Source organism: Salmo salar, chromosome ssa06 (assembly GCF_905237065.1).
Source record: "Salmo salar chromosome ssa06, Ssal_v3.1, whole genome shotgun sequence".
Classification (NCBI taxonomy): Eukaryota; Metazoa; Chordata; class Actinopteri; order Salmoniformes; family Salmonidae; genus Salmo; species Salmo salar.
Window position 1 is genome coordinate 37295041 of NC_059447.1, and position 70451 is coordinate 37365491.

Genomic DNA, 70451 nt, shown 5'->3' on the forward strand with positions numbered 1-70451 from the left:
AGCCTTCCTGGATCTGTCAAACTGTTTTAATAAATAGCCTATACCTTCAGTTTATTGTTGTTTTAACCTTGTGTAATTGTGCAATTATTAATGGCCATGTTTAGTTAATGAAATTGGAAGTTATCAATTGTGATCATGGTCACAGTTCTATCGCAATTGCCGATCAGCTGTTATTAGAATGCATTAGATTGAAGGTTACAGTCAGTCAGATTAGGCTACAAGTAAAACAAAATAAAACACTGAATGACAAGCATAGGCCTATTCAGTTCATATCCATATTATTAATATTTGATTCAGTGATTAAAATGACGACCCCATTCTTACTAGCCTATTCCAACAGGGCAACAGAAACACTTCTTACCTCAAAATCGCCTCGCTACTCATGTTGAATAAATGAGTCTGGCAATTTGAACTAAGCAAGCTGCTAAATCATTCATTTTACATCTTGCCTACATCTTGCCTAGGTTACTTTAGGCTATTTCAATTTAGATGTAGTCCAATCAGGGGCTATAGGCTACCTGCATCTAGCTAACCAAACCATGGCAGAGTTTCATTACAATCATGAACCCAGATTTTAGTCAGAAAGCCTAGCCTATGCCTATTGAAATGACAAGTCAATCTCGCAAATAGGCCATTTATAACTGTTTATAGTCTTAACATCTGGCACATAATAAACAAATAGGCCATTTATAACTGTTTATAGTCTTAGCATCTGGCACATAATAAACAAATAGGCCATTTATAACTGTTTATGGTCTTAACATCTGGCACATAATAAACAAATAGGCCATTTATAACTGTTTATTGTCTTAACATCTGGCACATGATAAACAAATAGGCCATTTATAACTGTTTATAGTCTTAACATCTGGCACATAATAAACAAATAGGCCATTTATAACTGTTTGTAGTCTTAACATCTGGCACATAATAAACAAATAGGCCATTTATAACTGTTTGTAGTGTTAACATCCGGCACATAATAAAGTCACAAATGCCAGAAAATTGCCTAACATTAATTTTTTAAGTGGGTGGTTTGAGCCCTTAATGCTGATTGACTGAAAGCTGTGGTATATCAGGCCATATACCACAGTTATGACAAAAAATGACTTTTTACTGTTCTAATTATGTTGGTAACCAATTTATAATATCAGTAAGGCACCTCTGCGGGTTTGTGGTATCCAGGCACTCTGAGTTGTAGCCTTTAAGCGTGGTATATTGGCCATATATGGTACCACACCTCCCCAGGCCTTATTGCTATATCATAGCAGTCAAACAAGTTAAATCATCATCCAATGATACAAAATTATCTGGCGAGTTTAATGAGGGCTAATTATAATTTCTCTTGCAACATATTTAAATTCATTTTAGTCAAGTTAGCTCGCAATAATTATTGTTTTGATGGAAACCCGAATTTAGCTCCATACAAGTTACGTTGATATGCATTCTTAATTCGCTCGATGACGTTATGGAAAAGGATTTTATTGACTAAATGTGGCAACTCCTTTCAGTCATTGTGGGTGGGTTTTGATGTTTGATTGGTCTATGAATTTATCCTGACATGGCAACCCATGGATGGACGGATGGATGTGTTCTCGTTTGGGAAAGCGTTTGTGTGTGCTGCTGCTTTTAGTTTCGATTACCGTAGATATAGGTTTTCAAGGTGACGGTCAACATTGGGATATATTTGCTGGATATAATAAATATGGTGAAAGGACTTTTCGAATTTCTGACACTCGGTGTGTTGGTGTTTACAGGTAGGGTCTACAAATCGATGTTACTACTTTTTTGTTAAACTACAGATGTTTGCTGTTCCCGTTACCGTATGAATTTCCCATTAAGTTTAAACAACTCAATTACTATTTAATTGTATTTTCCAGGTATGATGATTAACTTTCTGGAAGTCATGTTTTTGACTATTTGAAGTCCAAGTCCAATCTCTCCCACTGAATCAATATGTCTGATCAAGAAAGAGCTCTATTAAGGGAGTGGTAGATTCATTTGGAAGAAAAGCAAGTTTTTTTTTTCTCTCTCTAGAATTTGGTCCCTTAGAACAGTGTTTCCCAAACTGTGGGGTGTTCCCCCTAGGGTGCAATGCAAGGTGCAATTTCGAAATTGGGTAGTGTATCATCAGTTCCTCTTGTCATGTCAGTCATTGTATACCTTAGAGAGCTATTTTTAACTTGTCAGAAATGTCCAGATCAACTAGCCCAGGTGTACTCAACTACTATTTGAGAAGGTCCGGTCACACAAATTTCCTAGGCGGTAAAAATCTGGGTTGGTATAGTCTTTATCTACGTAGTAACAAACCTCCACCTCGCAAGTCGCGACCCATATGACTTCAAATTGTTCACAATCCTCTTGTTGACAGAAAGAACATTTAGCATGTTTTAAGCTAATTTCCCCAAAATGCTCCATATTTTGTCATGGGCGGAGAGAATTTATTTGCAGTTTTAAAGCAAATTTCCTGCAATTATACAAATGTAGCCATGTCTTAAATGTGTTCATATGATACCTGAGTTAGTCAACAAAATCAATGGGGGCCTCCTGGGGGTCGAGGCACACATTATGGCCATGATAACTACAAGATTTAGATAGCTGGTTAGCCTAACATACCTACCTAGCTAACATGGGCTAGTTGATCAACTGTACATTACTGACATGTTAGAAAAATCTCTCAAATGTCTGTCAGTGAATGACATAACAAGAGGAAAACTTCCCATGCACTACCACATTTCCAAATTGCACCTTGTGCGTTCTACTGTTACAACTCTCAACCACATTAATAAATTGAAAGCCTGAGTTTGAAAAATTATTTTTAAAGTCAGGACACATGTCAGCAAACATTTTTAAAAAACAATGTGCCCAATAGATTTTGTTGTAATGTTTGAGTCACTTAAATACACATTAGACATGGCAAAATGTATAGAATAAAAATGCAAAATTTTCTCTGTACCTCATGAAAAAAATTGTAGAATTGCAGAAAATAAGCTTTAAACCTGCATGATTTTCTCTTCGCCAACAAGAGGGGTGTGAACAGTTTTTGTCATGAAAAGTGCTTTTGCCCATAGAAATAGACGCGTAGGGGGGCGCGGGATGTTCCCCAATGCTGGAAGGGAGGTCTGAATGCAAAAGTTTGGGAATCCCTGCTTTAGAGCACTATTAATATTAAAAGTTTCATTCATTTACTCCCTTGTTCCTGACTTGACTGAGTGATATTTAACAACTAGCAGAAGCAATAGGCAACTTTCTCTCACCCTCTGATAGCGAAATGTATGGCCACAGTCAAACCAGTTGTCTTGGCCAGCAGAGAGTTTGTAATACAAACCAGCAAAAATACTAGCAAAGATATATTTATTGACAGACATTGTATTGTTATGTCAGTGTTATTTTATGGTTGCATGTAATCATTGCCATGTTGTTCACATGTCATGTGCTCTGACCGGTAGGTGGTCCTACACATGCCTCCTTTCCTCTTGAGCTCAACCCTCCCAGAGTGGTGGTGAGATATGGAGACTCAGTCTCAGTTAACTGCAGCACATCATCCACAGACCATGAGGGGATGGGCTGGGAGGCCACATTCGGAGGTACAGATTCTAAACAAAATGTCAGCATTGTCACCTGGACTGTGGATAACCTTACTGATTGGACAATAGAACCTATATGCTACATGACTCTCATTGACGGCAAACAACCCTCAAAAGTACTTCCAGTCATTCTCTACAGTGAGTATTTTGCTCCTTGTGAATGTGAAAGGTATGTTTCTATTTAACTGTATATCAGGTAGAGTATTTTTTTAACCTTGTTGACCTCCTCCACAGAGCCTCCAGACAGCGTCTCCATCTCTGTTCTGAGACACTCTGGTCCCATGTTGGAGGGGACAGAGTACCAGCTGCAGTGTGACATCCAGAACATGGCTCCTCTACAGAACCTGGTTGTGAAGTGGTACAAAGGGAATGAACCCTTAGATAAATTAACTTACAGTAACGTCAGTAAGAGACCAGTGGATGTGTCAGCTACTCTGTTGATCAGCCCCAGTAGACATGATGATGGAGCTCAGTATAGATGTAGAGCAGAACTGGACCTGGGACCAGAGGGACCACAACCCCATCCTACAGTAACATCAGAACCTCTTGATTTCACCGTATTCTGTGAGTTCCCTCTAGTCTTATTTTCAATCATTCCATTCATGTTTACAGCTGATCATTTAGTTTGATCTGATACTGTGGTGGCTAATTTCTGCATTACCAAATGAGGAGAGTTACAAACTTCACACACCAGTCAGAGTTATACTTAATACTACATCTTTAATAATTAAGATGCTTTTGCAAAAGCATTTGACTGTCAATGATGCGCTATCTCTAATGAACCATTGAAAAGTGACTACACAACAGTACAAAGAGCTTTTATAGCCAAGATGCACCCCTTCAACGTACATGACGAACCACAGATACATAGAATGGGTCACAAGGTTACGTTTTATATGAAAGATATCTATAAAACATAGCAGACAGCAACAACTGCTGTATCAACAGTGTTCATTGTGTAGACCTGGTCAGTGTTCATTGTGTCTGGTCCTCCTACTCCAAACTGGAACCGTCTCTCCCTGGTACGGTATAGAACAGAACCATTAGCTCATCCAATGGCATAAATCAATTGACAACTCTAGATCTAAACTCTCAGTTAGAAACACTTTTGTAATTATTAGCTTGGATGGTACTCAAATCAAACAGGTCTCTGCATATAAATACTTAGTGGTATGGTTAGATGATAGGCTTTCTTTTAAAAAACATGTTACTGAATTGGGAAAAAAGCTCAAATTCAAGATAGGGTTCCTTTACAGAAACAGGGCTTGTCTGTCCTCCGTAAATAGAAAACAAATTGTGCAGACTACTTTTATGTCCGTTTTAGATTATGGTGATATTATCTATATGCATGCATCGGCAAACACATTAAAACCACTGGATGCTATTTACCATTGTGCACTCAGGTTTATCACGGGTGATAGTTACAAAACTCATCACTGTATCCTTTGTCAACATATGGGTTGGGCCTCTCTATCTGTGAGGCGAGAGCAACATGCTCTCTTGTTTATTAATAAAGCACTTCTTTTAAAACTACCTCCATATATATCATCATTAATTTCCACTAGATATACTAATTTTAAAACCAGATCACAGATGTGGATTACATTAGAGACTCCTGCTGTCTCCACAGAGTTGGGTAGGACTGCCTTTAGTTCCTTTGCACCTTATTTATGGAACAAACTGCAGATCCAACTTAAGTTAGACACTCTGGTGTCCCTTGCCCATTTCAAAAATGTTATGGAGGATCAATATGATGTTGTCTGTGATTGTTTCTGTTGAATTGTGTCTTTGTTTTGTATGTTTGAAATGTTCTTGTCTGTATGCCTAAAACTGTACATGTCAACATGTTTACACACGGCACAGCCATAAAAGAGATCCAGGTCTCAGTCTGTTTTCCCTGTTAAAATAAAGATTTTAAAAAAATAATAATAATAATAAAAAATACTCCCATCTCAAGTAAACCCCCTCTTGACTCCACTCCTGGACAAGCTCACTGAGGGGAGTGAGCCTCTATGTCATACACTATCCCAAGATAAGTGCAACATCAAAGAGGACATACAATGGTCCAGACACGGCCATACACCTTCCCCCAATGCCAAAGGAGGGAGCGACTTGCGCACAGACATTGTGGAGACAAGTAATTGGTTCCCCATTAATCACGCCATCCCTTCACATGGTTTAAGAATAAGTAAAGACACGTTCACATATGAAGACAATGTTCCATTCTGACCTCTCCCCTCTCTGGGCCCCAAGTGACTGAGCCCCAGCTGAGGGAAGAAGTACAACTGCCAACACCAGAGTCCGAAGGGATACATTCTAATGACAAGTATCTCACATATGCATATTATGCAAATAAAACATCTTAATTATCTATGTTACCCAACTAATTCTGATTCATCCGCCACAATATCCTACTATGATATTTAACAGAGTCTTCCAATAATCTGTTATCATCTCATGATTTCACCCTCCCCGAACACCGAATCTTGTGGGAACAGTCCATGTTGATTGGTTATTTCTCCCCATTCTTCAGACCCCCCAACCTTTTCCAGACCTGAAGCTGAGACCCTGGACATCGGAGTGGGGGAGGAAATCACCTTAAACTGCACGGCTACTGGAAGGCCCACTCCTCTGTACAGCTGGCAGTCTTCACATGTCAAAGAAGCTATTTTCTCCCCCCCGTCCGAGGTCCCAGGAACCTACACCTGCACTGCCTCCAATCAGATAGGCAAGATCAGCAAGACATTCACTGTGAATCCCAAACCTGAAGGTAGGATCATGTTTCTAATTAGTACCTAGTCTTATCTTTTTCACAAATGCTTCTATTCTCACCTACTACCCCTCCCTCTTCCCCTCTCGTTCCCCCTTTACTCACTTACTAGGTGCATTCATGTTACCCTTTACCTGAATGAGACTGTGTCCATTGGTAAGGGTACATCATCAGGTGACCACAAGTACTTTGTTACTTTGCAATTATTACATTGTAACTACACTCTACATATGAAACTAGCTACCATGGAAATATGTTTTTCAGGACACTTCATGTAAAGTGGGACCCAATTTTTCCCGTACCATGAATATGTGTTACTTTCTTAATATTTCCCAAATAGACTGCTCTGAGAAATATCTCATTGCTCCTGTTTCTCCAGGCAGTCGTGGAACCACTGCAGGGATAGTAGTGGTCGTGCTGGCTTTCTTTGCTCTAGTGTCTGTCTGTGTGGTTCTTCACAAACAAATAAATAAACCCTCATTAACCACACCCTCTTCCCACAGGGGGCAGCACAACATTCTGGGTCATCATAGGATTGGGCCTGTGCCTGGCCGTTGTGATCGTGATTGTCTATGTCGTTGTCAAACACAGAGCAGGTCCCAACTCCATCATCTGACCAGGCCAGAGGAAGAGAATTTCTATCGCCAGTGTGACCAGCAGGACTTCCTCAACAGACATTGTATGAATAAGAATGATTGTTTATTGAATTAATATGATGGATGGCTTCAATCCTGCATGGCTTATAAATCCAAAGAGTGCTTTCTATTAGCCTACTCCAAACAATAGCTTTGTGCCATTTGTATGTGGTGTTGTTTTGAATGTGTCTTGGGCTGTGTCTGTGTGAGCATGTTGCGCGACACTACAAAGCATTAATTCACATGCATGTGTGTCCTGTTTTATTATTCGTTTTATAATCAAGCATGTCTGAATGTAGTCTCTCTTCTCTCAGCCAGTGTGTCTCTGTCATGCAGGTAAAGCGGCTGGGAAAACAGGCTAGCCTGATCACTGTAGTCTGTACAATAGTGCTCAATAGTGCTCTAAGGCAGGGATTCCCAGTACAAAAAAAAAAATGCATGAAATGAAATGAAATGAAATGAAATGTATGAATTCACTACTGTAAGTCGCTCTGGATAAGAGCGTCTGCTAAATGACTAAAATGTAAAAAATGTAAAAAATGTCTGATGACAGCACCAAGTGATCTTATGTGACTGTACAATGAGAAATGAGCCATGCAATGCATCACTTCCTGTCTAATGCTTTTTTTTCTTGTTGCTCTAAAATGGTGATACCAGAACCTTTTAACCAATTTAAGTTTGCTATTCCAAGAGCCACAGGTTGCTTCTCTTCACTATTGCTTATTTTGTTCTCTGCCCACACTCTTCCACTTTATCTCTCTATTTTACCGTCACAGCATTGTCGTCAGTATTGTCAGTATGTTTGATGATAGGTTTAATCGTTTGTCTTTCACTTTCTCAACCTGTGGACCATAGGGAAGCGAACATGCATACCGACATGAATCCCATGGACACAGTCTCAGGGCTGTGAGGAGAGAAAGGCCACTAATGTGTTTTACCTATCTCAGGGATTTTAATAGGCTACACAGTCATATCTCACCATAGGTGGCTCACATGGTCCTTTAAGATGTTGCTATACTGTGTGTTAGTAGAAACAATTCTCTGTTTTGACGAGTGGAGTGGCACAGTCCTTCAATCGTTGTCTTTTTTTGTTGAATCACAATCAGAATTTTGTGTTTATTTTTTATTACAATTTTAAAACAAATTCATGGTAGATATTTCAAGGTATGGTTACAGTGGTAAGTGCAAAGTATGTTCAGTTCACGTTGCACAGGGCTGGAATAGCATTGGTACAGTTGAAATGGTGCTTGTACGGTGCACAGAACACTATTTGAGTTGCACTATGTAAACTAGCTTTTTGCATGCGATGTTCGTATATTGTGTCGCTAACTAATTATGTGTATATTGTCCATTTTATTTCAGCACTGAATGTTGTTATATGCTCTCTTTCACAGTCACTAACACTCATTCTCTGATTTATTTAGACATTTCTGTCAGCTTGTTTATATGACCTGTGATGTGTGTTTCCATCTGACTGCTCTTCCGTTCAGACATTTAGTTCTCTCTTCGGAATGTGAATACTGTCAGGCTCAGCATTGTGTCAGAGATTCAGTCTCAGGCGGTGTTCTACTGCAACCTATTTAGGTGTCTTTCATTTCCATTTCAATAGTGCTGCAACGTTGGTTGAAAGTTTTGCATCGACAATGCAGGTGATGTTTACCGTGCATACACAGCATTCACTGTCCAACATCAACCAGCTATGCTCATTGAGTTAACGTTTTGAAACGATCAGTCTTTCACTGTGACATGTTCCTCTACTGTCTTTTGTATGGCATTTCTCTCATACATTACTGTAACACTGACACATCCATACTAATCACTACAAACTAAGGTCCATGTAAAGCGAAGCATGAACGTCCATCTGTTATCCTGCCTACGGTGGCTCAAATAAATACTTCCTTTTAAAAATTGAGTGTGTCCTTTTTGTGTCTCTCGGGTTCTGCTTCATCCTGGTGAAGGGGACTTCTGCCTTGCCAAGAAACACTTTGTGTGTGCAGCCTGACTGTTGCTATAACAACCTGGCTGCAGCGTAGACTTATAATGGCAATTTGCCAGCACATTTAGTCCTTGAGCAAAAACATGTTATATTATACACACATGATCATTTTCAGAAACAAGTGTACAGTAGTGTACTTCCACAACAAACAAAGGCACAGCGTAGAAACACAAAACAGAGTAGACATACTGTAGACACTGAGGATTGGCAGCTGAGCCTTCTATAAATAAACCCAATAAGCATCCAATTACTGAGCAATGTTTCTGGCAGCCTGGTCACGGCCGGTGCTGTTGTGCAGTGGTGGTACATTCTGATCACAGAGTGAGGCCTACACACTACATGCCGGACAACTCAAGTCCAACAATCCAACCTGCTGAGTCTTGACAAAGCATGGGGTGTCCAAGCAGTGTGCGCATGGGAATCAAACATGCCTGCAGAAAAGAGAGTAGAACTGCAATGTGAGTTCTCTCAAACCACCTATGTGTATGAATCCACAGTCACACGGGAACTGTTTAGTTTGAGGCAAGTTAACACAGGTCATTGGGGTTTCATTTCAGATGAAACAACTGAAAATTGTAACCGTAGCACCCTTCTGAAGTCATAGAACTCGATATGGGTATTTTCTAAAAACAGAAAAGAGATGTCATCTGAATAGCTTGGGGTTGTGCTGCTGTAACAATACATGACAGCGAACAGAACTACAACAGATCTAGGCTGAGATTCTAGGAGTAGGAATACATTTTGGGCTGAAATATATCATGGGTCTGATATATTAACTCCCATTGAACATGAAAATACAGATTCTAACTAAACCACAAATAAATGATTAAAGGAAGAATTTCCCCTGTGGGATGTAGGCCTAATGAGTTACCATTGAGGAGGTATGGCCTTGATGCCTGTCAAACTTCCTTAGCCCCCTCTTCTCCCCCTTGGGGCCCTGCAGTCAGACACAGACTACGGTATGAGAGCCCTCGTTTGGTGAGGGAGGGCTTTTGTTAGTAATCACAGTTCACTTTGGAGTTGCCAAGCAGGACCAAGTCGGAATTCCACTCGCCTTTCAACTCCGACCATAGTGGACCTCATCAAAGTCTGCAAAAAGATGGAAAACTACTTTCTAAAATGGATCCTAACCTTTTGCATGTTCTGCACCGGTAAGATGTTGCAAGAGACAACATTTTATTATTCCTAAGATTTGCTTATTCTCTGTGGAGTCGAGGGTTATGGGACATCTGCAGTAGAGGCCCCCTTTGTATCGACGAGTTTGTAGTTTGAAGACGTTTTTGGCAATAGAATTGGTCATAAATGGTTTTAAAGCTCTTTGGTGAAATACTCTTATATAATATTGCATATATGAGTGTGTGAATTATTTACCTGTGCTTTGTCCACTGAAATTAAACTTGCAACCCAGAGATGATGGCAAAGTGGAACCTGCATCCCACCCAGTCTTATATCCACAGTGATACAAACAGATCATAAACACCTGCTAAAGTCACACAATCAAATCACTGCAAGCAACATTTTCCTTGTATCTGTAAATGTTTATTTAACAAATATGAATGTTTCGGATATGCCAACAATAATAGAACATTCTAATTAGATTATGTGATGATCATGATGATAATGAAAAAAATTGGGGAAATGATGATGCTGATGAAGACAATGTAACGATGATGATGGTGATGATGATATTGTCCGTGTCTCAGTGTCAGGTGAAGGATGCTCTCTGGAGCTGAAACCCTCCAGGGTGGTGGTGGGGTTTGGGGAGGCTGTGTCTGTCAGCTGTGAAGCCTCTCGCCCGGTGCGTGTCCTAGGCTGGGAGTCAGCCATCGGGCCAGCACACACCCAACAGGACCGGGCTGTCCAATGGAAGGTGGACAGTCTGATTGACTGGATCGAGGAGCCTATCTGCTATGGAGTCTTCTTCACTGCACCCAGACAGTGTGAGGAGAAACTCAACCTCATCCTTTACAGTGAGTCAACCTGGCCTACATAAAGCTGACTTTTTATCTTAGCTCAATTAAAGGCAGAGCATGGCTGCAGTACATGCATCAGACCATACTTCATAATGATGAATTCTATTTGTGGCGACTACTACTGCATGTACGTGTTGTGCTTGACACACTAACCAGCTGATCTTTCACAGAGACTCCAGACAGTGTCACTATCAGCTCAACAAACCACACTGGTCCCATGTTGGAGGGGAAAGAGTACCAGCTGCTCTGTGATGTCCAGAACATTGCCCCCGTTCAATACCTCACCCTGAGGTGGTACAGAGGGCAGACTGAAGTTTACAACCACTCTTTCTCTGATCTGACCCCTGCCTCCCCTGTCCAAGTATCTTCCATCCTCCTGATCACCCCAACCAAAGCTGATAACGGAGCCCAGTACAAGTGTGTGGCTCAGCTGGACTTGGGACCAGAGGGACCACAACCGCCTCCTTCAGTAACATCAGAGCCTCTCAACGTCTCTGTGCACTGTGAGTCTATCCACTCAGCCCAACCATTAATAGTTTCATGAGAAACAATGAAATCCAATTGCGTTTGTGTATTCGTTTATATGCAATATCCATCCCTTTCCCTTATACTTATTTTCTCAGACCCCCCATCCTTCCTCAGTCCTGAGGCTGAGACCCTGGACATCAGTGTGGGTGATGAAATCACATTAAATTGCACGGCTACAGGAAGCCCCAGTCCTGTGTACAGCTGGCAGTCTTCAGATCCCAAAGAGAAGATGGAGGACCAACCTGTTTTTACCTCTTCCTCCTTGCTTCCAGGGACATACACCTGCATTTCCTGTAATAAGATTGGCAAGAAGAGTAAGCAGTTCATCATCAAGACTAAGTCTTAAGGTAGGAGGACACAGTGAAGGGGGCATTGTTAAATGCAAACATTTAGAGGATAGAACTAGCACTCTCTACCATCATACTTGTTATAGAAGCCATTGATCTTATTTGGTATGCAATGTGAGGAGTCTCTTGAAGGTAAAAAGGGCCACGTTGGAGGTATGTGACTTTTCCCACAGTGGAGTGTTGGCTTTACAAAACAAAAGTCCAAGTTTGGGGGATTAGCAGAGGGAAGATATTGTCTGTCTCTAATATCAATTGCACGGTTTTGTTACAGGTGTGAGAGCGTCATCATTGTCAGCCAGACCATCGCACAGAAAAAGGAATCGCCTTACATTTTTAAAGACTTTTGTCATGTAATAGTTTATTGTAGCATATTATTGTGTTATGATTGATTCTTGTTGTTATTGCAACATAACGTATACTTTTATGTGTTTAAATATATATGTAGGGTATACAGTTTACTTTCAGTGTGGAGAACCCTAGAACGCGAGGTAGTGTGAATTATTCTATCCATTAATAAGCTATCCATTAACTTTATTTTGGAAATCTACGTTGTTTATGTTCTTTCTCTCTTTTTTATGTGTCATAAAAACACTAATAAAATGACAAATGTATATTTATATGGCCAGTTGGTTTTATTATTATCAATGATGGTAGGCTATTATTATTACATCTACTAAATAATATATATATATTTTTTTATTATAAAAATCTTATGCCCCACCCACATGCCTTTGCCTTGACGTTCTTCAATGACGAGTTTACGTAGAGACGTGGAAAACGTCTAAACGGAAACTTCCAGGGTTTCTTCCTTAGCTAGCTGAAGCTACATTGTGCACTATTGTTGTTAAGCAATAGTAAATATATTAGCTACCGATATAATTTCTAACAAGGTTTTAAGTTAGCTAGTTACGTTGTATCATTAGACTTAAATCTATTATTTTCACTTTTAACGTGCTCTTGCTACAAGCAAATTTTAGCCTGCTAGCTAGGTAGCTAGAATGACAAGTAGGATAGACTACAGCGTGTGGGACCACATTGAGGTTTCAGATGATGAAGATGACACTCATCCAAACATCGATACACCCAGCCTTTTCAAATGGAGACATGAGGTAACGTTATGTCGATTAGAGTGATGCATTTGATAGCTACTTGGTTTCTGTAAGTTAGCTAATTATCACATTATTAGCTAGCTTTCTAGATTTGCAGATGCTGTAGGTAGCAAATAGCTAGCTACGTTATGTAAAAATCCTGCTTTCGCAGATAAGCTCAATGGAAAGATAAACATAACATTTGGCGTTATGCGTTGTATATCTAGTTATCCTCGATGAGATCCCTTTGTCCTGACCCCTCTCCCCACCATCACCTAGGCGCGTGTGGAACGAATGGACCAGTCCATAAAGGCTGGTGAGGACCTTGAGAAGGGGCTAGCTGAATGTAAGCGCAAGTTGACTGAAGCACAGAAGAAGACAAAGAATCTGTCCAGTTCAGTCACGGATGATGCCAAAGCCGAGCTGAGCAAGGCACAGGCCGAGGAGAAGAGGCTGAAGAAGGAGGAGCGAGACTGGGAGAAGAAACTGGAGGACCATCGGCGGGAAGAGAAGAAGATGCCATGGAGCGTAGACACACTCTGCAAGGAGGGCTTCAGCAAGGTGGGTTTAGTGTGTGGAACCACAGGTGCGCCCTGGCTGCAGGTGATGGTTATTTGCTGATGCCACTTGTCTTGCCCCACTCCGATCTCTCTCTCTCTCTCTCTCTCTCTCTCTCTCTCTCTCCTTCTGTCTCTCCTAGAGTGTTATGAACATTAAGCCAGATGTGAAGGAGGAGACCGAGGAGCAGAAAGAGCAGAAACACAAGACCTTTGTGGAGAAGTATGAGAAAGAGATCAAACACTTTGGTGAGAGTCATTATCCCATTCTTTGTTGTCCCCATTCTTTGTAGGTAGTTGTCATGGCCATGGTATCTGTCTCTGTTGTCAGGTATGATGAAACGCTGGGACGACAGCCAGAAGTACCTATCAGACAACCCTCACCTGGTGTGTGAGGAGACGGCCAACTACCTAGTCATCATGTGCATTGATCTGGAGGTGGAGGAGGTGAGAGCAGAACCGTAATACGACAAACCTCACTTCTAATAACCCATCAGGGATTTCATTCACTATACATTACCCCAGAGGACACTCATCAGGGTCATGTTCAGTAGGGCACAGGGTAGCGAAACGTTTTGAAACAGAAAACGATAGTGTTTCTTGTTGAACAATTCCAGGTAGTCCCTCCCTGTTGCAGTCCATTTTCTTACGTTTGGTGCATAATGAACACAATCCTGGTGTAGAGAAGGTTATGAAGTAGGTTAGTAAATGATCGTCTGATCCTCTTTATTTTCCAAAACATGCCTCAGTACGAAGTACACATGCAGTTTCCTTTTCTTGATACAGATGAGCATAGACAAGGGTTAATGTCAGTGTCCTGTTGATGTTTTCCTCCTGTAGAAGAAAGCGCTGATGGAGCAGGTGGCTCACCAGACCATAGTGATGCAGTTCGTCCTGGAGCTGGCTAAGAGCCTAAAGGTGGATCCCCGCGGTTGCTTCCGTCAGTTCTTCGCCAAGATAAAGGTTTGTTTGTGTGTAAAGGTAATACATTTCCCACTTGCACTCAATAGCAAAGCATTTAGACAGTTACATTTCCCTCTTTCAGACTGCAGATCAGCAGTATCAGGATGCCTTCAATGATGAGCTGGAGTCCTTTAAGGAGAGGGTGCGTGGCAGGGCCAAGATTCGGATCGAGAGGGCCATGAAGGAGTACGAAGAGGAGGAGAGACAGAAACGCCTGGGGCCCGGAGGACTGGATCCTGCTGAGGTGTATGAGTCCCTACCTGAGGTACGGAACATCTACTGCTGCACGTCCTCCTTCATTTAGCACTGTCTTTCCATCATAATCATCATCCCTATCTCTGTTTTTGGTTTTGCAAGTTAACGAAGCCAAAGATTGGAAAGCTGCCGCGGTCATCCCCCTCTTCAGAGGGAGACACTCTAGACTAGAGGTCGACCGATTATGATTTTTCAACGCCGATACCGATTATTGGAGGGCCCCCCAAAAAAAGCAGATACCGATTAATCGGCCGCTTTTTAAAAATGTATATATTTGTAATAATGACAATTACAACAATACTGAATGAACACTTATTTTAACTTAATATAATACATCAATAAAATCAATTTAGTCTCAAATAAATAATGAAAAATGTTCAATTTGGTTTAAATAATGCAAAAACAAATTGTTGGAGAAGAAAGTAAAGGTGCAATATGTGCCATGTAAAAAAAGCTAACGTTTAAGTTTCTTGCTCAGAACATGAGAACATATGAAAGCTGGTGGTTCCTTTTAACATGAGTCTTCAATATTCCCAGGTAAGAAGTTTTAGGTTGTAGTTATTATAGGAATTATAGGACTATTTCTCTCTATACGATTTGTATTTCATATGCCTTTGACTATTGGATGTTCTTATAGGCACTTTAGTATTGCCAGTGTAACAGTATAGCTTCCGTCCCTCTCCTTGCTCGAACCAGGAACACATGGACAACAGCCACCCTCGAAGCAGGGTTACCCATGTAGAGCAAGGGGTAAAACTACTCCAAGTCTCAAAGCGAGTGACCTTTGAAACGCTATTAGTGCGCACCTGGCTAACTAGCTAGCCATTTCACATTGGTTACACCAGCCTAATCTTGGGAGTTGACAGGCTTGAAGTCATAAACAGCGCAATGCATTGCGAAGGGCTGCTGGCAAACGCACGAAAGTGCTGTTTGAATGAATGCTTACGAGCCTGCTACTGCCTACCACCGACTGCTCTATCAAATCATACACTTAATTATATTATAATAACACACAGAAATACGAGCCTTAGGTCATTAATATGGTCGAATCCGGAAACTATCATCTCGAAAACAAAACGTTTTTCCTGTCAGTGAAATACAGAACCGTTCCGTATTTTATCTAACGGGTGGCATCCCTAAGTCTAAATATTCCTGTTACATTGCACAACCTTCAATGTTATGTCATAATTATGTAAAATTCTGGCAAATTAGTTCGCAACGAGCCAGGCGGCCCAAACTGTTTGCATATACCCCGACTTTGCGTGCAATCAACGCAAAATGACACAATTTCACCTGGTTAATATTGCCTGCTAACCTGGATTTCTTTTAGCTAAATATGCAGGTTTAAAAATATATACTTCTGTGTATTGATTTTAAGAAAGTGTTATGGGAATTAAGTTATCAATGTTCTTAAACCGAACTTCAATTAAACTACTCAGTCTGCCCCACCAGAGTGTGTAAGAGTCTGGTTGAATGAAGCAGACGGAGACCCAGCCAACAATGGTCAAAACGTTTATGAGAGCTCTAAAATTCATACAATGCACACAGCCTTTTATATTACCACACACACACACACACACACACACACACACACACACCTCCAGCCTCTACTAGACCTTTATGGGACTTACATTCAGTACTTTAACTATTCATTCTACATTAATTACTAATTAGATATGTTTCAGAGTGGATTCTTTACTCATTTATTTCACTTATCAGAAAGGCCTTGATGTTTATGGTTAGGGTCAGTCGTGCAACGATTGTGCTTTTTTCGCAAATGCGCTTTTGTTAAATCATCCCCCGTTTGGCGAAGTCGGCTGTCTTTGTTAGGAAGAAATAGTCTTCGCAGTTCGCAACGAGCCAGGCAGCCCAAACTGCTACATATACCCTGACTCTGTTTGCAAGAGAAGTGACACATTTTCCCTAGTTAAAAGAAATTCATGTTAGCAGGCAATATTAACTAAATATGCAGGTTTACAAATATATACTTGTGTATTGATTTTAAGAAAGGCATTGATGTTTATGGTTGGCGCAACATGTACCTAAGCGATTATATGCAACACATGACAGGTTAGATAAACTAGTAATATCATCAACCATGTGTCGTTAACTAGTGATTATGATTGATTGATTGTCTTTTATAAGATAAGTTAAATGCTAGCTAGCAACTTACCTTGGCTTCTTACTGCATTCGCGTAACAGGCAGGCTCCTCGTGGAGTGCAATGTAAAGCAGGTGGTTAGAGCGTTGGACTAGTTAACCGTAAGGTTGCAAGATTGAATCCCCGAGCTGACAAGGTAAAAATCTGTCGTTCTGCCCCTGAACAAGGCAGTTAACCCACCGTTCCTAGGCCGTCATTGAAAATAAGAATGTGTTCGTAAAACTTCATACGACACCGAGTTTGACAATAGCCAGTGAAAAATCAGAGCGCCAAATTCAAAACCACAAATCTAATTTCAATTTCTCAAACATACGACTATTTTAAACCATTTTAAAGATACACTTCTCCTGAATCGAACCGCATTGTCCAATTTCAAAAAGACTTTACAGCGAAAGCAAAACGTTAGATTATGTTAGGATAGTACATAGACAAAAATAACCACACAGCCATTTTCCAAGCAACTAGATGCATCACAAAAACCCAAAACACAGCTAAATGAAGCACTAACCTTTGACGATCTTCATCAGATGACACTCCTAGGACATCATGTTACACAATACATGCATTTTTTTTCGATAAAGTTCATATTTATATCCAAAAACAGCATTTTACATTGGCGCGTGACGTTCAGAAAATATTTTCCCTCCAATACTGCCGGTGAATCAGCACAACAATTTACAAAAATACTCATCATAAACGTTGATAAAATATTAAACTGTTATTCAAAGAATTATAGATGAACATCTCCTTTATGCAACCGCTGTGACAGATTTTTAAAAAAGCTTCACGGGGAAAGCACACTTTGCAATAATCTGAGTACTGCGCTCAGAAAAATACACTAGACAATACAGATACCTGCCATTTTGGAGTCATCTAAAATCATAAATAGCATTAGAAATATTCACTTACCTTTGATGATCTTCATCAGAAGGCACTTCCAGGAATCCCAGGTCCACAATAAATGTTGTATTGTATGATAAAGTCCATAATTTATGTCCAAATAGCTCCTTGTTGTTTGCGTGTTCAGTTAGCTACTCCAAATGTAGGAAGCGCACGGAAAATGTCACGACGAAAAGTTCAAAAAAGTTATATTTACGTTCGTTCAAACATGTCAAATGTTGTAAAGCATCAATCTTTAGGGCCTTTTTAACGTCAAACTTAAATAATATTCCAACCGGACGATTCCAATGTCAAGAAAAATGTTATGGAACACAGCTACCTCCTCACGTGAATGCGCGCCAATGAACTGATGTCCTTCCCTGAGTCAACAACTTCCCAGCCTTCTTGTTCGCTCTCTGTTCACTGCAAAAGGCTGAAACAAGGTTCTAAAGACTGTTGACATCTAGTGGAAGCCTTAGGAAGTGCTAAAGGAATCCTTAGTCACTGTGTGTTAGATAGGCAATGACTTGGAAAGATTCCACACATCAGATTTCCACTTCCTGATAGGATTATTCTCAGGTTTTTGCCTGCCATATGAGTTCTGTTATACTCACAGACATCATTCAAACAGTTTTAGAAACGTCAGAGTGTTTTCTATCCAAATCTACTAATAATATGCATATCCTAGCTTCTGAGTTTGAGTAGGAGGCAGTTTAATATGGGCACGTATTTCATCCGAAAGTGACAATACTGCGCCCTATGCGATTGGTGTCGTAAGAGGTTAACTGACTTGCCTAGTTAAATAAAGGTCTGAAGAAAAAAAAACGGCCAAATCGGTGTCCAAAAATACCGATTTCCGATTGTTATGAAAACTTGAAATCGACCCTAATTAATTGGCCATTCTGATTAATCAGTCGACCTCTACTCTAGACCCAAACTGCTACAGACCTATATCTATCCTACCCTGCCTTTCTAAGGTCTTCGAAAGCCAAGTTAACAAACAGATCACCGACCATTTCGAATCCCACCTTACCTTCTCCGCTATGCAATCTGGTTTCCCGAGCTGGTCATGGGTGCACCTCAGCCACGCTCAGGTCCTAAACGATATCATAACCGCCATCGATAAGAGACAATACTGTGCAGCTGTACTCATCGACCTGGCCAAGGCTTTCAACTCTGTCAATCACCACATTCTTATCGGCAGACTCAACAGCCTTGGTTTCTCAAATGACTGCCTCGCCTGGTTCACAAACTACTTCTCAGACAGAGTTAAGTGTGTCAAATCGGAGGGCCTGTTGTCCGGACCTCTGGCAGTCTCTATGGGGGTGCCACAGGGTTCAATCCTCAGACCGACTCTTTTCTCTGTATACATCAATGATGTCGCTCTTGCTGCTGCTGATTCTCTGATCCACCTCTACGCATACGACACCATTCTGTATACTTTTTGCCCTTCTTTGGACACTGTGTTAACTAACCTCCAGACGAGCTTCAATGCCATACAACTCTCCTTCCGTGGCCTCCAACTGCTCTTAAATGCAAGTAAAACTAAATGCATGGTCTTCAACCGATCGCTGCCCACACCTGCCTGCCCGTCCAGCATCACTACTCTGGACGGTTCTGACTTAGAATATGTGGACAACTACAAGTACCTAGGTGTCTGGTTAGACTGTAAACTCTCCTTCCAGACTCACATTAAGCATCTCCAATTCAAAATTAAATCTAGAATCGGCTTCCTATTTCGCAACAAAGCATCCTTCACTCATGCTGCCAGACACCCTCGTAAAACAAAACTGACTATTCTTCCGATCCTTGACTTCAGCGATGTCATTTACAAAATAGCCTCCAACACTCACAGCAAACTGGATGCAGTCTATCACACTGACATCCGTTTTGTCACCAAAGCCTCATATACTACCCACCACTGCGACCTCTATGCTCTCGTTGGCTGGCCCTTCATATTCGTCGCCAAACCCACTGGCTCCAGGTCATCTATAAGTCTTTGCTAGGTAAAGCCCGCCTTATCTCAGCTCGCTTGTCACCATAGCAGCACCCACCCGTAACACACGCTCCAGCAGGTATATTTCACTGGTCACCCCCAAAGCCAATTCCTCCTTTGGCCGCCTTTCCTTTCAGTTCTCTGCTGCCAATGACTGGAACGAACTGCAAAAATATCAGAAGCTGGAGACTCATATCTCCTCACTAACTTTAAGCACCAGCTGTCAGAGCAGATCACAGATCACTGCACCTGTACATAGCCCATCTGTAAATATCCCATCCAACTACCTCATCCCCATACTGTTATTTATTTTATTTATTTTGCTCCTTTGCACCCCAGTATCTCTACTTGCACACTCATCTTCTGCACATCTATCATTCCAATGTTTAATTGCTGTATTGTAATTATTTCGCCACTATGGCCTATTTATTGCCTTACCTCCCTTATCCTACCTCATTTGCACACACTGTATATAGACTTTTTCTATTATATTATTGACTGTATGTTTGTTTATTCCATGTGTAACTCTGTGTTGTTTGTGTTGCACTGCTTTGCTTTATCTTGGCCAGGTCGCAGTTGTAAATGAGAACTTGTTCTCAACTAGCCTACCTGGTTAAATAAAGGTGAAATAAATACAAATATTTTGTCCTTTTTGTAGGAGATGCAGAAATGTTTTGACGAGAAGGACATTGCAATGTTGCAGACTGTTATCACTAAGCTGGACCCAACGGTAGGTTACAAAACCAAATCCATTCCTGTGTTTCTTTTGTTATATTGTCTTCCACATGCTCAGGGCAAATTTAAAGGAACACTGAATAGTGACATAAAACCTCCTGAAGTTGTTATAAACTGGTGCTCTGAATGTCATTGTTCCTACCCATCAGGAGGCTAAGGTCCACATGAAGAGATGCATTGACTCTGGCCTCTGGGTCCCTAACTCACGGGCAGACGAGGGAGACGACAAGGAGGAAGACGCTACTTATGAAGAGCTGAATAAGGAGATGGGTGAACAGAAGATTGAATGATTGACATGAATTGACTTTACGATGATGATATTTTCCTCTATGTAGTCATCACTTCTATTGCTACTCCCAATGTTTGTTCATGAATTTCTCCTTAACGCTTTGGAACAATGTAACCTCGCTGTGGTGAAGTCCACTCTTTGTGGACAACAGTATCACACCAATATCACTTGCTGAATGCTTTTCTTTTTTTTAACATAATTCTTGCTTGGGCCTTATTCGTAAAGCTGTGTTCTTAAACATGTGTGTGCCTGTACATAGTCTCTTTGGGTGTGTGTGTCAGCCAACCAGCCAATCTGTTGTTTACCTTGTATTTGTGTGCTTTCAGTTGCTGGGGAACATTGTTTCTCTTTTTCATTCAATAGTCTCACTACTGGTTCTACATGTATAGGGATAGGCATGGCAGGATTTTAGTTCTTGATGTGATAGAATTATACATAGTGATGTAACGTGGGATAGCCTAGTAACTGAGGTTGAAATTGAATCATATCAACATGTGACATTTTGAATCCAGTGTACTGGCCCCTTATGACCTTTTTGCTCATTGTTTTCTCTCCTTAATTTGACCAGCAGTTGTCCCCTCCTATCAACTTTTAAGTTGATGGGAGAATCACTTTTATGAGTATTATTTGCTATTAAAAATAACACTGATGTGGTTTACATGAGTCAGGATAGGGTGTTATTGAATTGAGATTTATTAGAAACATTGTAATATCATTTCACCTGTCTTCCATTGCATTATAATGCTTAGTGCAACAAACTAATATGGTCCAAACACACCAAGACAGTCGTGAAGAGGGCACGACAACACTTTTTTCCCCTCAGGAGACTGAAACAGTTTGGCATGGGTCCCCAGATCCTCAAAAGGTTACTATTTACATTGACCCCAGCTTTTGTTTTGACACTGATGCTACTCGCTGTTTATCATCTTTGCAAAGTCACTTTCCCCTACCTACATGTACAAATTACCTCGACTAACCTGTACCCCATGCACATTTACTCGGTACCCTTGCCTCCTGTATATAGCCTCGTTATTGTTATGTAATTCTACTGTTACTTCTTTATTTTTACTATTTTATTTAGTAAATATTTTCTTAACTATTTCTTGAATTGCACTGTTGGTTAAGGGCTTGTAAGTAAGCATTTCACGATAAGGTCTACACCTACCCTACCGTTCAAAGGTTTGGGGTCACTTAGAAATGGCCTTGTTTTTGAAAGAAAATCGTGTTGTTTTTTTGTCCATTTAAAATGACATCAGATTGATCAGAAATACAGTGTAGACATTGTTAATGTTGTAAATTACTATTGTAGCTGGAAACGGCAGATTTTTTATGGAATATCTAAACTCAGAAAAAAAAGAAACGTCCTCTCACTGTCAACTGCGCTTATTTTCAGCAAACGTAAGATGTGCAAATATTTGTATGAACGTAAGATTCAACAACTGAGATATAAACTGAACAAGTTCCACAGACTTGTGACTAACAGAAATGGAATAATGTGTCCCTGAACAAAGGGGGGGGGGTTAAAATCAAAAGTAACAGTCAGTATCTGGTGTGGCCACCAGCTGCATTAAGTACTGCAGTGCATCTCCTCCTCATGGACTGCACCAGATTTGCCAGTTCTTGCTGTGAGATGTTACCCCACTCTTCCACCAAGGCACCAGCAAGTTCCCGGACATTTCTGGGGGGAATGGCCCTAGCCCTCACCCTCCGATCCAACAGGTCCCAGACGTGCTCAATGGGATTGAGATCCAGGCTCTTCGCTGGCCATGGCAGAACACTGACATTCCTGTCTTGCTGGAAATCACGCACATAACGAGCAGTATGGCTGGTGGCATTATCATGCTAGATGGTCATGTCAGGGTGAGCCTGCAGGAAGGGTACCACATGAGGGAGGAGGATGTCTTCCCTGTAACGCACAGCGTTGAGATTGCCTGCAATGAGAACAAGCTCTGTCCGATGATGCTGTGACACACTGCTCCAGACCATGACGGACCCTCCACCTCTAAATCGATCCTGCTCCAGAGTACAGGCCTCGGTGTAACGCTCATTCCTTAGACGATAAACGCTAATCCGACCATCACCTCTGGTGAGACAAAAACGCAACCCGTCAGTGAAGAACACTTTTTGCCAGTCCTGTCTGGTCCAGCGACGGTGGGTTTGTGCCTATAGGCGACATTGTTGCCGGTGATGTCTGGTGAGGACCTGCCTTACAACAGGCCTACAAGCCCTCAGTACAGCCTCTCTCAGCCTATATCGGACAGTCTGAGCACTGATGGAGGGATTGCGCGTTCCTGGTGTAACTCGGGCAGTTGTTGTTGCCATCCTGTACCTGTCCCGTGATGTTTGGATATACCAATCCTGTGCAGGTGTTGTTACACGTGGTCTGCCACTGCGAGGACGATCAGCTATCCGTCCTGTCTCCCTGTAGTGCTGTCTTAGGCGTCTCAAGGTATGGACATTGCAATATATTGCCCTGGCCACATCTGTAGTCCTCATCCCTCCTTGCAGCATGCCGAAGGCATGTTCATGCAGATGAGCAGGAATTTTGGGCATCTTTCTTTTGGTGTTTTTCAGAGTCAGTAGAAAGGCCTCTTTTAGTGTCCTAATTTTTCATAACTGTGACCTTAACTGCCTACCGTCTGTAAGCTGTTAGTGTCTTAACCACTGTTCCACAGGTGCATGTTCATTAATTGTTTATGGTTCATTGAACAAGCATGGGAAACCGTGTTCAAACCCTTTACAATGAAGATCTGTGTAGTTATTTGGATTTTTACTAATTATCTTTGAAAGACAGGGTGCTGAAAAAGGGACGTTTCTATTTTGCTGAGTTTACATACAGTGGGGGAAAAAAGTATTTGATCCCCTGCTGATTTTGTAAGTTTGCCCACTTACAAAGAAATGATCAGTCTATAATTTTAATGGTAGGTTTATATGAACAGTGAGAGACAGAATAACAACAAAAAAATCCAGAAAAACACATGTCAAAAATGTTATAAAATGATTTCCATTTTAATGAGGGAAATAAGTATTTGACCCCTCTGCAAAACATGACTTAGTACGTGGTGGCAAAACCCTTGTTGGCAATCACAGAGGTCAGACGTTTCTTGTAGTTGGCCACCAGGTTTGCACACATCTCAGGAGGGATTTTGTCCCACTCCTCTTTGCAGATCTTCTCCAAGTCATTAAGGTTTCAAGGCTGACGTTTGGCAACTCGAACCTTCAGCTCCCTCCACAGATTTTCTATGGGATTAAGGTCTGGAGACTGGCCAGGCCACTCCAGGACCTTAATGTGCTTCTTCTTGAGCTACTCCTTTGTTGCCTTGGCCGTGTGTTTTGGGTCATTGTCATGCTGGAATACCCATCCACGACCCATTTCCAATGCCCTGGCTGAGGGAAGGAGGTTCTCACCCAAGATTTGACAGTACATGGCCCCGTCAAATGATGCGGTGAAGTTGTCCTGTCCCCTTAGCAGAAAAACACCCCCAAAGCATAATGTTTCCACCTCCATGTTTGACGGTGGAGATGGTGTTCTTGGGGTCATAGGCAGCATTCCTCCTCCTCCAAACACGGCGAGTTGAGTTGATGCCAAAGAGCTCCATTTTGGTCTCATCTGACCACAACACTTTCACCAGTTGTCATCTGAATCATTCAGATATTCATTGGCAAACTTCAGACGGGCATGTATATGTATTCTTGAGCAGGGGGACCTTGCGGGCGCTGCAGGATTTCAGTCCTTCACGGCGTAGTGTGTTACCAATTGTTTTCTTGGTGACAATGGTCCCAGCTGCCTTGAGATCATTGACAAGATCCTCCTGTGTTGTTCTGGGCTGATTCCTCACTGTTCTCATGATCATTGCAACTCCACGAGGTGAGATCTTGCATGGAGCCCCAGGCCGAGGGATATTGACAGTTCTTTTGTGTTTCTTCCATTTGCGAATAATCGCACCAAATGTTGTCACCTTCTCACCAAGCTGCTTGGCGATGGTCTTGTAGCCCATTCCAGCCATGTGTAGGTCTACAATCTTGTCCATGACATCCTTGGAGAGCTCTTTGGTCTTGGCCATGGTGGAGAGTTTGGAATCTGATTGATTGATTGCTTTTGTGGACAGGTGTCTTTTATACAGGTAACAAACTGAGATTAGGAGCACTCCCTTTAAGAGTGTGCTCCTAATCTCAGCTCGTTACCTGTATAAAAGACACCTGGGAGCCAGACATCTTTCTGATTGAGAGGGGGTCAAATACTTATTTCCCTCATTAAAATGCAAATCAATTTATAACATTTTTGACATGTGTTTTTCTGGATATTTTTGTTGTTATTCTGTCTCACTGTTAAAATAAACCTACCATTAAAATTATACTGATCCTTTCTTTATCAGTGGGCAAACATACAAAATCAGCAGGGGATCAAATACTTTTTTCCCTCACTGTAGGCATACAGAGGCCCATTATCAGCAACCATCACTCCTGTGTTCCAATGACACGTTGTGTTAGCTAATCCAAGTTTATCATTTTAAACGGCTAATTGATCATTAGAAAACCCTTTTGCAATTATGTTAGCACAGCTGAAAACTGTTGTTTCGATTAAAGAAGCAATAAAACTGGCCTTCTTTAGACTAGTTGAGTATCTGGAGCATCAGCATTTGTGCGTTCGATTGCAGGCTCAAAATGGCCAGAAACAAAGAACTTTTCTTCTGGAACTTGTCAGTCTATTCTTGTTCTGAGAAATGAAGTCTATTCCATGCGAGAAATTGACAAGAAACTGAAAATCTCGTACAACGCTATGTACTACTCCCTTCACAGAACAGCGCAAACTGGCTCTAACCAGAATAGAAAGAGGAGTGGGAGGCCCTGGTGTCCAACTGAGCAAGAGGACAAGTACATTAGAGTCTAGTTTGAGAAACCGATGCCTCACAAGTCCTCAACTTGCAGCTTCACTAAATAGTACCCACGAAACACCAGTCTCAAAGTCAACAGTGAAGACGTGACTCCGGGATGCTGGCCCTCTAGGCAGAGTTGCAACGAAAAAGCTATATCTCAGACTGGCCAATAAAAATAAAAGATGGGCAAAAGAACAGACACTGGACAGATGAAGATTGGAAAAAGTGTTATGGACAGACAAATCTAAGTTTGAGATGTTCGGATCATCAAAAAATAAAAAAAAACATTTGTGAGATGCAGAAAAGATTCTGGAGAAGTGCTTGACGCCATCTGTCAAGCATGGTGGAGGCAATGTGATGGTCTGGGGCTACTTTGGTGGTGGTAAAGTGGGAGATTTGTACAGGTTAAAGGAATCTTGAAGAAGGAAGGCTATCACTTCATTTTGCAACGCCATGCCATACCCTGTGGATGGCGCTTTATTGGAGCCAATTTCCTCATACAACAGGACAATGACCCAAAGCACAGCTCCAAACTATGCAATAACTATTTAGGGAAGAAGCAGTCAGCTGGTATTTTGTCTATAAGGAGTGGCCAGCAGTCACCGGATCTCAACCCTATTGAGCTGTTGTGGGTACAGCTTGGCCATATGGTACTGTAGGAAGTGCCCATCAAGCCAATCCAATTTGTGGGAGATGCTTCAGGAAGCATGGGGTGAAATCTCTTCAGATTACCTCAACAAATTGACAACTAGAATGCCAAAGGTCTGCAAGGCGGTAATTGCTGCAAATGGAGGATTCTTTGATGAAAGCAGTTTGAACGACACAATTATTATTTCAATTAAAAATCATTATTTATAACTTTGTCAACGTCTTGACTTTATTTTCTATTCATTTTGCAACTCATTTCATGTATGTTTTCATGGAAAACAAAGAAATGCATAAGTGACCCCAAACTTTTGAACGGTAGTGTATTTCTTGAACTGCAATGTTGGTTAAGGGCTTGTAAGTAAGCATTTCACGATAAGGTCTACAACTGTTGTATTCGACGCATGTGATAAATACGACTTGATTTGAGCTATACCACAAGCGTACTGTAGTACAGCTGGTTCAAGGGGAGTGGCCAAAAGTGTCTTTCGGTGTTTTCGTCTTGTAGCTGACTTCTCTATCTATGCGCTTCACGGGAATGCGTAGGAGTAGGGGAAACACGCATTAGGAAATCAGTCATACGAGTAGTGGACTTCGGTTCAACCTGCATTGGATTTTCTAACTACACGTTTTAGGGACGCAACTAAATGGTAAGAAACCTGTAGTTTGACAAATGTGCAATACAATTTAGAAATACCCGGGTTAATTCCAGCATTGGCGGATAAAGCATACTATATCAGTATTATAGGAAGTGGGCTTTACAATTGTTTACAGTACACAGTAGGCTATATTCCACCATATCCGTGAGCAATCAGTTCGATGACGAAGTGATTAATGTAACAGTGAGATAGATTTGGAAAATGTGGAAACATTGGATAAATTATATCCGGATTTTCGTGTCATGTTATCGTTACATTTTCGTCTTTACTGATGTTCATGTGCAATACCCGGAAGGCCTTACTAGAAAATATTGGATCATATCGCGAGTTCTCAGAACATGGTAATAATGCTGAACAATTACATGGTAACAAATCTATTTGATCCAGATGTGCTTACTTGCTACAATAAGGCTTACATTGTATTTGAGTATAATTTTTGTTGTTGATATGAACAAAACCCATGTATAAAACGCATGTCCTTAATTGTTTTCTGGATTTGTTACCATGTAATTGATTACAGTGAAATACTTTTCTCTTACTTCCTCGCTGTGACAGGTGTAGTGACCCAGCCTGGTCCATGATGTCTCGAAGTGGCCGCTCCAAGAGTACCAGGACAGGGTCATCCACAGGCCAGTGTGAGCCTCCTCAGGGACCAGGCGTCCATGTCTATCTGTTTTGGACCAAGGGAGGGGAACGCTATCTGACCCACACAGAGGGTAAAGTGACAGCTGAGGAGCTTTCAATCTCTGCAGCACAGACTGTGGGTAAGAACATGTACCATTTATTGTTTTAATGAAACAGAAACAATATTTTGTGTGAATATTGAGAATGAATTTAGGGCTCTCAGGTTAGCTGTGTGGTGTTCTGTTTCCTCATGTTTGAGGACATTGGCAGCCTGGCACATAAGGGTGTGTTTGAGTTGATGACTCCAGGCATCTGGGTTTTACAGGGCATTCGGGAAAGTATTCAGACCCCGTCACTTTTTCAAAATGTTACGTTACAGCCTTATTCTAAAATCGATTAAATAGTTTATTTTCCTCAAATCTACACACATTACCCCATAATGATTAAGCAAAAACAGGTTTTTAGAAATGCTTGCAAATATGTAAATTTGATATTTCCGTAGTTTTTTTTATACAAGTATTTAGACCCTTTACTCAGTACTTTGTTGAAGCACCTTTGTCAGCAATTACAGCCTCGGGTGTTCTTGGGTATGACGCTACAAGCTTGGCACACCAGTATCAGGGGAGTTCCTCCCATTCTTCTCTGCAGATCCTCTCAAGCTCTGTCAGGTTGGATGGGGAGTGTCGCTGAACAGCTATTTTCAATCGGGACATTCAGAGACTTGTCCCGAAGCTACTCCTGCATTGTTTTGGCTGTGTGCTTAGAGTCGTTGTCCTGTTGGAAGGTGAACCTTCACCCCAGTCTGAGGTCCTGAGCGCTCTGGAGCAGGTTTTAATCAACAATGTATTTTGCTCCGTTCATCTTTCAATCGATCCTGACTAGTCTCCCAGTCCCTGCTGCTGAAGAACATCCCTACAGCATAATGCTGCCACCACCATGCTTCACCGTAGGGAGGGTGCCAGGTTTCCTCCAAACGTGATGCTTGGCATTCAGGCCCAAGAGTTCAATCTTGGTTTTATCAGACCAGAGGATCTTGTTTCTCATGGTCTGAGAGTCTTTAGGTGCCTTTTGGCAAATCCAAGCAGGATTTCATGTACAATTCCTTTGACCTCATGGCTTGGTTTTTGCTCTGACATGCACTGTCAACTGTGCGACCTTATATAGACAGGTGTGTTCCAAATCATGTCCAATCAATTGAATTTACCACAGGTGGACTCCAATCAAGTTGTATAAAACTTCTCAAAGATGATCAATGGAAACAGGATGCACCTGAGCTCAATTTCGAGTCTCATAGCAAAGGGTCTGAATTCTTATGTAAATAAGGTATTAGAGTTTTTTTGTTTTTACATTAGCAAAAATGTCTAAAAACCCATTTTCACTTTGTCATTATGGGGTTTTGTGTGTAGATTGTTGAGGACATTTTTTTTATTTAATCCACTTTAGAATAAGGCTGTACCGTAACAAAATGTGGAAAAAGTCAAGGTCTGTGTACTTTCTGAATGCACTGTATGTCATTGAAAGGGTGTATCCAAGGTGTGCGTAACCTATATATCTCTCCCCCTAGGTATCACTCCACTGTGCCATGTCCTGTTTTCCCTGTATGACCCTGAATCCCACTGCTGGTACAGTCCCAACCATTTTTTCAACCCAGAAGAGCAGACAAGCCTGACACTCCATTATCGCATGAGGTTAGTGTGTGTGTGTGTGTGTGTGTGTGTGTGTGTGTGTGTGTGTGTGTGTGTGTGTGTGTGTGTGTGTGTGTGTGTGTGTGTGTGTGTGTGTGTGTGTGTGTGTGTGTGTGTGTGTGTGTGTGTGTGTGTGTGTGTGTGTGTGTGTGTGTGTGTGTGTGTTTAAAAAAAGGCCATCCCGTCCCCTCCTTTCAACCTACATTTCCCTCACACTCCCTTCATTTTCCCTTGAGTCCCATTAGTTTGGCAGTTCAGCCTACCTTAGTTAGCTCTGCCGTTCCCAACCAATCAGAGCTCTTGGAAAGGCGCTACTGGACACTGCACCCACTGAGGTCAGAGTGTTATCTTTGTCCGAAGAAAGAAGACGCACATTTCTGAGGTCAATTTTTATTGTGGACAGCAACAAGAATACCTGAATGTGGTGCGTGCATCAAAATAACCACAATTCATTCGGAATAACACAAGTACTATTCCACCCAGATTTACTCCCAGTCTAGATTCATGTTATATGACCAGAAGTGTGTGAAGAGGAAAAGTAAATTAAAACCCTGAAAAAAGAAGCATCATCATTGTTCTTACCGGACATCCTGTGGAGGGTCAGAACCCAGAGAAGCATCAGCATTCTGTGATGGATGTAGTCTATCACAGTGCCATCCGTTTTGTCACCAAAGCCCCAGTATACTACCCACCACTGCGACCTGTATGCTCTCGTTGGCTGGCCCTCACTACATATCCGTTGCCAAACCCATTGGCTCCAGGTCATCTATAAGTCTTTGCTAGGTAAAGCCCTGCCTTATCTCAGCTCACTGGTCACCATAGCAACACCCACCCGTAGCACGCGCTCCAGCAGGTATATTTCACTGGTCACCCCCAAACCCAATTCCTCGTTTGGCCGCCTTTCCTTCCAGCTCTCTGCTGCCAATGATTGGAACAAAATGCAAAAATCTCAGAAGCTAAGGGCGTCTTATGTCTCCCTCTGTGGTGGCTAATTTCTGCATTACCAAATGAGGAGAGTTACAAACTTCACACACCAGTCAGAGTTATACTTAAAACTACATCTTTAATAATTAAGATGCTTTTGCAAAAGCACTTTAACTTTCAATGATGTGCTATCTCTAATGAACCATTGAAAAGTGTCAACACAAAAGTACAAAGATCTTTTATAGCCAAGATACACCCCTCTCAACGTACATGACAAACCACAGATACATAGAATGGGTCACAAGGTTAAGATTTGTATGAAAGATATCTATAAAACATAGCAGACAGCAACAACTGCTGTATCACCAGTGTTCATTGTATAGACCAGTATCTGGTCCTCCTACTCCAAACTGGAACTGTCTCTCCCTGGGACGGTATAGAACAGAACCATTAGCTCATGTTCTCTGGAATGCTCTTTTAGGCGTTATTACCCAAAGACATCGTAAATCTCCTCTTGTCAGTGCTATCTCATAGAGGCCCATCCTCAGTAGAACACACACACAATAGTTAACAGAATACTCTATTCTGTCAAATATTACAACCATTATAATACAACACAAGCATTATAACATAATCTTGCAATTTTCCATGACACCTCTTTAACTTTAAGCATCAGCTGTCAGAGCAGCTTACCGATCACTGTACCTGTACACAGCCCATCTGTAAATAGCACACCCGACTACCTCATCCCGATATTATTACCCTCTTGCTCTTTTGCGCCCCAGTATCTCTACTTGCACATCATCATCTGCACATCTATCACACCAGTATTAATGCTAAATTGTAATTATTTTCGCCTCTAGGGCCTATTTATTGCCTACCTCTCTACTCTTCTACATTTGCACACACTGTACATAGGTTTTTCTATTGTGTTATTGACTGTACGTTTGTTTGTGTAACTCTGTGTTGTTGTTTTTGTCGCACTGCTTTGCTTTATCTTGGCCAGGTCGCAGTTGTAAATGAGAACTTGTTCTCAACTGGCCTACCTGGTTAAATAAAAGAGAAATAAAATAAATAAATAAAAAAATTGTTCTGTATGGACATCCTGTGGAGGATCAGAACCCAGAGAAGCATCAGCATTGTTCTGTATGGACATCCTGTGGAGGATCAGAACCCAGAGAAGCATCATCATTGTTCTGTATGGACATCCTGTGGAGGATCAGAACCCAGAGAAGCATCATCATTGTTCTGTATGGACATCCTGTGGAGGGTCAGAACCCAGAGAAGCATCATCAATGTTCTGTATGGACATCCTGTGGAGGATCAGAACCCAGAGAAGCATCAGCATTGTTCTGTATGGACATCCTGTGGAGGATCAGAACCCAGAGAAGCATCAGCATTGTTCTGTATGGACATCCTGTGGAGGATCAGAACCCAGAGAAGCATTAGCATTGTTCTGTATGGACATCCTGTGGAGGATCAGAACCCAGAGAAGCATCATCATTGTTCTGTATGGACATCCTGTGGAGGGTCAGAACCCAGAGAAGCATTAGCATTGTTCTGTATGGACATCCTGTGGAGGATCAGAACCCAAATCCCAGTCAGCATAATTGTGCTAGCGGGTGAGGGCATTCACAGCCGACCGTTCAGAAGGGCGAGGGCATACCAGCCAACTGTTTTTATAGTGTGTGTGTGTGTGTGTGAGAGAGAGTTAGAATTGGTCTGTATGGGGAGACGATGCACTGTATGCTTTTATGTACAGGCATATTTATATAGGGAGTTTTCTCTTTCTGTTCCCAGGTTTTACTTTCGGAACTGGCATGGGTTGAGTGAGAAGGAGCCGTCAGTGGTGCGATATGCCCCACGGTCAGGGACAGAGCACGGGGGCTCACCTCTACTAGAAATGACCTCCCTGGAATACCTCTTCTGCCAGGTGAGTTTCAGAATGAGGCGTGTTTTATCCAAAATGTGTTTGTATTCATATATTCCTGTGGAAGTGTGCATTAACATAATATTCCTGTGTCACGCGGACATTTTCATATTGTGAAACAAGTCATTTTGGGTTTACTACCTTTTTATTTGGCCATTTTTATTGTTCCGAAATGTGGTGGGTACTCTCTTCGTTCGCTGGACTTTATCCTGCTAACTGTTCCAAATGTCCGAACTGAATTTGGTAAAAGGGCTTTTATGTACTCTGCCCCATCGTCTTGGAACGCCTTACAAAATACTGTTAAACTGGAAGAACTTGTCCTGATTGGTATTTTTAAATCACTGATGAATGATCTTGAGACTGATTCCCTGACCTGTCAATGTTTTTAATTTGCTGTTTTTGATTTTGTTATACTCTTGTTAATTCTATGGTTTTTACTAGATTACTTGTAGTTTTTCATGTTGTTTGTCTGTAATTTTTGTAATGACTTGGTGCTGCCTATCTTGGCCAGGACGCTCTTGGAAAAAAAGATTTTAAATCTCAATGAGCCTTTCCTGGTTAAATAAAGGTTAAATAAATAAAACATTTCCCTTTTGTTTCTCTTAGGCAAAGTTTGATTTTGTGAATGATGTCACGCCGATGGAGGATGCTCAAGGAAAGGAAGAGTTGAGTCGCTTTAAGAATGAGAGTCTGGGGATGGCTGTGCTGCACCTCTCTCATCAGGCCCTGTGCTCAGGCTGCACGCTACAGGAAGTGGCCAAGTCTGTCAGGTAAGCCATGAGTCAGAGGGGATGGGTGCATTGCTTTCGGAAGGGCTTTGACAAGGTTTCAGATATTACTATAGTCTGAGGCTGTGTTGAAAATGGCACCTTATTCACTATCAAAACTAGTGCATTATATAGGAAAACTAGTGCCTTTACAAACACAGTAATGTTTTGATTTACTTCCATATTCCCCTTGCCATACTGTAGCTTCCTGCGCTGCATTCCGAGATCCTTCTCCAAACACATAGCGAGGGACAACTTCCTGACCAAGATCCGTATCCGGCGTGTGTTTGCTGACTTTGTGAGGACCTTCCAGGAGCACACTGTGGACTTAGGACGCCTGGGCTCCCAGGAGGTCATGTATAAATACCTGTCTACTCTTGAGCACCTAGCCCCCCGCTTCGGTACAGAGACCTTCCTCATGGCCCACCTGGAGCTGAGGACGGACGGGGGCGACGGGAGCGGCTCCTACCTCAACACCAGCCACGCCCGCGGGGCCTCTGACCCTGAGAACTTTGACCCTCAGGTCATGCATGAGGTCATGGTGTCTGGTACCAAGGGGATTCAGTGGAGGAAGATCACAGTGCAGAAGGTATGTCCGTCTGTCTCATTGGATGTCTATCAAGCTTTTTGACTGCTAGTTAGAACTGTGAGTTGCCTTTGTGTGTTTCTCGTAGTATGCCTTCTGTGGGATGCTCTGTAAATTGTGTCTATCCATTCTAGGCCCAGGCCAACAGTTACTTTGGGAACGATTACTTAGGGAATCGGAAAAGTGTGAAGCAATCACCCCTCCAGCAAGAACCTAAATCCTCTGACACATGGACGTCTTTCTGCGACTTCCCGGAAATCTCCCACGTCACCATCACTGGAGCCAACGTCAGCATCATTAAACAGGACAACTTCTCTATGGTTCGAGCACCTGCCTCTCACCTGCTTTCTGTTGGACCCCAAACTTATCTTGACATACACACACGTAGCTCCATGTTTTGTGCAAATCCCCCATTGACAACAGTGCATGATTTATGCGAAAACCTAAGTCTAGTGTGCAGATCTCAAGATGGGTTTGTGTGTGTGAAGTTGCATCTTACTATATGATGTATGTCTGTATGGAAGCGGAGTATCTGACTGCGAAATGTGTGTAGGTGGTGTTTTCTGAGGATGATATGTTTATATGTGTGTGTGTGTAGGAGGTTCAAATGAATTCCAGCCTTGAGGCTCTGTCTTTCGTCTCCCTGCTGGATGGGTACTTCCGGCTTACTGCAGACGCACACCACTACCTGTGTCACGAGGTGGCTCCGCCCAGAGTAGTGCTCAGTGCCACCAATGGCCTCCATGGACCAATGAAGTGAGTAACCACACACACACACACACACACACACACACACACACACACACACACACTGTCCTGGCTCCCACTACAATTCTGACTGTCTTTTTCAGTGATGACTTTGTGCTGCAGAGACTGAGGAAGGAAGCCGTTGAAGAGGGAGCCTTTCTTGTGCGCTGGAGCGTCCTCGACTACCACCGCATCATATTAGCTGTTCTAAACAAGAGTCAGGTAAAAGTGCCTCCACACCAAGCCCTGAAGGACGAGGAACATGGAAAATGTACAGTCCAAAAACATAAAAAGCAATACAATGTCAGAAGTTATATTTTTGGATGCATGTGTGTGTCTTTGCTGGCTTCCTATAGGATGGACAAGCTGCAATCCACAAGCAGTTCAGGATCCTGCATCGTGGTTCAGTGTTTGCTCTGGAAGGCTGGGACCGGGAGTTCTCCACTGTCAAGGAGCTCACCGACAGCCTCAAGACTTTTGTGCTCAAGTCTGGCACGGACAATTTCACTGTGAAGAAATGCTGCCTACCCCGACCTGCAGGTTAGTTTGTGTGATGTGTTTTTTATAGATGTGCATTGGTGTTGTTCTGCCCCTAACATACAACAGAGATTGTACAGAGATGTTATTCTGTAAAGATGTGTTGTGTGTCCATGGTTTCCTATACTGTATTTAAATGAGCGTTTGTGCTGCAGAACTGTCCAACCTCTTGGTGATGAGGCAGGGTGTGGACCAGTGTGTTCAGCCTGACTCTGTGGCCCTCTGTCTGACTCAGCTGAAGTTCCATCAGATCAAAGACAAGGAGATCACCCAGGTGAGAGAGAGGGCATTCTTCTCTTCTATACATCTCTCTGTCAGCGCCCTCCTTTGTGTGTGTTTCACCTGGGTTATATTCAGTAGGGCACACCGTCGCGAAACACTTGGCAACGGTATCTCCCAGTTTCACTAAATTCCAATACATTTTTCCCTACTGAACACTGATGCTCTTCTCTATCTTTGTCCGGTTTGTACCCAGTACTTCTAAAATGGCTATGTCTGTTTGTCCCTGTGCTTAGGAGCAGCATCTGGGCCGTGGGACCAGGACCAACATCTACTCGGGCAGTCTGTTGGTGAGGGGCGGAGTGGAGGATGAGGAGGACAAGTGGAACAACAATCTTACTGATCGCAAAGAGATCCGAGTGGTTCTTAAGATCTTGGACCAGAGCCACAAGGACATAGCATTAGTGAGTTACCATTAATCTATCATTATCATTAATCTATCATTATCCTCTTACAGGAATTGATTGCGTGGTGAGTAACCTTACCTGAGACCTGAAGACTAGCTCGGTGTGATAATGCCTGGACTTTAGCTCGGTGTGATAATGCCTGGACTTTAGCTCAGTGTGATAATGCCTGGACTTTAGCTCGGTGTTATAATGCCTGGACTTTAGCTCGGTGTTATAATGCCTGGACTTTAGCTCGGTGTGATAATGCCTGGACTTTAGCTCTGGGCGATAACACCATCCCAGGTTCCAACACAGTTTGCCACAATCACACTACCGTTTTCACCAATTCAACTCTGTTGAATGTGAACCTTTGTTCACAATGTCATGATAATCCTTCCTCTTTCCTGTCCTCTCGTAGGCGTTCTTTGAAACAGCCAGTCTGATGAGCCAAGTATCTCACAGTCACCTGGTCTTTGTACATGGAGTGTCTGTCAAAGGATCTGAGAGTAAGTCACCATGGCACCTCACACTTCCTCTTTCAGCTGTGCAACTTCCTTCTTCAGCACTGACACTTCCCTCTCAGAAGGTTAATTGTATTGGTTGTTTGAATTACTAGGCAACAGGACTGGTGTACAGTACAACCACAAGCCTGACTCTCAGCCAAACCATAGCCTTTAAATTAGACTCAATACAATGAAGTGTCGGTCATCTCTAACAGTAAGTGGTGTGATCCTTGATAATAATCCTTGTCTTTGACCTGTCTGCAGACATCATGGTGGAGGAGTTTGTGGAGTTTGGGCCTCTGGATGTGTTCCTGCGAAGGGAAAGGGCTCTGGTCACTCCTCAGTGGAAATTTACTGTAGCAAAACAGCTGGCCAGTGCCCTGAGTTACCTTGTAAGTCAGCCTGATACCCTCACATCACAACAAACTAAGATTACTCCTCACTCATATGAAACAATAATCTTTTAGGATGTTGATCTCCTGTCTTCTGTAATAGCCCCTCCGTTTCAAACTCTAAACCCTTGTGTCCATAGTTAATGTATTGCCAACCCTCATCTCCCACTATTGAGTGTCCTGAATGTACTTTATGTTGTTACCTCTACCACCTGGTTACTGCAGGAGACTAAACAACTGGTACATGGTAACGTCTGTGCCAAAAACATTCTGGTGGCTCGCCGTGGTCTGGAGGAGGGCACCTTTCCCTTCGTCAAGCTGAGTGATCCAGGCATCGCCCTCAACGTGCTGTCCAGAGAAGGTTAGTTCCTACTTGACCAATAAAACAGTTAGTTCCTACCAGACCACTTCCATGTTGGGCAACACTCACTACATGATAAATAGAATCTCTCCACAGTGAGTTATTTTGTCAACCCTCAATTTCCGTCTCTGGTGATTTTGCTTGGTCTTTATTCTTTTAGATCAGATTGAGTCACAAGAAGTCCTGTGCAAACCACTTCCTGGTTGCTGTGAGGCCCACTTCCTGGTTGTCTTGCACTTGCCATCAAATTGACACTTAGCAGGAAGGCTTTAGAGGTTATTTAGTTTGTGTTGTGAGACCATGTGATTCATGAACCTAGCAGGTATATCTCACTGGTCACCCCCAAAGCCAATTCCTCCTTTGGTCGTCTTTCCTTCCAGTTCTCTGCTGTCAATGACTGGAACGAACTACAAAAATCTCTGAAACTGGAAACACTTATCTCCCTCACTAGCTTTTAAGCACCAGCTGTCAGAGCAGCTCACAGATCACTGCACCTGTACATAGCCCATCTGTAAACAGCCCATCTATTTACCTACCTCATCCCCATACTGTATTTATTTATTTATCTTGCTCCTTTGCACCCCAGTATCTCTACTTGCACATTCATCTTCTGCACATCTACCATTCCAATGTTTAATTGCTATATTGTAATTACTTTGCCACCATGCCTAATTATTGCCTTAACTTACCTCATTTGCACTCACTGTATATAGACTTTTTCTTTTGTTCTACTGCATTATTGACTGTATGTTTGTTTATTCCATGTGTAACTCTGTGTTGTTGTATGTGTCAAATTGCTATGCTTTATCTTGGCCAGGTCGCAGTTGCAAATGAGAACTTGTTCTCAACTAGCCTTCCTGGTTAAATAAAGGTGAAATAAAACATTTAAAAACTACTGAATGTAGTGGTATTATATAGCCTGGTCTGACTTAGACTGTCTATGCCCTACAGAGCGTGTCGAGCGAATCCCATGGATCGCCCCGGAGTGTGTGCCAAGCAGTGCCCCATTCGGCAGTGCTGCCGACCAGTGGAGCTTTGGAGCCACACTGCTGGAGATCTGCAACAATGGAGATTTGCCCATGAGTGGCAGCACGCTCACTGAGGTACCTACAGCCCTATCGTCACTGCCCTTCAATTCTCCTCTCTCTAATCATAACTCATTTATCTGCCATCCTCTTACCACGCCTGTGATTCATGCTGACCCCTGACCTCTCTCCTGCCAACAGAAAGAGCGTTTCTACGAGACGCGGAGTCGCCTCACCGAGCCCTCGTCGCAGGAACTGGCCAGCTTCATTAGCATGTGTTTGACCTACGAACCCCGGGAGAGGCCGTCCTTCCGCACTGTGCTTCGAGAGCTCACTGAACTACAGATCAAGAGTATGTCCCCTCCTTTTATTCTTTGGATCACAGTCTGTTTCTCTCCGTTTCCTCTTCTAGCATTTAGATTGACCACATTTTCGTGATTGATTAGTGTTGCTTTAATGTTGCTCTCCTGGTTTCTGATCAGATCCTGACATATCCCCCCTGGAGTCTCTCCCGGACGCTGACCCCAACGTTTTCCTCAAACGCTACTTGAAAAAGATCCGGGACTTAGGAGAGGTGAGTTAATTTCCCCGCAGGACAACAGGACTCTTATAAACCCCTCTGTGCTCTTCATCTTCTGTTGTACTTTGTGATTTACTAGCATTATGTAAAACATTATTCCCTGGCCTCCCTCTAACTGAGAGAATGCTTTGTGCTCTCTCTTTGTCTCCAGGGTCACTTTGGGAAGGTGATTCTCTATGTGTATGACCCAGCCAACGACGGGACAGGAGACTATGTAGCAGTGAAGGCCCTGAAGCATGAGGGAGGCAGCCATCTCCGTGAAGGCTGGATGAAGGAGATTGAGATCCTCAAGTCTCTTTACCACGGCAACATAGTCAAGTACAAGGGCTGCTGCTCTGAGCTGGGTGAGTGGCATGTGATCCACCCAAGCTCACCTGTCTGTCATCCACCTGCTGTATATGACTGTCTCATTTTCATACAATGCTTGTTTATTATATTTCTTGCTTGGCTCCTTCCTACATATGACATGTTCTTGTGTTGGGGTTTCCAGCATCTGTTCACATTTACATGTGTAGGGTAGCGTCTGTATGTATGAGTGACTGCTGTAAATGCCTGTTTCGTTGTCTCCACAGGAGGGCAGACGGTGCAGCTGATTATGGAGTTCCTACCGCTGGGCAGCCTCAGAGAGTACCTAGTCAAACACCGCCTGGGCGTGGCTCACAGCCTCCTCTTTGCACAGCAGATCTGCCAGGTGAGACAAGAGCACTGCATGGGGGGCTGGTAATATATAGATATAGGTAATGTAGATTCCTTCTAGGGTTCTGTAGCAGGTACATTGTTTGAAGATTTGCTATTCAATATTGGAATATTGTTTTATACAACAATAGATTAAAGTACTTTATTTTCTTCTCTAACCACTACTCTCTTTCACCTTGGTCTCCCTCATTTCTCCTCCTGCTCCTTCTGCTTTTTTTCCTTTTTAAGGGGATGGATTACCTGCACTCGAAGCGATACATCCACCGGGACTTGGCTGCCCGGAACGTACTGGTGGAGAATGAGCATCTGGTGAAGATCGGGGACTTTGGCCTTACCAAATACATCCCAGAGGGAGATGTTTACTACCGTGTGCGAGAGGATGGAGACAGTCCTGTGTTCTGGTGAGTCCTGGAGCCATTGAGCAATTACTTCCCTGCTGGGCTCTGGGCTGCTAATTTCGAGTCCAGATGTGTGCATTAAAAGGTGTCTTACGGTTTACCTTTGACTTTTATTTTACAGGTATGCAATTGAGTGTCTGAAGGAGAGCAAGTTTTCCTTTTCTTCAGACATTTGGTCCTTTGGCGTGACGCTCTATGAGGTCCTGACCCACGGTGACCATCGTCAGAGCCCTCCAGTGGTACGAAACGACACCCTCCGTCTAAATCCACATGATCCATTTAATCAAGGCCACCAACCCTTTACATAATACTGATGCAGTCAGCGTGTGGTTTGCTGAGTGTATTAGTTGTGACGTGTGCGTTTTGTATGTGTTTTTTTTTATAGAAGTTCACTCAGATGATGGGTAACGTGCACGGTCAGATGACAGTGATGGTGCTGATCAAGCTGCTGGAGAAACACAATAGGTTGCCCTGCCCCCGAGACTGTCCTAGCGAGGTAAAGCCTACAGCTAAACACTCTCACACAGTCTTCATTATTTCTGTAAGCCAGATGCACCTAGGGAAATGAACCTGTCTTTTGTTTTCAACAGGTCCACATGTTGATGCAGCATTGTTGGGACTTTGACCCCGCGAGAAGGCCATCTTTCAAATCCCTTATTGAGTCCATCGTAGCGATTCGCAAGACATACGAACGGCAACCCAATGTGCGGCTGGCCCAAATTAGCCAATGAGAACCTTACTTTTTCACAGGCCGGCTGGCCTTACTCCTGTATACCTCAGCACTTTGCTACATAAATCTACTCTAGATTCTACACCACACCCTGCACCACAGTGCCCTCTGTCTGTTCTGAAGGAGTAGACTGCTCTTTGTATTAATAAATAGGAACTCAGGTTTTTAGTAATTCTCATCCATTCATTCATATAGATGAGCCCTTAGTGATGGCACTTGTTTTATTTTGATGCGACAGATATTATTTTTTTTAGGTGTGAAATTCCCTGAATGACAGCTATAGTGCTGTCTCCGGAGGAGAACCTGGTCCATGTTCCGTGACTGATCCAATTAGGTTCTACATTTTAGCCAGAATTGGAGGATCCCATTCATATAAAATATTTACTATCCAGAACAGGAGAGGAGCTGTCGTTCCACATGATTTGTCACTCATAATGTTCACATGATTAATATAACACTTCAATTGAGGCATGTATATTACCAACAGTTTCTCTTTATTTCTGTATTGGTGTAAATATAAAACATTTACTGTTTTTATTGTATCATATCATGTTTTTCCCTATGTTTGTTTGTATTAAATGTTTGAGTGGGCGAATGTTGAAAATTAAGCATTTGTATCCCTTGACTGTGTTTTATAAATTTGACCAAAGCCCAAAAAATGCAGGTTGTGAATTGTTAGTTCATCATTTGTAACACTTTCACCGAATGTAAATGCCCAATTGTGTATTTCTTTTTTTTAAAAAGAGGCTTGAGTGCAAAGCAAAGGGAAGTCCACTTCTGTTTGTCAACTTGAGCAAACTGTCTACTCAGATGTGTTATGATAAATATGCTAAGGTCCAGTGTGCCTAGAGGCGAAAGCTAATTTGATTTTATGCCTAAATATTTTCCCAATTAGTTGAGCTTTTCCAAAATAAAATCAATTTTCCTCTGTCAATCAGGGACATGCACAGCTGAATGTAATGCAAACACCTTAACTTCTATTGAATAAGAAATGATATAGTGATTTTCTCCATATTTTCATACCGGTAATTCAATTCGATGTACTGGATCATGTGGGTTAGTTGAACTTGCAGTGGGCATCACTGGTTCTGATTCATGACAGTCAAGCTCCAGTACAACTACCCGCCCCGCTCATGACGTGACGTGGTATAAAAAAAAAATGCATCCTCTCGTCCAATTAGAAACCGAGTTGCGCCTATGTGTGTATTGTTTAAACTGCTTCAAATCTGACGGTGTTGTCAGTTTCAGAAAACGTTCAAGCAAAGGTGATGGCGGCCGCGGTGTCCGTTAGCGCAGCTGCCAGAGAAGAAAATCCAAACGCAGGGCCCAATTTCGCTAGCCGTCCACTTCACAAAAACTATGACCCCGCTGTCGAACACGAGAATTGGGTATCCAGGGATCCCGAAGTCGAGCCCAGTGATGGGGATGCACCATCGGACAACGAGTGTCAGCGAAGGGTCGAGGAAGAGTTGACGACGCTTAGCCCTGAAGAGATTGAGAGTCGCTTGGACAGAACTCGTCGAGAGTTTTACAATCGCCGGAAAATCATAATTAAAAACCTGCCATCCGATGTTAGCAATCAGGTAAGTTTCCTAAACTTTATTTTAGTTTTCACTAGCGTTAGAAAACTAACGCGGGTCAGTAATTTCATCAGATCAAGCCCAGGATACAACTCGTTAATCTAACGTTATATAAAAGATAAATAACTATACCCATGCCATGAAATTGACATCTAACTATATTGCCAGTTGTCAGTTCGCTGACTTTTGGTGATGTCTGTATTCTAGTTAGCTAGCTTATCTTAACGTTAGTTAGCATAGTTTCCTAGTAACTAACAATGATTTGCGAACTAATTGTCGTTACTAATTATGTCGCGAATAAACTTTTATTTAAGCTCTCAAAGTATCCGCTACGTGGGTAGGTGGTGTTTGGTGGTTATTCACGGCCTGACTGCGATTGCCCACTCCAACATCACGCGTGGTTGATGGACAAGTTGAAAGTGCAGAATTAAAATCCTCGTGCGGAAAGGCAATGCTAGTTGCTAACGTTAGCAAAACTGTTTGTTTTGTTTTGACCAGTAATTGTCAGGCTATGGATTGACATGCATCGTATGTGACTAGTTCGAAAGTCTGTCGTTAAATTATTTTTAGTTAATGTCCCTCATTGAAACAAACTTCATGGCCCTGGAACATTTTGTTAAAATAAAGTTGTTGGAATGTGCTTGACTCGTGGGGAACTGTGGCCTGTGCGCGTTTCATTGTTTGAGTGGGTTTATATTGGGAGTTCGAGATGGGAGCGTGAGTAGTAGTGACAAAGGGTTGAAGGTGTAGAGGCAACGTAGCCGCTTTCAGAAAATGCTAGACAGCATTGCGATTCGTTTGTGGAACAGGCAAAGCATTGTGGAACAACATTTCTCCTAGCACAGTGAATGGGAAACTGTTTTTCCACCATTGCCCAATAGCTGGGGATGGACTTTGCTTTTGTTTCATATTGGCAAAGACACCTGTTGTAAGCAAGCAATCATCCTAAATTGTTTTGAGCATTTAGGTACTACAGATGGTGTATACTCAAATATTGTTGTGGAAAGCACTTGCCAATGTCACACTGTCCCTAATTGGACATGCCTCGACCCTCCCCCTGGGCTGGTCAGTGAATAAAAGTAGACATGCAGCTGGAGCTACACCACAGATGGCTTTAGATTAGGGATGTTCACACATCACATTAGTTTGTCATGTTTTCAAGTGATTGTAGTGTTTAACACTTAGTTTTAAGCATAATTTATGCCTACAATACTACACCATTGTATGTTTAAAAGTAGACCTGTACCAATCTGGGAATATCACATGTATTTTTTTTTATTGTTCTGTGTTAAAGAATAACCCATTTAATGTATTATAAAGGTAATGGTATTCATTTAGGTTAAGTTAATAATACTGCAAAATCGTTGCTTCCATGCCCAAAAATATGATAGAACCAACAATCAAAACTAGATGGGGAGAATCTAAAATGGCATAGGGCCCCCATCTTTATGTTTGAGTCACGCAGATGGTGTAAGAACACTGCATACGCCCTGGCAAGATGTGTAGAATTGCAGGAAATTAGCTTCAAAACAGCAAAATTCTCAGGCCAAGGAGGGCTTTTAAAAATGTTGGCCGGAGAATGCTGTGGAAAACATAGGGGAAACACTGATTGTTGCTAACCACACTTTCTCCCTTTCAGGAGGTACATGAGCTGTTGCGCAACTATGACTTGAAGTACTGCTTTGTGGACAAATACAAGGGAACAGGTAGGTTAAAAAAAAAAGACTAAAATGTAAGACTAATTGGATGCAGCAGGCTCTCTGACAGAGCTAGACAAAGATTCCTCAATTCTCTTCCTATTTTGAGCAATGTAACCTTCCACATAGTTCTTCACAATGTCTTAGCTCATATTCTCTCTTCTCCCCTCAGCTTTCGTCACACTGCTCCATGGGGAGCAGGCACAATGTGCCATCAAAGAGTTCCACCAGCACATGCTGCGGGAGCGGGAGATCTCTGTGCAGCTGCAGCCCACCGACGCGCTGCTGTGCATCGCCAACCTGCCCCACGCTTTCTCCCAGCAGCAGTTTGAGGAGCTGGTGAGACCCTTCGGCAACCTGGAGCGCTGCTTCCTGGTCCACAGCGCCTCCACTGGCCACTCCAAGGGCTACGGCTTCGTGGAGTACATGAAGAAGGACTCTGCGGCTAGGGCTAAGTCTGAGCTGCTGGGGAAGCAGCTGGGCTCCAGGATGCTGTACGTCCACTGGACTGAGGTGGGCTCCCTCACCTACCCCCTGCTGCACTCCAGGTGTCTCTGTGTGGACCGTCTGCCCCCCAGCCTGCTGACTGCCCAGGACCTCAGCAATGCCCTGGCCGACACGCACGCACCCATCTTCTGCCAGGTCAGTCACACGCGAGAACGCGCACAGGAACTCCAACGCCCTTTCACACAAACTTGCACTGATATTTTCAGAGGATTCAACATGTGTATCTGGCTCTCATTGATAGTATATATCTAGTAGCTTTTCTCAGTTCAATTTGTATCTGAGTGGCTCCAGTATACTCTAGTAGCAAGCAGAACGTACCTGCTTGTACTTTTGGCACTTCTTTTTACTTTGTTAGTCATGAAAGCTGTTCCAACTGTTTCCCCCTAGGTTTTTTTTTTTAGCAGTGGTGGCAAAGTTAGCGTTGGCATGGCTAATGGCACGGTATTAGAGGCCCTCTTGGCCTCAAACACCATTTTGTTTTAAAGTTAATTTCTTGCAATTCTACACATTTTGCCATTGTGCAGAGAAAATTAGTAGTTTTAGAGCAAATTTCTTGCAATTATACACTTTGCCATTGCTTATACCTTTTTCCTATGCTCTCTGGGTGACTCAAACCTATAACAAAATCAATGGAGTGCCAATGCCGTGACATTTTCAGAATTTTAAATTGTCCCGGACTGTTTTTACTTTGTTAGTTCTTAAAGATCTTCTTTTATAAAAAAAAAATATATATATATAGATCTCCATGGTCTTGTCTACATACTTTATATCTGGTTTACACTGAACGTTTTACCATCCTGAAATATTTGTATTACTTTTTTTTATTGTATATTAATTACATTTTCAGTGCTGGCCACGATTTAAAAACGGCAGTGGACTGCCACTATGTGCATGTAGGGGAAACACTGCTTTTGTTTATACTGAGCAAGTGTGTTTGACACAACTGTTTGAGGTGGCTGTGTTATCATGTAACATGGGGCATCTGTAGTGATGACAGGGTCTTGGGCAGTTCACATAAAGGTGGCTGTAGATGGGAGTATTTTTGTATGAATCTGGCTTTCGAGCCCTCACCTTTGACCTGCTTTTCCTGTGGCCACTCTGTTTCTATAGCAATGAGCATTGCTGGTTTCTATGGTGATGACCACCTGACTCCCAGGTGGTGTCAGTCAGCAGGCCTCTGGCCCTACAGGCCTTTCTGGAATGAGACAGCAGTGTCCTTTTGGCACCACAAGCACACATACACACAGTCATTCATATACCTATAGGGCACAGTAGTTCGAGGTCTGGCTGAACACTGTTGCGTAATAGTGTGAGTGAGGCAATTTAACTATTGGACAGGTTAAAACTCAGGAATATGAAGCTCTTCCTTTTTTTCTTAGCTCACTTGGTCTTGATACATTGTTTATTGCCTCTTTTTGTAGAACGACAAACGGGAGAGAATTGATTGGTAATTGCTTTTAAACATTGAGACTCCAGTAGTAGCGGTTTGCCATGGAGAGAAGATTTGGGAACATGAAGTCCCAAGTATTTTCTCTACTTTATATTACAGAATGCCACTGGGCATGATTCAGTTTTATCCCACCTACTGTCTCTACCATCGCATCAAATACGCCTTTCTACTAATTGCTGTAAGGAAATCAGTGTGGATGTTTTTTTTTTTTAACAATGCCAAGATGTTTAATATTACTGAATTCTGTGTAAACCTATTTAAATGGCAAACGTAGTCATTAGTTTTGGACGGAATGCATAATTAACTTCATTTTCCTTTATTCAGTTGGCTCAGGGCCAGGATGACAGTTTCCGGCGGTTTGCCATGTTGGAGTTCTCCTCGGCGGAGATGGCTGAGCAGGTGCAGAGAGAGGCTGACGGCAGGGCGCTAGGCGGGACCCACATCCGGGTCTCCTTCTGTGCCCCTGGACCCCCGGGAAGGAGCATGCTGGCTGCCCTCATCGCTGCCCAGACCATGGTAAAGACCTCTTGGTTGCCACACCAGACCATATGTTTGAACTATTGCTCCCTTATGTTACTGTGGTAAAACAACTGTTCTGAATGGCTCTCCTCCCCTTCCCCCTCCGCAGGCCCTGAACCGAGGGAAAGGTCTCCTCCCTGAGCCCACAGCCATGCAGATCCTCACAGGCCTCAGTAACCCTGCCACCCTCAAGATGCTGCTCAACCCCCTCACCCAGGGCAGGAAACAAGGTGAGTAAGATCATGCCATTTTCTAAAGGAAGTCAATGTAGGGGTCTCTTACCCTGGTGTGGGGGTAAGCTTTAAAGCAGGAGTGTCAAACTCATTCCATGGTGGGCCTAGTTTCTGCTGTTTTTTCCTTTCAATTAAGACCTAGACAACCAGGTGAGGGGAGCTCTTTACTAATTAGTGACCTTAATTCATCAATCAAGTACAAAGGAGGAGCCAAAACCCGTAGAAATTCCGTGGAATCAGTTTGACACGTGCTTTTAAGCTACAACAGTTAACTTTTTTGGCGACCTGACCAAATTCACATAGAAATGTGAGTTATAGCTCTGTCATTCTCATTGTAAGCAAGTCTAAGAAGTGGTCGATATTTTCTATGTGCGCAATTTCTATGCTCCTCATTAAGGTTTTTGTTTTTGAGTCTTACTTTTGGTTTTGTATACCAGCTGAAAATATATTTCACATCGGTTTAGATCACACAATGATTCTCTACACTTGCTTGTTTTGTCACGAACTGAAATTAGGCAAACTATTAGAATTTTAGCAACAAGGATGCATATTGCGTGGCGAATGAATAGGTTGTCAGGTCTTAAGGTCAAATGGTTTCTCTGCAGGTCTCCTTGGTGCTGCTCCCACCATGCCGCTGCTGGCTAACCCCGCCCTCTCTGCTGCTCTGCTCCAGCTCCTCCTCCAGAACCAGGCCCAAGTTCAACAGGTACCCTGCATACCATGCCCTGCATACTCACCACCTCTCTCTCCTCCAGCTCCTCTCCCCTCTTGTTGGTTCATTAGTCTCTCTCATCCACACTTCTCCTACTTTATTCTCTCCTCTACTATCAGCAAGCCTTTTTGGGGAATCATCTTCTCTGGGCTCAGGTGCTGCACAATAAAGAGAATCGACTACTTCCCTGTGTGAGTGATCACTGAGTGTGTGTGTAGATGTGCGTGTGGTAGATATAGGTTTGTCGCGAAGGGACTGCTCCCTAAACCAAAGCTGGTAAATGCTCTCCCTTGGGGAAAGCGTTTCTTTCTGCTGCTGCCTTTTTGAGGTGCTTTTCTAGTAATATTAATGTGCAACTGGTTTGGTTTTGAAGTGTTTTACTGTGAATTCTGAGTGACATTCTGAAATGTGACATTTTTGGTTCAGTAAATATCTGGTATGTAGACTATTTTAGCATCTTGTGGGTCACTGAGGCGTGTGTGTGTAACTCATGTCTCCTACAGGCAGGACTGATGGGGGACAACCTTCTGGCTGCTATGCCTCTCCAGCAGGGAGTCCATCTGCTGGGAGACCTGCCTCAAGGTTTGGCCTTCCATTCATCTCAATTCAGAATTCTTTATTGGCATGACTAAAGTCTATTTGTATTGCCAAAACAACTCATTAGTAGCCGTTTCTCTAGTTTGGCTTATTTATCATATACAGCAACGCTCTACATTGATGCTGAGCATATGCATGCTATGCTAGCCCTGCTGCTCTGCTAGTGATCCCATTGCAGGTTCTTTACACATGTAGTGGATTTTGGCAGTACTTATTATCTAGGTCATTTAGTGTTGTATTGATTTTCAGTGTAATCTCAGGGCTCTCTACAGTGTAGTGATGGGGTGTTATAGTAATAAGGTGTTTGTCTCGTGTCCCCAGGCGGTGTGGTTCCATCCCTGGGCCTCCAGTCAGACCCTATGGGTCACCCCCTGGGCAGAGAGTCTCCTACCAGCTTCTCCCAGAACACCTCCCCCACTCTCCAGGGCATGTCCATCTCCCACCTGGGTGGAGTGATGGGGGCAGAGGGGCTTACAGCACCTGGGGTATGATGATGATTAAAATGCTCTGTATACTTTTCTAATATTGTCCCTACTAGCAGGGATGCTCAAGTCATTGTGCCTCATTACATAACATCAAGTCCCCTGATTTTTATTTTTTTATTTTTTATATATATATATTTTTTATATATATCTTCTCCAATAGGTGTCCATACTAGGACATCCTCCCAACGATGTGAATCTTCCCCAGAACCCCTTCAATGTCCACAGCCTGTTCCCATCCTCCGGTGAGCTGCCCTTCCTACTGTCTGCAGCCTGTGAAGTTTGGCTCTGATTCCTTCCCAATACTGACCTGTAGGGTTTTTCACCTTTTCCATTCCTGCCGTCCTTCACTCAGGCGCCAACTGCAGGCCCCACCCTTACAGGAAGAGACCAGCGCTAGGCAACTCATCCAACCAGCGCACACAGAACATCCACTCTAACTACAGGCTGCGCTACCAGGAGTCCTACACCCCAGACTACTCCCCAATACAGCAGGTAGGTTCCCCTTATCCTCTAACCTTCACTGTAAACTGGAAACACTTATCTCCCTCACTAGCTTTAAGCACCAGCTGTCAGAGCAGCTCACAGATCACTGCACCTGTACATAGCCCATCTATAATTTAGCCCAAACTACTACCTCTTCCCCTACTGTATTTATTTATTTTATTTATTTTGCTCCTTTGCACCATATTATTTATATTTTATCTTTGAACTTTCTTCAAACTACAAATCTACCATTCCAGTGTTTTTCTTGCTATACTTTATTTACTTTGCCACCATGGCATTTTTTTGCCTTTACCTCCCTTATCTCACATCATTTGCTCACATTGTATATAGTCTTATTTTTTTTTCTTCTACTGCATCATTGATTGTATGTTGTTTTACTCCATGTGTAACTCTGTGTTTTTGTATGTTGTCGAACTGCTTTGCTTTATCTTGGCCAGGTCGCAATTGTAAATGAGAACTTGTTCTCAACTTGTCTACCTGGTTAAATAAAGGTGAAATAAAAAATAACTTTCACTGTCCAGCCCTAGTGCCTGGCCTGGCTGATCTGATGTGTTGTGATAGAATGCTTAGTCATTGATGTCTTTTTGATATGAGGACACTGCTGTCTTGGTTAAGGTCATTGTGGCCACAGGTGGGTTTTTTACCTCCCTGGCTGCCCAGTGGTCATTGCATGGACTTTTTTCTAGTGTGACGGAACACAGTGGGCCTGCTTATCAGCACCACTTCCTGTCTGGCTACCCTGTCTTCACAATGGTTTGAACCTAGGGTCCTCTGCCTCGCAAACACGGGACTGCCCGCTTGACAACGTACTAGCCAGATGCGCCACCAAAAAGCTTGCAGCTGTGGACTATGAGTATGGTACAATCTTAATAACTTCTTAGGGATAGGGGGCAGTATTTTCACGTCCGGATGAAAAGCGTGCCCAAAGTAAACTGCCTGTAACTCAGGCCCAGAAGCTAGGATATGCATATAATTGGTAGATTTGGATAGAGAACACTAAAGTTTCTAAAACTGTTAAAAATCATGTCTGAGTATAACAGAACTGATTTGGCAGGCGAAACCCCGAGGACAAACCATCCAGGGGAAAAAAAATTGAGGTCATAGTATTTCCCATTGGCTTTCTATTGAAAGCTCTATTTAATAGGAACCTGGTTGCAGTTTATGGCTTCCACTAGATGTCAACAGTCTTTAGAAATTGTTTGATGTTTTTCTTTTGAGAAATGCAGAAGTACAGCTGTTCTTTAAGTGTCACTTCAGATGGATTCTACTGTTTGGTGGGTGTGAACTGGAAGGCGCTTCACGTTGTTTTTATCCGGTATTGAAAACAGTTTATCCCGTCTTAAATTTTATCGATGTATTTACGTTTTAGGATACCTGAGGTTGGATTAGGAACGTTGTTTGAGATGTTTGGACCAAGTTTACAGGTAACTTATTAGATACTTTGTAGTCATGTTGGAACTGGTGTATTTCTGAATCAAACGCGCCAAATAGATGGACATTTTGGAGATATAAAGGAGGACATTATCGAACAAAAAGACCATTAGTGATGTTTCTGGGACATTTTGGAGTGCCAACAGAAGATCTTCAAAGGTAAGGCATTTATTATATCGTTATTTCTGACTTTTGTGTCGCCACCTGCCTGTTTGAAAATTATTTTCATGTGTTTGTATGCGGGGCGCTGTCCTCAGATAATCACATGGTCTGCTTTTGCCGTAAAGCCTTTTTGAAATCTGACACTGTGGCTGGATTAACAAGAAGTTACGCTTTATTTTGATTTATTACACTTATATTTTCGTGATTCTTGAATATAGATTTTTCTGTAGTTTGAATTTGGCGCTCTGCAATTTCACTGGATGTTGTCAAATTGATCCCGCTAACGGGATCACTAACAGGTTTTAACTTGGTTACATGAGCAGCAGGTTTAATGGCGTCTGGCTCCTCTCTCCCCAGGACCCTCTGGCCCATCTGTATGAACAGCAGGAGGCTCTGGACACTAGAGCTCTGGCAGGGTTCGGACAGCAGGTAAGAGACCCTACCATCGCCACTATTCACATCCAGCCTTCAAACTGTGGCATCTCTTGCCTTTTCAATTTCCACTCCCCTTTGTAGTCTTGTCTTTTTATATATACATGTGTAACTGTACATGCAGCACAGAATAACATGATGAATGTCTCTGTAGCGGTTTGGTCACCCCGGCTACAGTGAGCAGGCCTCCCACTATAGTTACCCCCCCAGCCCTCCCTCGTCTTCCTACTACAGCTCGGTGGCACCCGGCCCCGGCAGCCTCCCCTCCAGCCATCTCAACAAGGTAGGCCCACACTGACACCCACCCCCACTGCTGCTTAGACTTTTCCTCTGCCTCTTCCCAATGTAATCAACAGATCTAATGAGGATTGGGTGTCTGATCAAAATATAAAGGCTGACCTCTGTTATTTAGACTTAGTGGAGATGCCTTGACATCTGTTGGCTAGCCTTGTCCCCAACATGGGTGCTATCTAAATTATGAAACAGTTGGGCTGAAAATGTTACGGGAAATTATTGGCTTAATCTGCGTGTCCTTGGTCCACTCAGACGAATGCGGACAACACGTTATCCGATATGCTTGAAGCCGCACATTGTTGCATAACCACAGTAGCCATGCTGGCAGAACGATGACAAACAAAATGGCGGAGGAGTGTCCTACAGAGATTTTGTAGCAGAATCCTGTGAAGTCACATGCGGATGTTTGATATCGCATCTTTCTGTTTGAGTGGACTGTGTCAAAGTTGAAGGGATAGATCGGGCTTTACTGTGCCTGTTTGTTCCTCTTAGTTTTGCGCTGACGAAGACCCAAGCCGCTCGTCTTTACTGGAAATCAAAACGTACATATTGTTCCTTTTCAGATGAGACCAATGCATTGTGGTTCTGTTTTGATCACTGAACACTGTTTGTCTGTTCAGGCTGTGGGCATGCCTCCTGTGAGCCACTCTAACATGTACCCATCTGGTCTGGGGATGAAGGTCAGTGTGCCTCTTTGTCATTGTCGGTTGGTCTGCCATTTCCTGTTCTGTCCCCATTTTTCACCATGGCGTTTACAGTGGTTATGTCTCTGCCCCCTCTAGACTCCCATTGGTGGTCACAAGCGTCTGATCCCGTCTCCAGAGCCCAGCCCAGAAGGGGGCTACGTGGGACAACACTCCCAGGGCCTGGGGGGCCACTATGCTGACTCCTACCTGAAACGCAAGCGTATCTTCTAATGTAAACCAATCAAAGCTTGTTGTACAAGTTGTCAATTAACAGCCAGGATGTGGCTCATGGCTCCATTTCCCCCCCGGAGCTCCTCCAATCAGCTTTTAGGTTTGGGCTTGGCGGTCCAGTGGTCTCTCACTTGTGTTCCTGCCAGTGACCCCCTGGAGGGCGCTGGGGTTGCAGCCTGTCGCTAATCGGGACATAACAATGTGTGCCAGTGTATGGGAGTTTTGATGTTTTTTTTGTAAATATATGATTTCAGTGTGCTTGTAAATGAAGTTTTATCCTTTTGATTTTTTTTTATGTCTTTTTTTTCTATCAGGAAATCCCTTTGTTTACAAACTGGGAGTTACCTTGTACTATAAGAAAATAATTGTAAAATCTGATTTCAGGTCTTTTTTTCCTCTGCGTATTCCCTTCATTGGTTGGCTGAGCACTTATTTTAATTTTTATATTTTGTATTAGTTTTTTTCTTCCTGTTGTGATGGTGTCAACAGGTTTCTATTTTAAAAAGTTTTGCCTCCCAATATTTTTGTATATACTTTGTTTGATGGGATTTTTTTTTCACTCCTTCCTCTTACAGGGATTATGTAGTGACTGTCTGGACAGGATTCAGGCCTTTACTTGGATTCACGTAGTGTGTAGCAGTACTCTCTTTCTGTCTTTTGTCCTTTGGATAAATTGTCCCCTTACCAAAAAACTAGTCTGGAATATGCTGTTTTCAACCCTTTACTCTTCCACCTCTCCATCTCATTTGGGTGCCCGTTCTCTGCACTGAATGTTTAGTGTTGCACTTGGAGGGCACGGGTGGGTCACAATTCTCCAGGTTTGTTGAATTTCTACTGTTCTCACTACTTTTTTTTTCTTCTCCCCACCCCCCCACTCTGTTCTCTGCAGAATCTTGTATATTCTGTGTTGACGTGAGCTCTTTGTCGGCTGAGTATTTGCATCTCAACCACCATGGCACCTGATTTGCTCTCGTTCGTTCGGAGGGGATGGTAGCTGTGCCTTATCCAGACTTTAATATCTACAGATTATAACAGTAAGCAGGGACACCTGTGGCCTCTGTCCACCCAGAGCCTAAACATGAATTAACTGTACTATCATTTATTAATGAGCCATGGCTAGGTTGGCTCCCCCATGGCTGGCTGTCCCTCCCCTGTAGACCATCAGGGGGGGCTGTTTATCCTCAGGCTAAACTGATATTAAATCAAGCTTGACAGTTTCACACTGATGGTTGACAAACTGAAACAGGTTGTAGAATTTCCATCCAGTTTTCCAGTCCAGGAGAAGTTGACTTCCTATCTAAAGTGTTACTATGATGGGAGTGTCCAGTGACTCTTAACAAGTGTTTACTTGGTCTGCCTCGGAAGGTTTGCATGGAAATTAAGCTTATGATTGGTCCAGTGATTTGAGTTCTTAGTCTGTGAAGAATAATCTAGTTGACATTTTGATTGTGATCACCATTACCTCTTGACTTCTGATGGGAACTGCAATTACACTTGAGCCTTAACAGTTGTTTTTTTTTCCCCCCCTGTCATCTCATCTTCCCCTCTGTGGGCTTTTTGACTACATCCCTTTGTTTTTTGCTGTGTACATACTTTAAAGCTTGATCATTTCCTCGGAGTCCTAAACTCTTGTTTTCTCAATCATATCTTTGGCCTCTGGTCTGTTTTAAGATTGAAACTGCTGCTCAATATTTTGTGTTTTAGTGACCATTACCAAGTGCAGCCACCTGTCTGATGGTAGATTTTCCCCATGTTCTGTATAGACCAACAGGTGCTGCTCTATGAAATGAATTAAGATTGCTTTTGTTTTTCCTCATACATGCTATCTGTACTGCCATATGTGTCTGTTTTGGAGCAAGTAAATGTTATTTAATTAATCTTTTTGTGGTCAGTTCATTTACATGGTCAGTACGCTGGCTGTGTTCGACAACGCTTGTGTTACGTTTTCATGATCAGTTAACTCAGGAAAACACTGACTTGCAAAGTTTGGTTGACAGCGTTGCCATGGATGCAGCCACCACGCCAGAAGCCCCCCCCGCCTTCTCTCATAAGTGAGGAACACAGATCAAACTTGGAAATAAGTGATTGTTACTCCTATGGCTCTCTCTAGAACAACCCAAAGGGGTACATGTTATTTATAACATTACCTCCATAATCCTTAACTGTGAAATTAATAAATGTAGAGTCCTGTACTCATGCAACTGGCTTAAAGCAACCCCATAACTCCAAATACCAGATGTTTGGCTGCAGACCTGCACTCATTTTTGGTTGTAGGTCTACCCTATGCACCAACACTGCATTTCGATAGTCTTTCATAAACCAATTCTGCTATTCATCAACTGACATTTTCGTTGGCTGCCTTAACCACTGTCAAGGTAAATCAATGATACAATAGATGGCTTCAGAATACAGATACAAACTGACCAAGTATGGCTTCGGTCATGACTGCTGCGTAGGATGGCTGTTAGGGGTGAGGATAGTTATGTTTTTCTTGTTTCTGGGTCTGTTGTGCCTTGGGCCCCAAAGCGTCTCTCCCACATGCACAATACAGTCCTGCAGTTGCACAGACATGAAGAAGGATGTTTGTCTACTTTAGACTCGGTGAACGTGGCTCTGGCAATTCATACTGGCTGACACAGCCTGACTTGCAAGCCTCCCAAAGCCATGGCTGTGTTTGTCAACTCCAAAGAATAATATTTAAATCTTAACCTTATCAATAAACACAAACCCAGTGCGATTTGTGGCGAGGAGGATAAATGTCAATACGAAATGGAGAGGAATCCCAATGGAGAGACATGAGTGTGGAAATGTTAACTCTTAGTTTTGTCCAGTTCTTCCTCTGACTAGTCAGTGGGTAACAGGAGGGGGGGGGTTATGACTGGTGTTTAGGGTACATTGTATTGTGGACATCATGGTTGTCCAGTAGGGTAAAATGTTTTGAAATGGGTAAGTACAGTTGTGGCCAAAAGTTGAATGACACAAATTAATATTTACAAAGTCTGCTGCCTCAATTTGTATAATGGCAATTTGCATATACTCCAGAATGTTATGAAGAGTGATCAGAGGAATTGCAATTAATTGCAAAGTCCCTCTTTGCCATGCAAATGAACTGAATCCCCAAAAAACATTTCCACTGCATTTCAGCCCTGCCACAAAAGGACCAGCTGACATGTCAGTGATTCTCTGGTTAACACAGGTGTGAGTGTTGACGAGGACAAGGCTGGAGATCACTCTGTCATGCTGATTGAGTTCGAATAACAGACTGGAAGCTTCAAAAGGAGGGTGGTGCTTGGAATCATTGTTCTTCCTCTGTCAATCATGGTTAACTGCAAGGAAACACGTGCCATCATTGCTTTGCACAAAAAGGGCTTCACAGGCAAGGATATTGCTGCCAGTAAGATTGCACCTAAATCAAACATTTATCGGGTCTTCAAGGAGAGTGGTTAAATTGTTGTGAAGAAGGCGTCAGGGCGCCCAAGAAAGTCCAGCAAGTGCCAGGACCATCTCCTAGTTGATTCAGCTGCGGGATCGGGGCACCACCAGTACAGAGCTTGCTAAGGAATGGCAGCAGGCAGGTGTGAGTGCATCTGCACGCACAGTGTGGCAAAGACTTTTGGAGGATGGCCTGGTGTCAAGAAGGGCAGCAAAGAAGCCACTTCTCTCCAGGAAAAACATCAGGGACAGACTGATATTCTGCAAAAGGTACAGGGATTGGACTGCTGAGGACTGGGGTAAAGTCATTTTCTCTGATGAATCCCCTTTCCGATTGTTTGAGGCATCCGGAAAAAAGCTTGTCTGGAGAAGACAAGGTGAGCGCTACCATCAGTCCTGTGTCATGCCAACAGTAAAGCATCCTGAGACCATTCATGTGTGGGGTTGCTTCTCAGCCAAGGGAGTGGGCTCACTCACAATTTTTCCTAAGAACACAGCCATGAATAAAGAATGGTACCAACACATCCTCCGAGAGCAGCTTCTCCCAACCATCCAGGAACAGTTTAGGTGATGAACAATGCCTTTTCCAGCATGATGGAGCACCTTGCCATAAGGCAAAAGTGATACCTAAGTGGCTCGGTAAACAAAACATCGATATTTTGGGTCCATGGCCAGGAAACTCCCCAGACCCTAATCCCATTGAGACTTGTGGTCAATCCTCAAGAGGCGGGTGGACAAACAAAACCCCACAGATTCTGACAAACTCCAAGCATTGATTATGCAAGAATAGGCTGCCATCAGTCAGGATGTGGCCCAGAAGTTAATTGACAGCATGCCAGGGCGGATTGCAGAGGTCTTGAAAAAGGGTCAACACTGCTAATATTGACTCTTTGCATCAACTTCATGTAATTGTCAATAAAAGCCTTTGACACTTATGAAATGCTTGTAATTATACTTCAGTATTCCATAGTAACATCTGACAAAAATATCTAAAGACACTGAAGCAGCAAACTTTGTGGAAATTAATATTTGTGTCATTCTCAAAACTTTTGGCCTGACTACTACTACCTGAGCTTGTCCAATAATTTTTTTAATGTTTTCTGTTTTCTTGTGTCTTACAGCAGAAAACGCGCTGATGAGGTTAAGGGCACCAGTACTGGGATACTTGTGAAAACAGCAGGGTTGGGTTAGGGCACACCGTGGTCTAACGTTTTACTGTTGGTGCCCTTCACCCCCTCAGCTCCTCCACTGTAAGAAACAAGGGGGACTGAAGAGGCCGGTCCTCCTCCATCCTGTAATCAGGCTACAAGGTGACTTTGGTTTGCTATTACTGTCTCCTGGTCACAACCGCTAGAAGCAGCAGTTATTGACTGGGGCACTGAGGTGAAACAAATTAGATGCCATGTAGAGGAAATGTTTGATTTACATTTAGGCAGCGAACGTTGGCTGAACACCGTTCTCATATGGTTTAAATGGAACGTTCATATCAATTTCATGACAAAGGAAACATGTTACCATAGAAATGGAGCGTTGCTCAGATGGTTGCATCATTTTAGCATATTGGAAACAATAAATCTGCACACCTCCATTTTGTATTTGTATATTTGTTGATACTTTTAGTGCCCCTAATCTCTCTCGTGGTGCCTGCTGTCTGTAACCAGAGAGCTCTGGGGGAACCACCAAATGGGGCTCAGTGGACGGTGTCAGACATATTTAGATTTCTGCCTTTCATATTTCCACCCACGCAGTCACCCTGCACACAGTTGCCGTAGAATGCTGCAGAAACCTGTGATTTTCCAAAATACAGGAGGGAGGGAGATAGAAGTGCTTCGAAAAGCAGAGGACTGCACAGTAAATATCAGCAGCAGAGAAAACAATGTTTTCCCTGTGCTACACTTACACACATGAAGTGTGCCTATTATGCAGGATCAATTCTGTTTATAATCAGTATAGTGAAATGACAATTGAACACTCAATCAACCAGAGGCTGATTTACAAATCACACTCTTAAAATCATTTTCAGATACTGGAGCTGTTGTAGCATGAATACCTCTTGAACCCCCCCTTTCCACTACATGGCTTGCATTGCTGACTGTATAAAAGCTTTGGTAGGTGATGTGAAAAATGTAAGGCTGCCTGCTATGTTTTATTAATCAGGAATCTCTATGTGGTGGCCAATGGGTCTAGCCCCACTGGTTCCAAAGTTAAAATAAAAATCAATTGCTTTGCCATGTACTCTCCATTTTAGTGGTGCAACATTAGTGGTGCCACATCCGTGGTGTCCAATGCCCATGTTCCATACAGAAGCAGTATCAGCATCATTACTAATTGTGTTTGAAACAGAAGCCATGGCAGTGGATGGGGAGATGGGAGTGCGGCAGTGAGGAAATTGGACAGCCTTGTGGATGGGTCAGCTACTGGCTCTTACTCTCAGATTTCCTCTCCAGCCCCTCAGCCTCATCAATATGGTCTTAAGAAGCTCCTAAATCTACTTATCTGGCCTTTAAAGTCATAGATATTGCTCAGCTGGTCCCCGAAGTAAACCACAGTCTCCTCAAGGTCTCCAATTCCTAATACATTAGATCACGTCATATCTCTTTCTTTCCCACCTCAGCCTTGGAACACAAACACATACAGAGAGACACTGCAGTGCAGGTTCAAATGGAGTTTAAAGGAGGACGCAGGTCGGTAGCGGGCTCATAGCCAATATGAACACGCTGCTCCACCACCACTGCAGCGCTGCAGAAAAAGAAAATGTAGACACTGAGGTCATTTCTAGGTTTGTATCAGACCACGTAAAACAAAATACATCAGATACCCCGCTGGAGGAAAATACATCTATTACATTCTTATGCATGGCTGCATTCACATGGTGGCCATTCTCTGACACCATAGGCATATGAGCATGTATGGACTACCTTCCACCACCCATTGTCCTACAGTACAAATGATCAACCACATATTTACTGATACACACACACGTGATCACCACACACACACAAAGTGAGTGGCCAGGCCAGATTATTCTTCACTGTCATTAAAGTGTTGTGGATTAATGTTTCATGGGCCTCGCTAAGAGGAGCCCCAATTCCCAGAATTCCCTGGTGCTCACACTACACTACGTTACACTATATACAGCTTGGGACAGAGGCCAGACAGACACAGGGCTTTCTTGGCATGATATAAATAGAGGAGTCTTTCATGTGTTGGTGATGCATCAAAGAGCGAGAGCACTCCTTTTCCGGAATCATCTTAATATCAATATTCCAAAACATCAAATACCCAGCAGGCACAGGTTTATGTTGGGCTCTCTCTCTCTTTCTCTCTCTCACAGACAGACACGCATACACTATATTCAGAGGACTAATGTGAGATTTCTACAGGGGGATAAATGTGAATAACCTCCACGTTATTTCGCCAGAAGCATGTAATATAGTTTACAAAAGTTCAGTCAGTAAGGCTGGTCTGAATGGATTGTCACTTTTCATGAATCTAGTAAACTCATATAATTCACATTGCTTCCTATCTCACTTACCAGCAGGTATTTATAAGGTAGTGTCTATAACGTTACCTCATCAGTATAGCCGGTATTCATAGGGTAGTGTTTATAATGGTACCTCATCCGGTATTTATATGGTAGCTTTTATAAAGATACCTCATCAGCATAACAGGTATTTATATGGTTATGATTATAACATTACCTCATCAGCATATCAGATATCTATGGTAGTGTTCATAATGTTACCTCTTCAGCATATCAGGTATCTATGGTAGTGTTCATAATGTTACCTCTTCAGCATATCAGGTATCTATGGTAGTGTTCATAATGTTACCTCATCAGCATATCAGGTATCTATGGTAGTGTTCATAATGTTACCTCATCAGCACAGCAGATATCTATGGTAGTGTTCATAATGTTACCTCATCAGCACAGCAGGTATCTATGGTAGTGTTCATAATGTTACCTCATCAGCATAGCAGGTATCTATGGTAGTGTTCATAATGTTACCTCATCAGCACAGCAGGTATCTATGGTAGTGTTCATAATGTTACCTCATCAGCATAGCAGGTATCTATGGTAGTGTTCATAATGTTACCTCATCAGCATAGCAGGTATCTATGGTAGTGTTCAAATCAAATTTATTTACATAGCCCTTCGTACATCAGCTGATATCTCAAAGTGCTGTACAGAAACCCAGCCTAAAACCCCAAACAGCAAGCAATGCATGTGAAAGAAGCACGGTGGCTAGGAAAAACTCCCTAGGAAAAACTCCCTAGAAAGGCCAAAAACCTAGGAAGAAACCTAGAGAGGAACCAGGCTATGAGGGGTGGCCAGTCCTCTTCTGGCTGTGCAGGGTGGATATTATAACAGAACATGGTCAAGATGTTAAAATGTTCATAAATGACCAGCATGGTCAAATAATAATAATCATAGTAGTTGTCGAGGGTGCAACAAGCACGTCCGGTGAACAGGTCAGGGTTCCATAGCCGCAGGCAGAACAGTTGAAACTGGAGCAGCAGCACGGCCAGGTGGACTGGGGACAGCAAGGAGTCATCATGCCAGGTAGTCCTGAGGCATGGTCCTAGGGCTCAGGTCCTCCGAGAGAAAGACAGAAAGAGAGAAAGAGAGAATTAGAGAGAGCATATTTAAATTCACACAGGACACCGGATAAGACAAGAGAAATACTCCAGATGTAACAGACTGACCCTAGCCCCCCGACACATAAACTACTGCAGCATAAATACTGGAGGCTGAGACAGGAGGGATCAGAAGACACTGTGTTCATAATGTTACCTCATCAGCATAGCAGGTACAGTATTTTCACTGAATACACAAAACATTAAGAACACCTGCTCTTTCCAGGTGAAAGTTATGATCCCTTATTAATGTCCCTTATTGAATCCACTTCAATCAATGTAGATGAAGGGGAGGAGACAGGTTAAAGGAGGATTTTTAAGCCTTCAGACAATTGAGACATGCATTGTGTATGTGTGCCATTCAGAGGGTGAATGGGCAAGACAAAAGATTTAAGTGCTTTTGAATGGGGTATGGTAGTAGATGCCAGGAGCACCAGTTTGTGTGAAGAGCTGGTCCCGTGTGGCTCAGTTGGTAGAGAATGCCACTTGCAACGCTAGGGTTGTGGATTCAATTCCCATGGGGGATAAGAATGAAAAATGTATTCACTCACTACTGTAATTCACTCTGGATAAGAGTGTCTGCTAAATGACTAAATGTAACAGCAACACTGCTGGGTTTTTCATGCTCAACAGTTTCCTGTGTGTATCAAGAATGGTCCACCACCCAAAGGACATCCAGCCAACTTGACACAACGGTGGGGAGCATTGGAGTCAATATGGGCTAACGTCCCTGTGGAATTCTTTCGACGCTGTGTAGATTCCTTGTTCTGTGGTTACAGGGCTCAGGTATCTTTGTTATGATTTGGAGAATGCATTTAGACTTATAAAATGTGAATATACAAGGTTCCATTATTTTTGTATTAAAGGCCCAATGCAGCTGTTTTTTTATCTCAATCAGTGCCGATTTTAGCATGTAAATCTTGGTGGGGCAAACACCCCCACATTTTTTAGATGCATGCCAGCAAAGCCAAAACACAACACAACACTAAACAATACATTAATTGCACTATAACGGCGACAAGCGGTGCCCACAAACTGTTAGGGCCTACATAAAGTTGTCCCAACAGCAGAGCTTTCTTTCCAGCACAATGGAGTGAATCCTTACCACTGCTACACCTGGCTGTCAGTGGAGCCTTGTCTGCCAGCGAAACAATTAATTCAGCCTCGTTTACTGCCTTTTAAAAAAACATAGTTGATATGGCTGACTTGCTTAAACAAATGTGGTTTCTACTGACAATTGAAGGAACGATGAGCGGATAAGAGGCATTCCGTAAATTTCGTTTAAGACGTTAACGAGCGAGCTAAAACGGAAGTGGCGCAGCGGTCTAAGGCACTGCATCTCAGTGCTAGAGTTGTCACTACAGACACCCTGGTTTGAATCCAGGCTATATCACAACAGGCCGTGATTAGGAGTCCCATAGGGCGGCGCACAATTGGCCCAGCTTTGTCCGGGTTTGGCCGGTGTAGGACGTCATTGTAAATAAGAATTTGTTCTTAACTGACTTGCCTAGTTAAATAAAATAAAGAAAAAATATATAGATCTATGTGTTCAGCACTTTTGAAATGTACAGCGACAAAATGCAGAAATGTTTTATATTTTCCCTGTTCACCAAGTCAGAACCATAGGATAAATAAAGGGGGCAAAGAAGAAGACAATGAAAGCTCTTACAATATCAGATGATGACATTTCTCAAAAACAGGTTATAGGCTACATGTGCACCACTGAGTCAGAACAGTAACATTAGGTGAAATTAAGAGGTGAAAATAGACCAAATTATTAGGGTGAAGCACATGGGCAACTAACAGCTTACTACACAACATACACTTCATATTACTTTCTTAGTTACAGTATACATATCTCCCTGGTATATTACATCATTTATGCAGCAGCATATAAGACATTTTTGGATTCACGTTGTGGTGACGTGCTCACTTTAACAGGAAGGTGGCGCGGCGGTCCTTCGTGGGCAGATATTGTCATCAAAGAAAGAGAAAGATTGACAATTCCGAGTTGGATGACCGTTCAAAACGTATTTTCCCAGTCTGAGCTTGTTTATTTCCGACTTTCCAGTTGCAATGCTTGCGGTTAGCCACTGTCACCGATTCCTTTCAAACCACTCATTGTTGAATTTGCGATTTCCAACTTGTTGTGTAATGTTAATCTCCTATGGCCAATGAGCACGATACATTTTATCTATAATTTATCTTCATTATTTCTCTTCATATGACAAGGATTAAAAAGGATTTGCAAGTAGATTGTCGACTTGATTCATGATGATGACTGCTAGCTAAGATTTTGAAAGTAAGATTTTGACATGATCAGTCCAATCAAAGCTACTGTACATATAACGTGATTTGACGTAATTTTATCTGTGGCCAATGACCTTGAGCCTTCTTGGAAGGGCACTACTAATGTAACTATATGGCAGGATGCAGAGGGCTAGAATTTTCGATGTCTACCCTTACTAAGGACTGGTGACTTAGTTTCCCCATGAGTGACAGGACACTGAGCCAATCACAGCACAACACTCATACAGCACAACACTCCTATTTTCTGCTGGCTTGTCCCACCACCACAGAAAACACTGAGCTAGGCTGAAACACCTGCATTTTGGAGCTGCCTTACTCAAGAAAACAAAAAAGAGACCATGTTTGTATGTGGCTTTATTCACTCAATAATATTATATTTTTTACATTGTTTGAAAACTGATATGTGACTCATATTAATGCCAAAATAAGATGCAAAACAGGCAAGCCCCCCCAAAAATATGTCCCACCTGCCCTCAATATCAAGTAATTTCTGGGTAACAATTAAGTACCTTACTGTTAAAAAAAAAAAGACAAAAAAGAAACAAAAATAGCTTCTTAGCAAAGAACAATTTCTCAAACAAGAATTTTGCTAGGACTGTCTGGGAGTGGTCTGAGTGAGGGGCCTAATTGAACAAGCCTAATGTGAGGGATATGTAACCTGAAAGGTTTGAAACTCTATTTGTTATTGATCTATTAACTTATACTGCAGGCCAAAACTTAATCTCAACAAAACAGGCTGACATTTCAGGTGTTCTTTTCAAACAGTTCTTACACTAAACTGCATTTTCATCATTTTCACAATTTCACAGTACTATTCCAACCTCACAGTTTGGAAATACACTATATATGCAAAAGTATGTGGACACCCCTTCAAATTAGTGGATTCGGATATTTCAGCCACACCCGTTGCTGACAGGTGTATAAATTAGAGCACAGAGCCATAAAATCTCCATAGACAAACATTGGCAGTAGAATGGCCTTACTGAAGAGCTCAGTGACTTTCAACGTGACACCGTCATAGGATGCCACCTTTCCAACAAGTCAGTTCGTCAAATTTCGGCCCTGCTAGAGCCAAAATGTTGGACTAATTGCACGTAGCACTTGCACTATGAAACTGCACTGACTCTGCCTATTTGTTTGTTAATATCCTTTGCTACTTATTTTCATTTTTAGATGTGATATGTTTTATGATTGCTGCAAGATGAATTTCCTCTGAGGACATTAAAAGTTTTCTGAACCTGAATCTGTAATTGCTGTTATTGTATAGTGGAAATGTCTAGGAGCAGCAATGGCTCAGCCGCGAAGTGGTAGGCCACAGAAGCTCACAGAATGGGACCGGCAAGTGCTGAAGCTTGTAAAAATTGTCTGTCTTCAGTTGCAACAGTCACTATCAAGTTCCAAACTACCTCTAGAAGCAATGTCAGCACAATAACTGTTTGTCAGGAGCTTCATGAAATAGGTTTCCATGGCCGTGCAGCCGCACACAAGCCTAAGATCGCCATGCGCAATGCCAAGCTTTGGCTGGAGTGGTGTAAAGCTTGCTGCCATTGGACTATGGAGCAGTGGAAATGTATTCTCTGGAGTGATGATTCACGCTTCACCATCTGGCAGTCCGATGGACAAATCTGGGTTTGGCGGATGCCAGGAGAACGCTACCTGCCCCAATGCATTGTGCCAACTGTAAAGTTTGGTGGGAGGAATAATGGTCTAGGGCTGTTTTTCGTGGTTCGGGCTAGGCCCCTTAGTTCCAGTGAAGGGAAATCTTCACACTACAGCAAACAATGGCATTCTAAACAATTATGTGCTTCCAACTTTGTGGCAACAGTTTGGAGAAGGCCCTTTCCTGTTTCAGCATGACAATGCCCCCATGCACAAAGTGAGGTCCATCCAGAAATGGTTTGTCAAGAGCTGTGTGGAAGAACTTGACTGGCTTGCACAGAGCCCTGATCTCCACCCCGGCAAACACCTTTGGGATGAATTGAAAGACTGACTGCGAGCCAGGCCTATTCGCCCAACATCAATGCTTGATCTCACTAATGCTCTTGTGGCTGAATGGAAGCAAGTCCCGCAGCAAATTTCCAATATTTAGTGGAAAGCCTTCCCAGAAGAGTGGAGGCTGTTATAGCAGCAACGGGACCAGCTCCATACTAATGCCCATGATTTTGGAATGAGATGTTCGACAAACAGGTGTCCACATACTTTTGGTCATGTTGTGTGTGTGTATATATATATACATATACACACACACATATATATATATATAAAACACAGAAAATCACGTTTTTGACTGCACTGGGACTTTAAATGATCCCTGTAGCCTATAGCCATCTCTCTCCACAGCTGTAGAATATCTAACTGATAAACCCCCCAAAAATATGTTTGATGTGACAGCATTTCTGCAGATTAAAAAGCAAATTATTTAATGCTTTTATGGGTAAGCAGACGTGCTCATATGTGATATTACAAATAGTTAATTCGATGGCGCACGGTGCCTGGAGATTTAATAAAAACTGGAGCTGAGAATCCCTGATCATTATGCATCAGCAGATGAAACGATAATATGATTAATGCTATGAGAAGCAGTTGTGAATGCGCTCTAGAAACGCATCTTGTATTGAGAGTGCTCTTGGTTTCAACCCTGCGTGTCCAGATATGATCCAATTATGCTGAAAACGGTCAGAGAAATCAAAGTGACAGCTCGCACCAGTGGAACGACTGCGATAAATAGCTAAAACGGATACAACAAATAGCGCGTTTTGTGAGAAGTGGTTATCCATTTACTACGGCTTACACTTTTGACCACGTCGGCAGTGCACTGAAATCAGACAGTGGTGAAAAACGATTTAGTAGGCTGTTAAAGTACATCAGTTCTTTTGATTTTATATCGAGGGCTTTTCAGGAGAATACCGTCAATATGAGGGAAATAATAATACATGATTAAATTCCTTTCAGTCCAAAGAGATAAACCAACTGGACAGGAGCCGCGAGTGTGGGCTTGCTGGAGAGAAAAGCGAGAGCGAGAAAGAAGCGAGAGAGAGAGAGAGAGAGAGACTGGAGGGGTAGATGATGCGTTATGGTTAATGTAACATTTGTCGTCAATCTGGAGTTCAGACGTGACAATGGACAGATAATGGAAGCAGCGACTACAGGACTTCGACAGTCAATGCTTTTCTGGTAGCCTTTTGCTTTTGATAATGCATTGTGCGAAGAAAATAACATCGCGTGGGTTTTGGATACAGGCACAACCACAACTCCAAAGGCAACCGAAATTATGTAATTAATGGAGATGTTCTATTGCTCGAAGTCTAATTTAATCTGAAGTAATTGGATCAAACATTTTAATATAGGGGAAAGTCGAGACAGTGGGCTCCGCGCGTGCGGCTCAGCCTATGTAGTTCCAGATGCACGACGGTATTCTGTGTTACTTTTTATGGCTACAGCTGGAGACCGAACAGTTACAAGCGAGCTTTGACAGACATGTGCGGTCGGGAGCAGTAATAATACCCCGCATCGCACAAAAGCCAGCGGTCTGTGATTCTGCAATAAGGAGCTGATAAAAGCAATACATTGTTCTGTAACTAAAGTGATCCAGTGCGCAATGGGCGACGAGGCGTCAAACTTCAGGGGAAGCACCGGCGAGGGGCTATCGTCACCTACCAGACGGATACTTTAACGATTGGCGAAGCTCTCAGCAAAAAAGAAGGGAAGCGTTTTACATTTAGAATAGATATTAACTTTTGGTTGGGAATTTAATTGGATAAACGGTAGGAGAAAGAAAGACACTTTCTGGGTGAAATTAGTCACATTCACTGCCTGACAGTACCACTGTGATAATGGTCGAAAGGTTTAAATGTTTTTATTTAGAATATTACATATAACATCGGACTGCACTTGACTTGGTCACTTTTGTCTACACAATTACACAGGGTAGGCTACGATCAAGTGGCAATGATGGACATTAATAGGTTAGTAATTTGAAGTCAAAGAATATATAGCCATATTATTATTTTTGTCAATAAGTTGAGATATAAAAGGGATATTTTAATTTGCACTATGATGGAAGTACCACCACCGTGCTCGAAAAAGAGCCTTTCTCTCTCGCTCCCCGTTCCCCGGGAGCAGGCGACCCTAAAACCTCCGCAACATCTTTGGAGGCAGCCACGGACCCCCATCAAAATCAAACACCGGGGATACTCCGACACCGACCGCCATCACCACCGAGGGATAGAGCGCTCTAATGCCATGGACACGAGCGACAGACCGGGGCTTAGGAAGTGTCGGATGTCCTGGCCATCCTCGTTCCAAGGAACCACGAACCCCTCCATCGGCAATTGTGTTGGAAATAAACGGTATGACGTGCATCCAACAAACATTTCCAAACATTATAATCACCGTACATATGCATAAATAGAGCCAGTAATAATGAGTGGGTGGTGCTCTGTGTTAAAGTATGCCGGAAGGGTTAACTGATATGAAGTGTTTGGTATTGGGAGGCGGGACGCGTGGGTTCTCGGTGGTGATGCTTTATGCGTCTTGGGCATGTCAGAGAACATGAGTTTCAGCACTCGGATTGGCACTGTCTGTAAACCCGCCCGCCCACACAAAAACAGGAATAACAAGGGAAAATATCAATAACGTTTTAAGAGTAGCCTAGGTCTATATGACCATGAAAAACATATTATATAGATAAGAGAAATACATTTGTTTTGCGCGTTTGTAATGGTTTCAAAGGTCTAGTGGGTGCGTTCGTGCGTGCATACTTGACTCAGATAATCTTCCACTGAAACGTTCGGCTATTGGCAATGTAGGCATAGCTGATACGCCATCCATGGGTACAGTTCACATAGAGGTTGGGCATCTCCATGTAACATACCTGGACAGGTCAGGTGCATCACCTACAGGCAGTGGTTCTCATTTCAGGGCTTGAGTACCTCAGTATGATATCATCTTTCTTATTGAATTGAATCAAATTAAAGGTTAAGATGAGAACCAGCAGATTCTGTTGCCCTGAACGGTGGAACAGACCTGGGTTTGGTTGGCTATAGTCTCGGTAGCGTAGCCATACCTCAAAATCACGCTGTTGTTACGCCTCCTTGGAGGTCTGGGGACTTTTGTATTACCCGAAACGGCTAAAATGGTACACTGGCTTCCTGCTGCTAACTTTTTATTTGATGTTATATTTGAAGAAATCGTATAAAAGTTTATTTGTCATGTACTCCCCTGCTATTGTGAATTTACTCACTCATTATTATTCACGATTTCATTCAGGATTATCCATCATTATTGTAGCATCCACATGAATGTAGAAGTGTTTATAAACACATTCTATTCTTATTTACAATAAAAGTGATTCCAAAATGACACAATACATTATTTATCATTCATTTCAATTTGGCACAAAATAATCGGAAACACAACCAAATCAAACAGCAAATGCATCCAGAAAATGTGTAGAGTCAGAAGTTTGATGTAGCCGTTGTGTACTATGAATATGGGACCAAATACTTCTCTTTTGACTACTTTAATACACATATAAGTGAATTTGTCCCAATAGTTTTGGTCTCCTGAAATGGGGGAACTATGTATAAAAGTGCTGTCATTTTTAAACTATTCACCGATATGGATGAAAATACCCTCAAATTAAAGCTGACAGTCTGCACTTAACTTCAAAGTCATTATATCATTTGAAAACCAAAGTGCTGGAGGACAGAGCCCAGAAAAAGTCCCTGTCCCAATACTTTTGGAGCTCACTGTATAAATAGGAAAAAGGTATGTACAGCAGTAGTTATATAGGGTGAGCTATGTCGAGAATACAGTATGCACATACCATGAGTATACCAAACATTAGGAACACTTTCCTAATATTGAGTTGCCCTCAGAACATCCTCAATTTGTCGGGGCATGGACTCAAGGTGTCGGAAGCTTTCCACAGGGATGCTGGCCCATGTTGACTCCAATGCTTCCCACAGTTGTGTCAAGTTGGCTGGATGTCCTTTGGGTGGTGCACCATTCTTGATACACACGGAAAACTGTTGAGCGTGAAAAACCCAGCAGCATTGCAGTTCTTGACACAAACCGTCATAGCCGCAGGAAGTAGTGGTGTTGAGGGTGCGGCAGCATCCCTGAAACATCAGAATTAAAAAAAACTATATTAATAATAATATATATATGAAGAAAGACATTTCACAAAAGTATTGCCTTTACTAGTCCTGTATTAGTGGACTGATATACACCTATGTGAGAATGCTGTTTATTGACTACAGCTCAGCATTCAGCACCATAGTGCCCTCCAAGCTCATCACTAAGCTCAGGACCCTGGGACTGAATACCTTCCTCTGCAACTGGATCCTGGACTTCCTGGTGGGCCACCCCTGGGCTGGTGAGGGTAGGCAACAACACATCCGCCACGCTGACCCTCAAAATGGGGGCCCCTCAGTGATGCGTGCTTAGTCCCCTCCTATACTCCCTCTTCACCTTACGACTGCGTGGCTGCGCACGACTCCAACACCATCATTAAGTTTGCTGACGACACCACGGTGGTAGACCTGATCCCCAACGACGATGAGACAGCCTATAGCGAGGAGGTCAGTGACCTGGGAGTTTGATGCCCGGACAACAACCTTTCCCTCAATGTCAGCAAGACAAAGAAGCTGATCATGGACTACAGGAAATGGAGGGCCGAGCACCCCCCCCATCCACATCGACAGGGCTGTAGTGGAGGGGATCGAGAGCTTCAAGTTCTTCGGTGTCCACATCACTAAGGAATTAATATGGTCCACACACAACAACACAGTTGTGACGAAGGCACGACAATGCCTCTGCTAAATAGTTAACCAAATAGTTCCCTGGACTATCTGCATCAACCCCTTTTAGCACCAGCTCTTTTGACTCATCACATACGCTGCTGCTACTGCCTATTATGTATCCTGTAGCCTCGTCAATTTACCCCTCCCTGCATGTACATACAGAATCAACCTCAATTACATCGTACCCCTGCACATCGAGTCAGTCCTGGTACTCAGTGTATATAGCCAAGTTATCGCTACTCATTGTGTATTTATTGGTTGTGTTATTATCTTTCTATTATTTCTCTATTCTCTCTGCATTGTTGGGAAGTGGCCGTAAGAAAGCATTTCACTGTTAGTCTACACCTGTTGTTTACAAAGAATGTGACAAATACAATGTGATTTGAGCTGACGTTAAAGGCGAGGTGAGACGGACTGATCTACAAATCACCTTGCATCCTAAATAACTAGTCAATATTATTTGGATATCAGTCAGTCAGTGCGTCACAATTTACCCACGATACATCACGGTTTTGATGCTCTCGATCACAGCCATTGACATCAACGGGTCTGTACTGCTCCCGTGTGGCTCAGTTGGTAGAGCATGGTGTTTGCAACGCCAGGGTTGTGGGTTCGATTCCCACGGGGGACCAGTACGGAGAAAAAATGTATGAAACGTACGCATTCACTACTGTAAGTCGCTCTGGAAAAGAGTGTCTGCTAAATTACTAAAAAGTAACAGGCTTTCTGATTAGGGAAGCTTGGTTCTGGACAAGGCTAGGTTGGGTATTACTGACAATGCTTCATTTTATGATTGCCACAGAGACATTGCCCACAGGTTATGAAATAGCGATCCATTATGCTTCAATCCAATATGGCGATAGAATTACCACATAAGTACTTAGTTTTTTTCTAGATAGTAACAGTTGCACAGGAAAGCGTCATCAGGACTGAAAGTTCTACTCTGTTAAAGCTTTCCTAATGAACCATTGTAATTGGATGAGCCAAGTCAGACAAACATCTATATCTGACTGTTGTTTCTCTCACAACAATTAAAAGTCCTCCCAGTCCAATATCAATCTTTAACTTCATCAATATGACTATGGCTTCTTTGGCAACTCTTGAGCTGCTATTTCCCAAATGTTCAAAGAACAGGGGGAAAATAAGGAGAACTGAACGCCACCTCTGTTTGACTGACTCACATGTTGTATAATTGTATTTTCACATATTCAACACAGAAGCACAAGAGAGAATGTGTGTGTGTGTGTCTGTGTACTGTTTGTGTTTATGTGTAGGAAAGCTAGAGTGAGAAAAAGAGGCAGGCCTTCATGCTGTTATTCCAAGCTGTTCCTCCCATGTGACACACTGATACCCCCAGATGTTTCTCCTGAATGTGTGTGTGTGGGCGTGAAAGAGTGTGTTGGAGTGTTTTTGGTTCTCTCTCTCTTTTTCTCCCTCCCTCTCTCTGTTTCTCCCCCCCTCCCTCTCTCTGTTTCTCCCTCTCTCTCTCTCCAAATCGGTGGTTTCCAGAGCAGTAGTCCAGTAAAGACACTGATTATTACAGTAATAATAACAGAGTCCTGTGGGTGTCGTGGGCCCCTGCGGGCTGCGGGGAGCCGGGTGCCCAGTCTTAGCTTCCTTCCTGTCAGGTTTCTTCTGGGCCACAGACTGCCGACA

At 42.7% G+C, this 70451-nt stretch overlaps 6 protein-coding genes across 7 annotated transcripts in view; all 6 read left to right on the top strand.

Annotated features, from left to right (window-relative positions):
• The first annotated feature begins 1549 nt into the window (after window positions 1–1549).
• On the top strand, window positions 1550–8900 carry LOC106607215 (intercellular adhesion molecule 2). Its single transcript, XM_014203942.2, has 5 exons — window positions 1550–1757; window positions 3450–3725; window positions 3822–4151; window positions 6121–6357; window positions 6861–8900. The coding sequence occupies exons 1-5, from the start codon at window positions 1706–1708 to the stop codon at window positions 6971–6973; spliced, it is 1008 nt and encodes a 335-aa protein (XP_014059417.1). The 5' UTR covers window positions 1550–1705; the 3' UTR covers window positions 6974–8900.
• A 1017-nt stretch (window positions 8901–9917) lies between these two features.
• Window positions 9918–12447, top strand: LOC106607216 (hemicentin-1). Its single transcript, XM_014203943.2, has 5 exons — window positions 9918–10139; window positions 10692–10958; window positions 11132–11464; window positions 11585–11836; window positions 12108–12447. The coding sequence occupies exons 1-4, from the start codon at window positions 10088–10090 to the stop codon at window positions 11833–11835; spliced, it is 903 nt and encodes a 300-aa protein (XP_014059418.1). The 5' UTR covers window positions 9918–10087; the 3' UTR covers window position 11836; window positions 12108–12447.
• Window positions 12448–12581: 134 nt separating this feature from the next.
• On the top strand, window positions 12582–21421 carry LOC106607217 (hsp90 co-chaperone Cdc37). Its single transcript, XM_014203944.2, has 8 exons — window positions 12582–12945; window positions 13204–13485; window positions 13625–13730; window positions 13813–13928; window positions 14322–14444; window positions 14527–14709; window positions 20393–20464; window positions 20619–21421. Exons 1-8 carry the CDS (start codon window positions 12835–12837, stop codon window positions 20757–20759), a joined length of 1134 nt encoding a protein of 377 aa, XP_014059419.1. The 5' UTR covers window positions 12582–12834; the 3' UTR covers window positions 20760–21421.
• Window positions 21422–26730: 5309 nt separating this feature from the next.
• LOC106607218 (non-receptor tyrosine-protein kinase TYK2) lies at window positions 26731–41023 on the top strand. The gene is made up of 24 exons (XM_045720483.1): window positions 26731–26930; window positions 27495–27703; window positions 29128–29251; window positions 31973–32105; window positions 32709–32872; window positions 33074–33458; window positions 33590–33775; window positions 34054–34211; window positions 34307–34424; window positions 34559–34742; window positions 34895–35013; window positions 35255–35422; window positions 35823–35910; window positions 36172–36299; window positions 36525–36660; window positions 37612–37763; window positions 37887–38037; window positions 38168–38259; window positions 38417–38609; window positions 38838–38956; window positions 39190–39362; window positions 39481–39598; window positions 39745–39855; window positions 39950–41023. Exons 2-24 carry the CDS (start codon window positions 27517–27519, stop codon window positions 40088–40090), a joined length of 3528 nt encoding a protein of 1175 aa, XP_045576439.1. The 5' UTR covers window positions 26731–26930; window positions 27495–27516; the 3' UTR covers window positions 40091–41023.
• A 286-nt stretch (window positions 41024–41309) lies between these two features.
• Window positions 41310–53486, top strand: LOC106607219 (ribonucleoprotein PTB-binding 1). Of its 2 annotated transcripts, XM_014203946.2 has the most exons (15): window positions 41310–41672; window positions 43309–43375; window positions 43539–44008; window positions 45648–45839; window positions 45952–46072; window positions 46681–46781; window positions 46907–46978; window positions 47291–47369; window positions 47706–47869; window positions 48030–48111; window positions 48222–48361; window positions 50324–50395; window positions 50553–50681; window positions 51313–51372; window positions 51475–53486. In XM_014203946.2, exons 1-15 carry the CDS (start codon window positions 41358–41360, stop codon window positions 51607–51609), a joined length of 2199 nt encoding a protein of 732 aa, XP_014059421.1. In that variant the 5' UTR covers window positions 41310–41357; the 3' UTR covers window positions 51610–53486. The 2 variants fall into 2 exon arrangements, with proteins under 2 accessions (XP_014059421.1, XP_014059422.1); XM_014203947.2 differs by lacking the exon at window positions 46907–46978.
• Window positions 53487–64677: 11191 nt separating this feature from the next.
• Window positions 64678–70451, top strand: part of pde4a (phosphodiesterase 4A, cAMP-specific) — a 66735-nt gene continuing 60961 nt past the window's right edge. The window contains exon 1 of the mRNA XM_014203950.2: window positions 64678–66338. Coding sequence (XP_014059425.1) covers window positions 66043–66338 — 296 coding nt within the window. The 5' untranslated portion in view covers window positions 64678–66042. The remainder of the gene's footprint in view (window positions 66339–70451) is intronic.

Excerpts from the sequence above, each read along its gene's own strand:
- LOC106607216 (XM_014203943.2), top strand. The coding sequence starts at position 10,088 with ATGGAAAACTACTTTCTAAAATGGATCCTAACCTTTTGCATGTTCTGC. Across the intron at positions 10,959-11,131 it reads ACTCAACCTCATCCTTTACA|AGACTCCAGACAGTGTCACT; the intron begins GTGAGTCAACCT and ends GATCTTTCACAG. Across the intron at positions 11,465-11,584 it reads TCTCAACGTCTCTGTGCACT|ACCCCCCATCCTTCCTCAGT; the intron begins GTGAGTCTATCC and ends TTATTTTCTCAG.
- LOC106607218 (XM_045720483.1), top strand. The coding sequence starts at position 27,517 with ATGATGTCTCGAAGTGGCCGCTCCAAGAGTACCAGGACAGGGTCATCC. Across the intron at positions 33,776-34,053 it reads AACAGGACAACTTCTCTATG|GAGGTTCAAATGAATTCCAG; the intron begins GTTCGAGCACCT and ends GTGTGTGTGTAG. Across the intron at positions 36,661-37,611 it reads CAACGTGCTGTCCAGAGAAG|AGCGTGTCGAGCGAATCCCA; the intron begins GTTAGTTCCTAC and ends TATGCCCTACAG.
- LOC106607217 (XM_014203944.2), top strand. The coding sequence starts at position 12,835 with ATGACAAGTAGGATAGACTACAGCGTGTGGGACCACATTGAGGTTTCA. Across the intron at positions 13,929-14,321 it reads TTGATCTGGAGGTGGAGGAG|AAGAAAGCGCTGATGGAGCA; the intron begins GTGAGAGCAGAA and ends TTCCTCCTGTAG. Across the intron at positions 14,710-20,392 it reads TGTATGAGTCCCTACCTGAG|GAGATGCAGAAATGTTTTGA; the intron begins GTACGGAACATC and ends TCCTTTTTGTAG.
- LOC106607219 (XM_014203946.2), top strand. The coding sequence starts at position 41,358 with ATGGCGGCCGCGGTGTCCGTTAGCGCAGCTGCCAGAGAAGAAAATCCA. Across the intron at positions 44,009-45,647 it reads ACGCACCCATCTTCTGCCAG|TTGGCTCAGGGCCAGGATGA; the intron begins GTCAGTCACACG and ends TCCTTTATTCAG. Across the intron at positions 45,840-45,951 it reads TCATCGCTGCCCAGACCATG|GCCCTGAACCGAGGGAAAGG; the intron begins GTAAAGACCTCT and ends CCCCCTCCGCAG.
- LOC106607215 (XM_014203942.2), top strand. The coding sequence starts at position 1,706 with ATGGTGAAAGGACTTTTCGAATTTCTGACACTCGGTGTGTTGGTGTTT. Across the intron at positions 3,726-3,821 it reads ACTTCCAGTCATTCTCTACA|AGCCTCCAGACAGCGTCTCC; the intron begins GTGAGTATTTTG and ends CCTCCTCCACAG. Across the intron at positions 4,152-6,120 it reads TCTTGATTTCACCGTATTCT|ACCCCCCAACCTTTTCCAGA; the intron begins GTGAGTTCCCTC and ends CCCATTCTTCAG.